The following is a 72089-nucleotide window of genomic DNA, read 5'->3' on the forward strand; positions in this document are numbered from 1 at the left end:
TTGTCAGTGATTTACTGATCCAGCGGTTGTGGCTTTGGTAGTGGATTACTGATCCAGAGGCTGTGGTTTAGGTAGTGGATTAATGATCCAGAGGTTGAGGCTTTGTTCATGGATTACTGATCCAGATGTTGCTGCTTTGGTTTTGGATTACTGATCCAGAGCTTGTGGCATTGGCAGTGATTTACTGATCCAGCGGTTGTGGCTTTGGTAGCGGATTACTGATCCAGATGTTTAGGTTTTCGCACTGGATTACTGATCCCAATATCATGGCTTTGGTAGTGGATTACTGATACAGAGGCTGTGTCTTAGGTAGTGGATTACTAATCCAGAGGTTGTGGCTTTTTAGTGGATTGCTGATCCAGCAGTTGTGGCCTTGGTAGTGGATTATTGATCAAGATCTTTATCTTTTGGTACTGGGTTACTGATACCAAGAATGTAGCTTAGGTAGTGGAATTCTGAACCCGAGTTTGTGCCTTTGGTAGCGCTTTACCTCTCCAGAGGTTTTGACTTTGGTAATGGATTACTGACCCAGATGTTGTTGCTTTGGTAGTGGATTACTGATCCAGAGGTTGTGGCTTTGGCATAGGATTACTGATGCAGTGTTTTTGGTTTCTGATACAGAGGCTGTGGCTTTGGTAGTGAATTATTGAGCTAGAGGTTGTGGCTTTGGATGTGGTTACTGATCCAGAGGTTGTGCCTTTGGTAGTGGATTACTGATCCTGATGTTTTGCTTTTGGTGCTGGATTACTGATCCAGAGGTTGTGGCTTTGGTAGCAGATTAATGATCCAGAGTCTGTGGCTTTGGCAGTGAATTACTGCTCCAGTCGTTGTGGCTTTGTTAGTGGATTATTGATCACAGGGTTGTGGCCTTGTGAGTGGATTACTGATCCAGAAGTTTTCGCTTTGGTAGTGGATTAGTGGACCAGAGTTTGTGGCTTTGGTAGTGGATTACTGGTCTAGAGGGTGTGGCTTTGGTAGTGGATTGTTGGTCCAGAGGTTGTGGCTTTGGCAGTGAATTTCGATTTGGTAGTGGATTCCTTATCCGGAGTTTGTTGCTTTGGTCATGGATTACTGATACAGAGGTTGTGGCTTTGTTAGTGGATTACTGATCCAGAGGTTGTGGCTTTGGTAGTGGATTACTGGACCAGAGTTTGTGGCTTTGGTAGTGGATTACTGGTCCAGATGGTGTGGCTTTGTTAGTGGAATACTGATCCAGAAGTTTTCGCTTTGGTAGTGGATTACTTATCCAGAGTGTGTGGCTTTGGTCATGGATTACTGATACAGAGGTTGTGGCTTTGGTAGTGGATTACTGATCCAGAGGTTGTGGCTTTGGTAGTGGATTACTGGACCAGAGTTTGTGGCTTTGGTAGTGGATTACTGGTCCAGATGGTGTGGCTTTGTTAGTGGATTACTGATCCAGAGGTTTTCGCTTTGGTAGTGGATTACTTATCCAGAGTGTGTGGCTTTGGTCATGGATTACTGATACAGAGGTTGTGGCATTGGTCGTGGATTACTGATCCTGAGGTTTTTGCTTTGGTAGTGGATTACTTATCCAGAGTTTGTGGCTTTGGTCATGGATTACTGATCCAGAGGTTGTGGCTTTGCTAGTGGATTACTGATCCAGGGATTGTGGCTTTGGTAGCAGATTACTGATCCAGAGCCTGTGGTTTTGCCACTGAATTACTGCTCCAGTCGTTGTGGCTTTGGTAGTGGATTATTGATTCAGGGGTTGTGGCCTTGGGAGTGGATTACTGATCCAGAAGTTTTCGCTTTGGTAGTGGATTACTTATCCAGAGTTTGTGGTTTTGGTCATGGATTACTGATCCAGAGGTTGTGGCTTTAATAGTGGATTACTAATCCAGAGGTTGTGGCTTTGTTAGTGGATTACTGATCCAGAGCTTCTGGCTTTGGCAGTGAATTACTGATCCTGAGCTTGTGGCTTTGTTAGTGGATTAATGATCCAGAGGCTGTGTCTTTTTTAGTGGATTACTGATCCAGCAGTTGTGGCTTTGGTAGTGGATTAATGATCCAGAGGTTGAGGCTTTGTTCATGGATTACTGATCCAGATGTTGCTGTTTTGGTTTTGGATTACTGATCCAGAGGTTGTGGCTTTGTTAGTGGATTACTGATGCAGAGGTTTTGGCTTTGATAGTGGATTGTTTATCCGGATGTTGTGGCCTTGGGAGTGGATTACTGATCCAGAGCTTGTGGCATTGGCAGTGATTTACTGATCCAGCGGTTGTGGCTTTGGTAGCGGATTACTGATCCAGATGTTTAGGTTTTCGTACTGGATTACTGTTCCCATATCATGGCTTTGGTAGTGGATTACTGATACAGAGGCTGTGGCTTATGTAGTGGATTACTAATCCAGATTTTGTGGCTTTTTTAGTGGAATACTGATCCAGCAGTTGTGGCCTTGGTAGTGGATTATTGATCAAGATCTTTAGCTTTTGGTACTGGGTTACTGATACCGAGAATGTAGCTTAGGTAGTGGAATTCTGAACCCGAGTTTGTGCCTTTGGTAGCGCTTTACCTCTCCAGAGGTTTTGACTTTGGTAATGGATTACTGACCCAGATGTTGTTGCTTTGGTAGTGGATTACTGATCCAGAGGTTGTGGCTTTGGCATAGGATTACTGATGCAGTGTTTTTGATTTTGGTAGGAGGTTTCTGATACAGAGGCTGTGGCTTTGGTAGTGAATTATTGATCTAGAGGTTGTGGCTTTGGATGTGGTTACTGATCCAGAGGTTGTGCCTTTGGTAGTGGATTACTGATCCTGATGTTTTGCTTTTGGTGCTGGATTACTGATCCAGAGGTTGTGGCTTTGGTAGCAGATTAATGATCCAGAGCCTGTGGCTTTGGCAGTGAATTACTGCTCCAGTCGTTGTGGCTTTGGTAGTGGATTATTGATCACAGGGTCGTGGATTTGGGAGTGGATTACTGATCCAGAAGTTTTCGCTTTGGTAGTGGATTACTGGACCAGAGTTTGTGGCTTTGGTAGTGGATTACTGGTCTAGAGGGTGTGGCTTTGGTAGTGGATTGTTGGTCCAGAGGTTGTGGCTTTGGCAGTGGATTACTGATCCAGTGGATTTCGATTTGGTAGTGGATTCCTTATCCGGAGTTTGTTGCTTTGGTCATGGATTACTGATACAGAGGTTGTGGCTTAGGTAGTGTATTACTTATCCAGCGGTTGTGGCTTTGGTAGCAGATTACTGATCCAGAGCCTGTGGCTTTGGCAGTGAATTACTGCTCCAGTCATTGTGGATTTGGTAGTGGATTATTGGTTCAGGGGTTGTGGCCTTGGTATTGGATTACTGATCCAGAAGATTTCGCTTTGGTAGTGGATTACTTATCCAGAGTTTGTGGCTTTGGTCATGGATTACTAATCCAGAGGTTGTGGCTTTGGTAGTGGTTTACTGATCCAGAGGTTTTCGCTTTGGTAGTGGATTACTTATCCACAGTTTGTGGCTTTGGTCATGGATTACTGATCCAGAGGTTGTGGCTTTGGTAGTGGATTGCTGATCCAGAGGTTGTGGCTTTTGTAGCAGATTACTGATCCAGAGTCTGTGGATTTGGCAGTGAATTACTGCTCCAGTCGTTGTTGCTTTGGTAGTGGATTACTGACCCAGAGGTTGTGGCTTTGTTAGTGAATTACTGATCCAGCGGTTGTGGCTTTGGTAGTGGATTATTGATCCAGATGTTTAGCATTTGGTACTGGATTATTGATACCGAGATTGTGGCTTTGGTAGTGGATTACTGATCCAGGTGTTTTCGCTTTGGTAGTGGATTACTTATCCAGAGTTTGTGGATTTGGTCGTTGATTACTGATCCAGAGGTTGTGGCTTTGGTAGTGGATTACTGATCCAGAGCTTGTGGCTTTGGCAGTGAATTACTGATCCAGCGACTGTGGCTTTGTCAGTGGATTACTGATCCAGATGATTAGGTTTTGGTATTGGATTACTGATCCCGAGATGTTGGCTTTGCTCGTGGATTAATGAATTAGAGGATGTGTCTTTGTTAGTGGATTACTGATCCAGAGGTTGTGTCTTAGGTGGTGGATTACTGATCCAGTGGTTATGGCTTTGTTAGTCGATTACTGATCCAGAGGTTGTGGCTTTGGTAGTGGATTATTGATCCGGATGTTGTGGCCTTGGTAGTGGATGACTGATCCAGATTTTGTGGCGTTGGCAGTGATTTACTGATCCAGCGGTTGTGGCTTTGGTAGTGGATTACAGATCTAGGTGTATAGTTTTTCATACTGGATTACTGATCCCGAGATTGTGGCTTTGGTAGTGAATTACTGATCCAGAGGCTGTGCCTTAGGTAGTGGATTAATGAGCCAGAGGTTGAGGCTATGGTCATGGATTACTGATCCAGAGGTTGTGGCTTTGGTAGTGGATTACTAATCCAGAGGTTGTGGATTTGGTAGTGGATTACTGATCCAGGGGTTGTGGCCTTGGTAGTGGATTACTGATCCAGAGGTTGTGCCATTGGTAGTGGATTACTGATCCAGTGGTTGTGGCTTTGGTAGTGAATTACTGATCCAGAGGCTGTGGCCTAGGTAGTGGAATAATGATCCAGAGGTGTTGAATTTGGTAGTGGATTACTGATACAGAGGCTGCTGCTTTGGAAGTGGATTATTGATCTAGAGGTTGTGGCTTTGGTATTGGATTACTGATCCATAGGCTGTGGCCTGGGGAGTGGAATAATGATCCTGAGGTTGAGTCTTTGGTCATGGATTACTGATCCAGAGGTTGTGGCTTTAGTAGTGGATTACTGATCCAGAGGTTGTGGCTTTGGTAGTGGATTACTTATCCACAGGCTGTGGCCTAGGTAGTGGAATAATGATCCAGAGGTTGAGTCTTTGGTCATGAATTATTGATCCAGATGTTTAGCTTTTGGTACTGGATTACGGATCCCTAGATTGCGTCTTAAGTAGTGGATTACTGATCCAAAGGTTTTGATTTTGATAGTGGATTACTGAACCCGAGTTTGTGCCTTTGGTAGTGGTTTACCTATCCAGAGGTTTTGATTTTGGCAATGGATACACTGATCCAGATGTTGTGGCTTTGGTAGTGGATTGCTGATGCAGTGTTTTTGGTATTGGTAGGGGTTTTCTGAGACAGAGGCTGTGGCTTTGGTAGTGAATTATTGATCTAGAGGTTGTGGCTTTGGTAGTGGATTACTGGTCCAGAGGCTGTGGCCTAGGTAGTGGATTAATGATCCAGCGGTTGAGGCTTTGGTCATGGATTACAGATCCAGAGGTTGTGCCATTGGTAGTGGATTACTGATCCAGAGGTTGTGCCATTGGTAGTGGATTATTGCTCCAGAGATTGTGGCCTTGGTAGTGGATTACTGATCCAGAGCTTGTGGCTTTGGCAGTGAATTACTGCCCCAGCGATTGTGGCTTTGGTAGTGGATTATTGATCCTGAGGTTTAGCTTTTGGTACTGGATTACGGATCCCTACATTGCGTCTTAAGTAGTGGATTACTGATCCAGAGGTTTTGATTTTGGTAGTGGATTACTGAACCCGAGTTTGTGCCTTTGGTAGTGGTTTACCTATCCAGAGGTTTTGATTTTGGCATTGGATACACTGATCCAGATGTTGTGGCTTTGGTATTGGATTACTGATCCAGATGTTGTGGCTTTGGGAGTGGATTACTGATCCAGAGGCTGTGGCTTTGGTAGTGAATTCTTGATCTAGAGGTTGTGGCTTTGGTAGTGGATTACTGGTCCAGAAGCTGTGGCCTAGGTAGTGGATTAATGATCCAGAGGTTGAGGCTTTAGTCATGGATTACAGATCCAGAGGTTGTGGCTTTGGTGGTGGATTACTGATCCAGAGCTTGTGGCTTTGGTACTGGATTATTGATCCAGAGATTGTGGCCTTGGTTGAGAATTACTGATCCAGAGCTTATGGCTTTGGCAGTGAATTACTGACCCAGCGGTTGTGGCGTTGGTAGTGGATTATGGATCCAGATGTTTAGCTTTTGGTACTGGATTACGGATCCCTAGATTGCGGGTTAAGTTGTGGATTACTGATCCAGAGGTTTTGATTTTGCTGGTGGATTACTGAACCCGAGTTTGTGCCTTTGGTAGTGGTTTACTGATCTAGAGATTGTGGCTTTGGTAGTGGATTACTGATCCAGTGTTTTTGATTTTGGTAGGGCGTTTCTGATACAGAGGCTGTGGCTTTGGTAGTGGATTACTAATCCAGAGGTTGTGCCTTTGGTAGTGTATTACCGATCCTGATGTTTTGCTTTTGGTACTCGATTACTGATCGAGAGGTTGTGCATTTTGGTAGTGGATTACTGATCCGGAGGTTTCGATTTTGGTAGTGGATTACTGATCCGGATGTTTTGCTTTGATGCTAAATTAATGATCTAGAGGTTGTGGCTATGGTAGTGGATTACTGATCCAGAGGCTTTGATTTTGATGCAAGATTACTGATCCAGAGGTTGTGGGTTTGGCTGTGGAATAGTGATCTAGAGGTTTTGATTTTGATAGTGGATTACTTATCCAGGCGTTGTGGCAAAGGTAGTTGATTACTGATTCAGATGTTTTGATTTTGGTACTGGATTACTGATCCAGAGGTTTTGATTTTGGTAGTAGATTACTGATCCAGAGGTTTTGATTTTGGTAGTGTATTACTGATCCAGAGGTTGTGGCTTTGGTAGGGGATTATTGATCCGGATGTTGTGTCCTTGGTAGTGGATTACTGATCCAGAGGTTGTGGTTTGGTAGTGTATAACTGATCCAGAGCTTTTGATTTTGGTAGTGGATTACTGATCCAGTCTTTTTGATTTTGGTAATGGATTACAGATCCAGAGGTTGTGGATTTGGGAGTGGATTATTGATCCTGTGGTTGTGGCTTTGGTAGTGTATTATTGATCCAGAAATTGTGGCTTTGGTCATGGATTACTAATCCAGATGTTGTGGCTTTGGTAATGGATTCCTGATCCAGAGGTTGTGGCTTTGGTAGTGGATTACTGATCTAGAGGTTGTGGCTTTGGTAGTGGATTACTGATCCAGAAGTTTTCGCTTTGGTAGTGGATTACTTATCCAGATTATGAATCTTTGGTCGTGGATTACTGGTGCAGAGGTTGTGGCTTTAGTAGTGGATTACTGATCCAGAAGTTGTGGCTTTGTTAGTGGATTACTGATCCAAAGCTTGTGGCTTTGGCAGTGAACTACTGATCCAGCAGTTCTGGCTTCGGTAGTGGATTACTGATCCAGATGTTTAGGTTTTGGTATTGGATTACTGATCCCGAGATGGTGGCTTTGGTAGTGGATTAATGATCCAGAGGCTGTCTTAGTTAGTGGATTAATGATCCAGAGGTTGAGACTTTGTTCATGGATTACTGATCCAGAGGTTATGACTTTGGTGGTGGATTACTGATCCAGTGGTTGTGGCTTTGGTAGTGGATTATTGATCCGGATGTTGTGGCTTTGGTAGTGGATTATTGATCCGGATGTTGTGGCGTTGGCAGTGATTTACTGATCCAGTGGTTGTGGCTTTGGTGGTGGATTACTGACCCAGATGTTTAGGTTTTCGTACTGGATTACTGATCCCGAGATTGTGGCTTTGGTAGCGGATTACTGATCCAGAGGCTGTGGGATAGGTAGTGGATTAATGATCCAGAGGTTGAGGCTTTGGTCATGGATTACTGATCCAGAGGTTGTGGCTTTGGTAGCGGATTACTGATCCAGAGTTTTTGATTTTGGTAGTGGATTGCTGATCCACAGGTTTTGATTTTGGTAGTGGATTACTGATCCAGAGGTTGTGGCTTTGGTAGTGGATTACTGATCCAGATGTTTTCGCTTTGGTAGTGGATTATTTACCCAGAGTTTGTGGCTTTGGTCATGGATTACAGATCCAGAGGCTGTGGCTTTGGTAGTGGATTACTGATCCAGAGGTTGTGCCTTTGTTAGCAGATTACCGATCCAGAGCCTGTGGCTTTGGCAGTGAATTACTGCTCCACTGGTTGTAGCTTTGGTAGTGGTTTACTGATCCAGAGGTTGTGGCTTTGGTAGCAGATTACTGATCCAGAGATTTTGGCTTTGGCAGTGATTTACTGCTCCAGGGGTTGTGGCCTTGGTAGTGGATTAATGATCCAGAAGTTGAGGCTTTGGTCATGGATTACTGATCCAGAGGTTGTGGCTTTGGTAGTGGATTAGTGATCTAGAGGTTGTGGCTTTGGTAGTAGATTAATGATCCAGAGGTTGAGGCTTTGGTCATGGATTACAGATCCAGAGGTTGTGGCTTTAGTAGTGGATTACTGATCGAGTGTTTTTGGTTTTGTTCGGGGATGTCTGAGCCAGAGGCTGTGGCTTTGGTAGTGAATTATTGATCTAGAGGTTGTGGCTTTGGTAGTGGATTACTGGTCCAGAGGCTGTGCCCTAGGTAGTGGGTTAATGATCCAGAGGTTGAGGCTTTGGTCATGGATTACAGATCCAGAGGTTGTGGCTTTGGTAATGGATTACTGATCCAGAGGTTGTGGCATTGGTAGTGGATTATTGATCCAGAGATTGTGGCCTTGGTAGTGGATTACTGATCCAGAGCGTGTGGCTTTGGCAGTGAATTACTGACCCAGCGTTTGAGGCTTTGGTAGTGGATTATTGATCCAGATGTTTAGCTTTTACTAGTGGATTACGGATCCCTAGATTGCATTTTATATAGTGGATTACTGATCCAGAGGTTTTGATTTTGGTAGTGGATTACTGAACCCGAGTTTGTGCCTTTGGTAGTGGTTTACCTATCCAGAGGTTTTGATTTTGGTAATGGATTACTGATCCAGATGTTGTGTCTTTGGTAGTGGATTACTGATCTAGAGATTGTGGCTTTGGTAGTGGATTACTGATCCAGTGTTTTTGATTTTGGTAGGGGGTTTCTGATACAGAGGCTATGGCTTTGGTAGTGGATTACTAATCCAGATGATGTGCCTTTGGTAGTATATTACTGATCCTGATGTTTTGCTCTTGGTACTCGACTACTGATCTAGAGTTTGTGGCATTGGTAGGGGATTACTGATCTGGAGCTTTTGATTTTGGTAGTGGATTACTGATCCGGATGTTTTGCTTTGATGCTGAATTAATGATCTAGAGGTTGTGGCTATGGTAGTGGATTACTGATCCAGAGGCTTTGATTTTGGTGTAAGATTACTGATCTAGAGGTTATGGCTTTGGTAGTGGATTAGTGATCCAGAGGTTTTGATTTTGATAGTGGATTACTTATCCAGGCATTGTGGGAATGGTAGTGGATTACTGATTCAGATGTTTTGATTTTGGTACTGGATTACTGATCCAGAGGTTTTGATTTTGGTAGTGGATTACTGATCCAGAGGTTTTCATTTTGGTAGTGTATTACTGATCCAGTGGTTGTGTCTTTGGTAGTGGATTACTGATCCAGAGGTTTTGATTTGGTACTGCATTACTGATCCAGAGCTTTTGATTTTGGTAGTGGATAACTGATCCAGAGCTTTTGATTTTGGTAGTGGATTACTGATCCAGTCTGTTTGATTTTGGTAATGGATTACAGATCCAGAGGTTGTGGATTTGTGAGTGGATTATTGATCCTGTGGTTATGGCTTTGGTAGTTTATTATTGATTCGGAAATTGTGGAATTGATCATGGATTACTTATCCAGAGGTTGTGGCTTTGGTAGTGGATTACTAATCCAGAGGTTGTGCCTTTGGTAGTGTATTACCGATCCTGATGTTTTGCTTTTGGTACTCGATTACTGATCGAGAGGTTGTGCATTTTGGTAGTGGATTACTGATCCGGAGGTTTCGATTTTGGTAGTGGATTACTGATCCGGATGTTTTGCTTTGATGCTAAATTAATGATCTAGAGGTTGTGGCTATGGTAGTGGATTACTGATCCAGAGGCTTTGATTTTGATGCAAGATTACTGATCCAGAGGTTGTGGGTTTGGCTGTGGAATAGTGATCTAGAGGTTTTGATTTTGATAGTGGATTACTTATCCAGGCGTTGTGGCAAAGGTAGTTGATTACTGATTCAGATGTTTTGATTTTGGTACTGGATTACTGATCCAGAGGTTTTGATTTTGGTAGTAGATTACTGATCCAGAGGTTTTGATTTTGGTAGTGTATTACTGATCCAGAGGTTGTGGCTTTGGTAGGGGATTACTGATCCAGAGGTTTTGATTTGGTACTGCATTACTGATCCAGAGGTTGTGGTCTGGTAGTGTATAACTGATCCAGAGCTTTTGATTTTGGTAGTGGATTACTGATCCAGTCTTTTTGATTTTGGTAATGGATTACAGATCCAGAGGTTGTGGATTTGGGAGTGGATTATTGATCCTGTGGTTGTGGCTTTGGTAGTGTATTATTGATCCAGAAATTGTGGCTTTGGTCATGGATTACTAATCCAGATGTTGTGGCTTTGGTAATGGATTCCTGATCCAGAGGTTGTGGCTTTGGTAGTGGATTAGTGATCCAGAGGTTTTGATTTTGATAGTGGATTACTTATCCAGGCATTGTGGGAATGGTAGTGGATTACTGATTCAGATGTTTTGATTTTGGTACTGGATTACTGATCCAGAGGTTTTGATTTTGGTAGTGGATTACTGATCCAGAGGTTTTCATTTTGGTAGTGTATTACTGATCCAGTGGTTGTGTCTTTGGTAGTGGATTACTGATCCAGAGGTTTTGATTTGGTACTGCATTACTGATCCAGAGCTTTTGATTTTGGTAGTGGATAACTGATCCAGAGCTTTTGATTTTGGTAGTGGATTACTGATCCAGTCTGTTTGATTTTGGTAATGGATTACAGATCCAGAGGTTGTGGATTTGTGAGTGGATTATTGATCCTGTGGTTATGGCTTTGGTAGTTTATTATTGATTCGGAAATTGTGGAATTGATCATGGATTACTTATCCAGAGGTTGTGGCTTTGGTAGTGGATTATTGATCCGGATGTTGTGTCCTTGGTAGTGGATTACTGATCCAAAGCTTGTGGCTTTGGCAGTGAACTACTGATCCAGCAGTTCTGGCTTCGGTAGTGGATTACTGATCCAGATGTTTAGGTTTTGGTATTGGATTACTGATCCCGAGATGGTGGCTTTGGTAGTGGATTAATGATCCAGAGGCTGTCTTAGTTAGTGGATTAATGATCCAGAGGTTGAGACTTTGTTCATGGATTACTGATCCAGAGGTTATGACTTTGGTGGTGGATTACTGATCCAGTGGTTGTGGCTTTGGTAGTGGATTATTGATCCGGATGTTGTGGCTTTGGTAGTGGATTATTGATCCGGATGTTGTGGCGTTGGCAGTGATTTACTGATCCAGTGGTTGTGGCTTTGGTGGTGGATTACTGACCCAGATGTTTAGGTTTTCGTACTGGATTACTGATCCCGAGATTGTGGCTTTGGTAGCGGATTACTGATCCAGAGGCTGTGGGATAGGTAGTGGATTAATGATCCAGAGGTTGAGGCTTTGGTCATGGATTACTGATCCAGAGGTTGTGGCTTTGGTAGCGGATTACTGATCCACAGAGTTTTTGATTTTGGTAGTGGATTGCTGATCCACAGGTTTTGATTTTGGTAGTGGATTACTGATCCAGAGGTTGTGGCTTTGGTAGTGGATTACTGATCCAGATGTTTTCGCTTTGGTAGTGGATTATTTACCCAGAGTTTGTGGCTTTGGTCATGGATTACAGATCCAGAGGCTGTGGCTTTGGTAGTGGATTACTGATCCAGAGGTTGTGCCTTTGTTAGCAGATTACCGATCCAGAGCCTGTGGCTTTGGCAGTGAATTACTGCTCCACTGGTTGTAGCTTTGGTAGTGGTTTACTGATCCAGAGGTTGTGGCTTTGGTAGCAGATTACTGATCCAGAGATTTTGGCTTTGGCAGTGATTTACTGCTCCAGGGGTTGTGGCCTTGGTAGTGGATTAATGATCCAGAAGTTGAGGCTTTGGTCATGGATTACTGATCCAGAGGTTGTGGCTTTGGTAGTGGATTAGTGATCTAGAGGTTGTGGCTTTGGTAGTAGATTAATGATCCAGAGGTTGAGGCTTTGGTCATGGATTACAGATCCAGAGGTTGTGGCTTTAGTAGTGGATTACTGATCGAGTGTTTTTGGTTTTGTTCGGGGATGTCTGAGCCAGAGGCTGTGGCTTTGGTAGTGAATTATTGATCTAGAGGTTGTGGCTTTGGTAGTGGATTACTGGTCCAGAGGCTGTGCCCTAGGTAGTGGGTTAATGATCCAGAGGTTGAGGCTTTGGTCATGGATTACAGATCCAGAGGTTGTGGCTTTGGTAATGGATTACTGATCCAGAGGTTGTGGCATTGGTAGTGGATTATTGATCCAGAGATTGTGGCCTTGGTAGTGGATTACTGATCCAGAGCGTGTGGCTTTGGCAGTGAATTACTGACCCAGCGGTTGAGGCTTTGGTAGTGGATTATTGATCCAGATGTTTAGCTTTTACTAGTGGATTACGGATCCCTAGATTGCATTTTATATAGTGGATTACTGATCCAGAGGTTTTGATTTTGGTAGTGGATTACTGAACCCGAGTTTGTGCCTTTGGTAGTGGTTTACCTATCCAGAGGTTTTGATTTTGGTAATGGATTACTGATCCAGATGTTGTGTCTTTGGTAGTGGATTACTGATCTAGAGATTGTGGCTTTGGTAGTGGATTACTGATCCAGTGTTTTTGATTTTGGTAGGGGGTTTCTGATACAGAGGCTATGGCTTTGGTAGTGGATTACTAATCCAGATGATGTGCCTTTGGTAGTATATTACTGATCCTGATGTTTTGCTCTTGGTACTCGACTACTGATCTAGAGTTTGTGGCATTGGTAGGGGATTACTGATCTGGAGCTTTTGATTTTGGTAGTGGATTACTGATCCGGATGTTTTGCTTTGATGCTGAATTAATGATCTAGAGGTTGTGGCTATGGTAGTGGATTACTGATCCAGAGGCTTTGATTTTGGTGTAAGATTACTGATCTAGAGGTTATGGCTTTGGTAGTGGATTAGTGATCCAGAGGTTTTGATTTTGATAGTGGATTACTTATCCAGGCATTGTGGGAATGGTAGTGGATTACTGATTCAGATGTTTTGATTTTGGTACTGGATTACTGATCCAGAGGTTTTGATTTTGGTAGTGGATTACTGATCCAGAGGTTTTCATTTTGGTAGTGTATTACTGATCCAGTGGTTGTGTCTTTGGTAGTGGATTACTGATCCAGAGGTTTTGATTTGGTACTGCATTACTGATCCAGAGCTTTTGATTTTGGTAGTGGATAACTGATCCAGAGCTTTTGATTTTGGTAGTGGATTACTGATCCAGTCTGTTTGATTTTGGTAATGGATTACAGATCCAGAGGTTGTGGATTTGTGAGTGGATTATTGATCCTGTGGTTATGGCTTTGGTAGTTTATTATTGATTCGGAAATTGTGGAATTGATCATGGATTACTTATCCAGAGGTTGTGGCTTTGGTAGTGGATTACTAATCCAGAGGTTGTGCCTTTGGTAGTGTATTACCGATCCTGATGTTTTGCTTTTGGTACTCGATTACTGATCGAGAGGTTGTGCATTTTGGTAGTGGATTACTGATCCGGAGGTTTCGATTTTGGTAGTGGATTACTGATCCGGATGTTTTGCTTTGATGCTAAATTAATGATCTAGAGGTTGTGGCTATGGTAGTGGATTACTGATCCAGAGGCTTTGATTTTGATGCAAGATTACTGATCCAGAGGTTGTGGGTTTGGCTGTGGAATAGTGATCTAGAGGTTTTGATTTTGATAGTGGATTACTTATCCAGGCGTTGTGGCAAAGGTAGTTGATTACTGATTCAGATGTTTTGATTTTGGTACTGGATTACTGATCCAGAGGTTTTGATTTTGGTAGTAGATTACTGATCCAGAGGTTTTGATTTTGGTAGTGTATTACTGATCCAGAGGTTGTGGCTTTGGTAGGGGATTACTGATCCAGAGGTTTTGATTTGGTACTGCATTACTGATCCAGAGGTTGTGGTCTGGTAGTGTATAACTGATCCAGAGCTTTTGATTTTGGTAGTGGATTACTGATCCAGTCTTTTTGATTTTGGTAATGGATTACAGATCCAGAGGTTGTGGATTTGGGAGTGGATTATTGATCCTGTGGTTGTGGCTTTGGTAGTGTATTATTGATCCAGAAATTGTGGCTTTGGTCATGGATTACTAATCCAGATGTTGTGGCTTTGGTAATGGATTCCTGATCCAGAGGTTGTGGCTTTGGTAGTGGATTAGTGATCCAGAGGTTTTGATTTTGATAGTGGATTACTTATCCAGGCATTGTGGGAATGGTAGTGGATTACTGATTCAGATGTTTTGATTTTGGTACTGGATTACTGATCCAGAGGTTTTGATTTTGGTAGTGGATTACTGATCCAGAGGTTTTCATTTTGGTAGTGTATTACTGATCCAGTGGTTGTGTCTTTGGTAGTGGATTACTGATCCAGAGGTTTTGATTTGGTACTGCATTACTGATCCAGAGCTTTTGATTTTGGTAGTGGATAACTGATCCAGAGCTTTTGATTTTGGTAGTGGATTACTGATCCAGTCTGTTTGATTTTGGTAATGGATTACAGATCCAGAGGTTGTGGATTTGTGAGTGGATTATTGATCCTGTGGTTATGGCTTTGGTAGTTTATTATTGATTCGGAAATTGTGGAATTGATCATGGATTACTTATCCAGAGGTTGTGGCTTTGGTAGTGGATTATTGATCCGGATGTTGTGTCCTTGGTAGTGGATTACTGATCCAGAGATTGTGGCATTGGCAGTGATTTACTGATCCATCGGTTGTGGCTTTGGTAGTGGATTATTGATCCAGATGTTTATGTTTTCGTACTGTATTACTGATCCCGAGATTGTGGCTTTGGTAGCGGATTACTGATCCAGAGGCTGTGGGTTAGGTAGTGGATTAATGATCCAGAGGTTGAGGCTTTGGTCATGGATTACTGATCCAGAGGTTGTGGCATTGGTAGTGGATTACTGGTGCAGAGGTTGTGGCTTTAGTAGTGGATTACTGATCCAGAAGTTGTGGCTTTGTTAGTGGATTACTGATCCAAAGTTTGTGGCTTTGGCAGTGAATTACTGATCCAGCGGTTCTGGCTTTGGTAGTGGATTAATGATCCAGAGGCTGTCTTAGTGGATTAATGATCCAGAGGTTGAGACTTTGTTCATGGATTACTGATCCAGAGGTTATGACTTTGGTGGTGGATTACTGATCCAGTGGTTGTGGTTTTGTTAGTCGATTACTGATCCAGAAGTTGTGGCATTGGTAGTGGATTATTGATCCGGATGTTGTGGCCTTGGTAGTGGATTACTGATCCAGAGCTTGTGGCGTTGGCAGTGATTTACTGATCCAACGGTTGTGGCTTTGGTGGTGGATTACTGACCCAGACGTTTAGGTTTTCGTACTGGATTACTGATCCCGAGATTGTGGCTTTGGTAGCGGATTACTGATCCAGAGGCTGTGGGATAGGTAGTGGATTAATGATCCAGAGGTTGAGGCTTTGGTCATGGATTACTGATCCAGAGGTTGTGGCTTTGGTAGTGGATTACTGATCCAGATGTTTTCGCTTTGGTAGTGGATTATTTACCCAGAGTTTGTGGCTTTGGTCATGGATTACAGATCCAGAGGCTGTGGCTTTGGTAGTGGATTACTGATCCAGAGGTTGTGCCTTTGTTAGCAGATTACCGATCCAGAGCCTGTGGCTTTGGCAGTGAATTACTGCTCCACTGGTTGTAGCTTTGGTAGTGGTTTACTGATCCAGAGGTTGTGGCTTTGGTAGCAGATTACTGATCCAGAGATTTTGGCTTTGGCAGTGATTTACTGCTCCAGGGGTTGTGGCCTTGGTAGTGGATTAATGATCCAGAAGTTGAGGCTTTGGTCATGGATTACTGATCCAGAGGTTGTGGCTTTGGTAGTGGATTAGTGATCTAGAGGTTGTGGCTTTGGTAGTAGATTAATGATCCAGAGGTTGAGGCTTTGGTCATGGATTACAGATCCAGAGGTTGTGGCTTTGGTAGTGGATTACTGATCGAGTGTTTTTGGTTTTGTTCGGGGATGTCTGAGCCAGAGGCTGTGGCTTTGGTAGTGAATTATTGATCTAGAGGTTGTGGCTTTGGTAGTGGATTACTGGTCCAGAGGCTGTGCCCTAGGTAGTGGGTTAATGATCCAGAGGTTGAGGCTTTGGTCATGGATTACAGATCCAGAGGAAGTGTCTTTGGTAGTGGATTACTGATCCAGAGGTTGTGGCATTGGTAGTGGATTATTGATCCAGAGATTGTGGCCTTGGTAGTGGATTACTGATCCAGAGCTTGTGGCGTTGGCAGTGATTTACTGATCCAACGGTTGTGGCTTTGGTGGTGGATTACTGACCCAGACGTTTAGGTTTTCGTACTGGATTACTGATCCCGAGATTGTGGCTTTGGTAGCGGATTACTGATCCAGAGTTTTTGATTTTGGTAGTGGATTGCTGATCCACAGGTTTTGATTTTGGTAGTGGATTACTGATCCAGAGGTTGTGGCTTTGGTAGTGGATTACTGATCCAGATGTTTTCGCTTTGGTAGTGGATTATTTACCCAGAGTTTGTGGCTTTGGTCATGGATTACAGATCCAGAGGCTGTGGCTTTGGTAGTGGATTACTGATCCAGAGGTTGTGCCTTTGTTAGCAGATTACCGATCCAGAGCCTGTGGCTTTGGCAGTGAATTACTGCTCCACTGGTTGTAGCTTTGGTAGTGGTTTACTGATCCAGAGGTTGTGGCTTTGGTAGCAGATTACTGATCCAGAGATTTTGGCTTTGGCAGTGATTTACTGCTCCAGGGGTTGTGGCCTTGGTAGTGGATTAATGATCCAGAAGTTGAGGCTTTGGTCATGGATTACTGATCCAGAGGTTGTGGCTTTGGTAGTGGATTAGTGATCTAGAGGTTGTGGCTTTGGTAGTAGATTAATGATCCAGAGGTTGAGGCTTTGGTCATGGATTACAGATCCAGAGGTTGTGGCTTTAGTAGTGGATTACTGATCGAGTGTTTTTGGTTTTGTTCGGGGATGTCTGAGCCAGAGGCTGTGGCTTTGGTAGTGAATTATTGATCTAGAGGTTGTGGCTTTGGTAGTGGATTACTGGTCCAGAGGCTGTGCCCTAGGTAGTGGGTTAATGATCCAGAGGTTGAGGCTTTGGTCATGGATTACAGATCCAGAGGTTGTGGCTTTGGTAATGGATTACTGATCCAGAGGTTGTGGCATTGGTAGTGGATTATTGATCCAGAGATTGTGGCCTTGGTAGTGGATTACTGACCCAGCGGTTGAGGCTTTGGTAGTGGATTATTGATCCAGATGTTTAGCTTTTACTAGTGGATTACGGATCCCTAGATTGCATTTTATATAGTGGATTACTGATCCAGAGGTTTTGATTTTGGTAGTGGATTACTGAACCCGAGTTTGTGCCTTTGGTAGTGGTTTACCTATCCAGAGGTTTTGATTTTGGTAATGGATTACTGATCCAGATGTTGTGTCTTTGGTAGTGGATTACTGATCTAGAGATTGTGGCTTTGGTAGTGGATTACTGATCCAGTGTTTTTGATTTTGGTAGGGGGTTTCTGATACAGAGGCTATGGCTTTGGTAGTGGATTACTAATCCAGATGATGTGCCTTTGGTAGTATATTACTGATCCTGATGTTTTGCTCTTGGTACTCGACTACTGATCTAGAGTTTGTGGCATTGGTAGGGGATTACTGATCTGGAGCTTTTGATTTTGGTAGTGGATTACTGATCCGGATGTTTTGCTTTGATGCTGAATTAATGATCTAGAGGTTGTGGCTATGGTAGTGGATTACTGATCCAGAGGCTTTGATTTTGGTGTAAGATTACTGATCTAGAGGTTATGGCTTTGGTAGTGGATTAGTGATCCAGAGGTTTTGATTTTGATAGTGGATTACTTATCCAGGCATTGTGGGAATGGTAGTGGATTACTGATTCAGATGTTTTGATTTTGGTACTGGATTACTGATCCAGAGGTTTTGATTTTGGTAGTGGATTACTGATCCAGAGGTTTTCATTTTGGTAGTGTATTACTGATCCAGTGGTTGTGTCTTTGGTAGTGGATTACTGATCCAGAGGTTTTGATTTGGTACTGCATTACTGATCCAGAGCTTTTGATTTTGGTAGTGGATAACTGATCCAGAGCTTTTGATTTTGGTAGTGGATTACTGATCCAGTCTGTTTGATTTTGGTAATGGATTACAGATACAGAGGTTGTGGATTTGTGAGTGGATTATTGATCCTGTGGTTATGGCTTTGGTAGTTTATTATTGATTCGGAAATTGTGGAATTGATCATGGATTACTTATCCAGAGGTTGTGGCTTTGGTAGTGGATTACTAATCCAGAGGTTGTGCCTTTGGTAGTGTATTACCGATCCTGATGTTTTGCTTTTGGTACTCGATTACTGATCGAGAGGTTGTGCATTTTGGTAGTGGATTACTGATCCGGAGGTTTCGATTTTGGTAGTGGATTACTGATCCGGATGTTTTGCTTTGATGCTAAATTAATGATCTAGAGGTTGTGGCTATGGTAGTGGATTACTGATCCAGAGGCTTTGATTTTGATGCAAGATTACTGATCCAGAGGTTGTGGGTTTGGCTGTGGAATAGTGATCTAGAGGTTTTGATTTTGATAGTGGATTACTTATCCAGGCGTTGTGGCAAAGGTAGTTGATTACTGATTCAGATGTTTTGATTTTGGTACTGGATTACTGATCCAGAGGTTTTGATTTTGGTAGTAGATTACTGATCCAGAGGTTTTGGTTTTGGTAGTGTATTACTGATCCAGAGGTTGTGGCTTTGGTAGGGGATTACTGATCCAGAGGTTTTGATTTGGTACTGCATTACTGATCCAGAGGTTGTGGTCTGGTAGTGTATAACTGATCCAGAGCTTTTGATTTTGGTAGTGGATTACTGATCCAGTCTTTTTGATTTTGGTAATGGATTACAGATCCAGAGGTTGTGGATTTGGGAGTGGATTATTGATCCTGTGGTTGTGGCTTTGGTAGTGTATTATTGATCCAGAAATTGTGGCTTTGGTCATGGATTACTAATCCAGATGTTGTGGCTTTGGTAATGGATTCCTGATCCAGAGGTTGTGGCTTTGGTAGTGGATTAGTGATCCAGAGGTTTTGATTTTGATAGTGGATTACTTATCCAGGCATTGTGGGAATGGTAGTGGATTACTGATTCAGATGTTTTGATTTTGGTACTGGATTACTGATCCAGAGGTTTTGATTTTGGTAGTGGATTACTGATCCAGAGGTTTTCATTTTGGTAGTGTATTACTGATCCAGTGGTTGTGTCTTTGGTAGTGGATTACTGATCCAGAGGTTTTGATTTGGTACTGCATTACTGATCCAGAGCTTTTGATTTTGGTAGTGGATAACTGATCCAGAGCTTTTGATTTTGGTAGTGGATTACTGATCCAGTCTGTTTGATTTTGGTAATGGATTACAGATCCAGAGGTTGTGGATTTGTGAGTGGATTATTGATCCTGTGGTTATGGCTTTGGTAGTTTATTATTGATTCGGAAATTGTGGAATTGATCATGGATTACTTATCCAGAGGTTGTGGCTTTGGTAGTGGATTATTGATCCGGATGTTGTGTCCTTGGTAGTGGATTACTGATCCAGAGATTGTGGCATTGGCAGTGATTTACTGATCCATCGGTTGTGGCTTTGGTAGTGGATTATTGATCCAGATGTTTATGTTTTCGTACTGTATTACTGATCCCGAGATTGTGGCTTTGGTAGCGGATTACTGATCCAGAGGCTGTGGGTTAGGTAGTGGATTAATGATCCAGAGGTTGAGGCTTTGGTCATGGATTACTGATCCAGAGGTTGTGGCATTGGTAGTGGATTACTGATCCAGAGGTTGTGGCTTTGGTAGTGGATTACTGATCTAGAGGTTGTGGCTTTGGTAGTGGATTACTGATCCAGAAGTTTTCGCTTTGGTAGTGGATTACTTATCCAGATTATGAATCTTTGGTCGTGGATTACTGGTGCAGAGGTTGTGGCTTTAGTAGTGGATTACTGATCCAGAAGTTGTGGCTTTGTTAGTGGATTACTGATCCAAAGTTTGTGGCTTTGGCAGTGAATTACTGATCCAGCGGTTCTGGCTTTGGTAGTGGATTAATGATCCAGAGGCTGTCTTAGTGGATTAATGATCCAGAGGTTGAGACTTTGTTCATGGATTACTGATCCAGAGGTTATGACTTTGGTGGTGGATTACTGATCCAGTGGTTGTGGTTTTGTTAGTCGATTACTGATCCAGAAGTTGTGGCATTGGTAGTGGATTATTGATCCGGATGTTGTGGCCTTGGTAGTGGATTACTGATCCAGAGCTTGTGGCGTTGGCAGTGATTTACTGATCCAACGGTTGTGGCTTTGGTGGTGGATTACTGACCCAGACGTTTAGGTTTTCGTACTGGATTACTGATCCCGAGATTGTGGCTTTGGTAGCGGATTACTGATCCAGAGGCTGTGGGATAGGTAGTGGATTAATGATCCAGAGGTTGAGGCTTTGGTCATGGATTACTGATCCAGAGGTTGTGGCTTTGGTAGTGGATTACTGATCCAGATGTTTTCGCTTTGGTAGTGGATTATTTACCCAGAGTTTGTGGCTTTGGTCATGGATTACAGATCCAGAGGCTGTGGCTTTGGTAGTGGATTACTGATCCAGAGGTTGTGCCTTTGTTAGCAGATTACCGATCCAGAGCCTGTGGCTTTGGCAGTGAATTACTGCTCCACTGGTTGTAGCTTTGGTAGTGGTTTACTGATCCAGAGGTTGTGGCTTTGGTAGCAGATTACTGATCCAGAGATTTTGGCTTTGGCAGTGATTTACTGCTCCAGGGGTTGTGGCCTTGGTAGTGGATTAATGATCCAGAAGTTGAGGCTTTGGTCATGGATTACTGATCCAGAGGTTGTGGCTTTGGTAGTGGATTAGTGATCTAGAGGTTGTGGCTTTGGTAGTAGATTAATGATCCAGAGGTTGAGGCTTTGGTCATGGATTACAGATCCAGAGGTTGTGGCTTTAGTAGTGGATTACTGATCGAGTGTTTTTGGTTTTGTTCGGGGATGTCTGAGCCAGAGGCTGTGGCTTTGGTAGTGAATTATTGATCTAGAGGTTGTGGCTTTGGTAGTGGATTACTGGTCCAGAGGCTGTGCCCTAGGTAGTGGGTTAATGATCCAGAGGTTGAGGCTTTGGTCATGGATTACAGATCCAGAGGTTGTGGCTTTGGTAATGGATTACTGATCCAGAGGTTTTGATTTTGCTGGTGGATTGCTGAACCCGAGTTTGTGCCTTTGGTAGTGGTTTACTGATCTAGAGATTGTGGCTTTGGTAGTGGATTACTGATCCAGTGTTTTTGATTTTGGTAGGGCGTTTCTGATACAGAGGCTGTGGCTTTGGTAGTGGATTACTAATCCAGAGGTTGTGCCTTTGGTAGTGTATTACCGATCCTGATGTTTTGCTTTTGGTACTCGATTACTGATCGAGAGGTTGTGCATTTTGGTAGTGGATTACTGATCCGGAGGTTTCGATTTTGGTAGTGGATTACTGATCCGGATGTTTTGCTTTGATGCTAAATTAATGATCTAGAGGTTGTGGCTATGGTAGTGGATTACTGATCCAGAGGCTTTGATTTTGATGCAAGATTACTGATCCAGAGGTTGTGGGTTTGGCTGTGGAATAGTGATCTAGAGGTTTTGATTTTGATAGTGGATTACTTATCCAGGCGTTGTGGCAAAGGTAGTTGATTACTGATTCAGATGTTTTGATTTTGGTACTGGATTACTGATCCAGAGGTTTTGATTTTGGTAGTAGATTACTGATCCAGAGGTTTTGATTTTGGTAGTGTATTACTGATCCAGAGGTTGTGGCTTTGGTAGGGGATTATTGATCCGGATGTTGTGTCCTTGGTAGTGGATTACTGATCCAGAGGTTGTGGTTTGGTAGTGTATAACTGATCCAGAGCTTTTGATTTTGGTAGTGGATTACTGATCCAGTCTTTTTGATTTTGGTAATGGATTACAGATCCAGAGGTTGTGGATTTGGGAGTGGATTATTGATCCTGTGGTTGTGGCTTTGGTAGTGTATTATTGATCCAGAAATTGTGGCTTTGGTCATGGATTACTAATCCAGATGTTGTGGCTTTGGTAATGGATTCCTGATCCAGAGGTTGTGGCTTTGGTAGTGGATTACTGATCTAGAGGTTGTGGCTTTGGTAGTGGATTACTGATCCAGAAGTTTTCGCTTTGGTAGTGGATTACTTATCCAGATTATGAATCTTTGGTCGTGGATTACTGGTGCAGAGGTTGTGGCTTTAGTAGTGGATTACTGATCCAGAAGTTGTGGCTTTGTTAGTGGATTACTGATCCAAAGCTTGTGGCTTTGGCAGTGAACTACTGATCCAGCAGTTCTGGCTTCGGTAGTGGATTACTGATCCAGATGTTTAGGTTTTGGTATTGGATTACTGATCCCGAGATGGTGGCTTTGGTAGTGGATTAATGATCCAGAGGCTGTCTTAGTTAGTGGATTAATGATCCAGAGGTTGAGACTTTGTTCATGGATTACTGATCCAGAGGTTATGACTTTGGTGGTGGATTACTGATCCAGTGGTTGTGGCTTTGGTAGTGGATTATTGATCCGGATGTTGTGGCTTTGGTAGTGGATTATTGATCCGGATGTTGTGGCGTTGGCAGTGATTTACTGATCCAGTGGTTGTGGCTTTGGTGGTGGATTACTGACCCAGATGTTTAGGTTTTCGTACTGGATTACTGATCCCGAGATTGTGGCTTTGGTAGCGGATTACTGATCCAGAGGCTGTGGGATAGGTAGTGGATTAATGATCCAGAGGTTGAGGCTTTGGTCATGGATTACTGATCCAGAGGTTGTGGCTTTGGTAGCGGATTACTGATCCAGAGTTTTTGATTTTGGTAGTGGATTGCTGATCCACAGGTTTTGATTTTGGTAGTGGATTACTGATCCAGAGGTTGTGGCTTTGGTAGTGGATTACTGATCCAGATGTTTTCGCTTTGGTAGTGGATTATTTACCCAGAGTTTGTGGCTTTGGTCATGGATTACAGATCCAGAGGCTGTGGCTTTGGTAGTGGATTACTGATCCAGAGGTTGTGCCTTTGTTAGCAGATTACCGATCCAGAGCCTGTGGCTTTGGCAGTGAATTACTGCTCCACTGGTTGTAGCTTTGGTAGTGGTTTACTGATCCAGAGGTTGTGGCTTTGGTAGCAGATTACTGATCCAGAGATTTTGGCTTTGGCAGTGATTTACTGCTCCAGGGGTTGTGGCCTTGGTAGTGGATTAATGATCCAGAAGTTGAGGCTTTGGTCATGGATTACTGATCCAGAGGTTGTGGCTTTGGTAGTGGATTAGTGATCTAGAGGTTGTGGCTTTGGTAGTAGATTAATGATCCAGAGGTTGAGGCTTTGGTCATGGATTACAGATCCAGAGGTTGTGGCTTTAGTAGTGGATTACTGATCGAGTGTTTTTGGTTTTGTTCGGGGATGTCTGAGCCAGAGGCTGTGGCTTTGGTAGTGAATTATTGATCTAGAGGTTGTGGCTTTGGTAGTGGATTACTGGTCCAGAGGCTGTGCCCTAGGTAGTGGGTTAATGATCCAGAGGTTGAGGCTTTGGTCATGGATTACAGATCCAGAGGTTGTGGCTTTGGTAATGGATTACTGATCCAGAGGTTGTGGCATTGGTAGTGGATTATTGATCCAGAGATTGTGGCCTTGGTAGTGGATTACTGATCCAGAGCGTGTGGCTTTGGCAGTGAATTACTGACCCAGCGGTTGAGGCTTTGGTAGTGGATTATTGATCCAGATGTTTAGCTTTTACTAGTGGATTACGGATCCCTAGATTGCATTTTATATAGTGGATTACTGATCCAGAGGTTTTGATTTTGGTAGTGGATTACTGAACCCGAGTTTGTGCCTTTGGTAGTGGTTTACCTATCCAGAGGTTTTGATTTTGGTAATGGATTACTGATCCAGATGTTGTGTCTTTGGTAGTGGATTACTGATCTAGAGATTGTGGCTTTGGTAGTGGATTACTGATCCAGTGTTTTTGATTTTGGTAGGGGGTTTCTGATACAGAGGCTATGGCTTTGGTAGTGGATTACTAATCCAGATGATGTGCCTTTGGTAGTATATTACTGATCCTGATGTTTTGCTCTTGGTACTCGACTACTGATCTAGAGTTTGTGGCATTGGTAGGGGATTACTGATCTGGAGCTTTTGATTTTGGTAGTGGATTACTGATCCGGATGTTTTGCTTTGATGCTGAATTAATGATCTAGAGGTTGTGGCTATGGTAGTGGATTACTGATCCAGAGGCTTTGATTTTGGTGTAAGATTACTGATCTAGAGGTTATGGCTTTGGTAGTGGATTAGTGATCCAGAGGTTTTGATTTTGATAGTGGATTACTTATCCAGGCATTGTGGGAATGGTAGTGGATTACTGATTCAGATGTTTTGATTTTGGTACTGGATTACTGATCCAGAGGTTTTGATTTTGGTAGTGGATTACTGATCCAGAGGTTTTCATTTTGGTAGTGTATTACTGATCCAGTGGTTGTGTCTTTGGTAGTGGATTACTGATCCAGAGGTTTTGATTTGGTACTGCATTACTGATCCAGAGCTTTTGATTTTGGTAGTGGATAACTGATCCAGAGCTTTTGATTTTGGTAGTGGATTACTGATCCAGTCTGTTTGATTTTGGTAATGGATTACAGATACAGAGGTTGTGGATTTGTGAGTGGATTATTGATCCTGTGGTTATGGCTTTGGTAGTTTATTATTGATTCGGAAATTGTGGAATTGATCATGGATTACTTATCCAGAGGTTGTGGCTTTGGTAGTGGATTACTAATCCAGAGGTTGTCACTTTGGTAGTGTATTACCGATCCTGATGTTTTGCTTTTGGTACTCGATTACTGATCGAGAGGTTGTGCATTTTGGTAGTGGATTACTGATCCGGAGGTTTCGATTTTGGTAGTGGATTACTGATCCGGATGTTTTGCTTTGATGCTAAATTAATGATCTAGAGGTTGTGGCTATGGTAGTGGATTACTGATCCAGAGGCTTTGATTTTGATGCAAGATTACTGATCCAGAGGTTGTGGGTTTGGCTGTGGAATAGTGATCTAGAGGTTTTGATTTTGATAGTGGATTACTTATCCAGGCGTCGTGGCAAAGGTAGTTGATTACTGATTCAGATGTTTTGATTTTGGTACTGGATTACTGATCCAGAGGTTTTGATTTTGGTAGTAGATTACTGATCCAGAGGTTTTGATTTTGGTAGTGTATTACTGATCCAGAGGTTGTGGCTTTGGTAGGGGATTACTGATCCAGAGGTTTTGATTTGGTACTGCATTACTGATCCAGAGGTTGTGGTCTGGTAGTGTATAACTGATCCAGAGCTTTTGATTTTGGTAGTGGATTACTGATCCAGTCTTTTTGATTTTGGTAATGGATTACAGATCCAGAGGTTGTGGATTTGGGAGTGGATTATTGATCCTGTGGTTGTGGCTTTGGTAGTGTATTATTGATCCAGAAATTGTGGCTTTGGTCATGGATTACTAATCCAGATGTTGTGGCTTTGGTAATGGATTCCTGATCCAGAGGTTGTGGCTTTGGTAGTGGATTAGTGATCCAGAGGTTTTGATTTTGATAGTGGATTACTTATCCAGGCATTGTGGGAATGGTAGTGGATTACTGATTCAGATGTTTTGATTTTGGTACTGGATTACTGATCCAGAGGTTTTGATTTTGGTAGTGGATTACTGATCCAGAGGTTTTCATTTTGGTAGTGTATTACTGATCCAGTGGTTGTGTCTTTGGTAGTGGATTACTGATCCAGAGGTTTTGATTTGGTACTGCATTACTGATCCAGAGCTTTTGATTTTGGTAGTGGATAACTGATCCAGAGCTTTTGATTTTGGTAGTGGATTACTGATCCAGTCTGTTTGATTTTGGTAATGGATTACAGATCCAGAGGTTGTGGATTTGTGAGTGGATTATTGATCCTGTGGTTATGGCTTTGGTAGTTTATTATTGATTCGGAAATTGTGGAATTGATCATGGATTACTTATCCAGAGGTTGTGGCTTTGGTAGTGGATTATTGATCCGGATGTTGTGTCCTTGGTAGTGGATTACTGATCCAGAGATTGTGGCATTGGCAGTGATTTACTGATCCATCGGTTGTGGCTTTGGTAGTGGATTATTGATCCAGATGTTTATGTTTTCGTACTGTATTACTGATCCCGAGATTGTGGCTTTGGTAGCGGATTACTGATCCAGAGGCTGTGGGTTAGGTAGTGGATTAATGATCCAGAGGTTGAGGCTTTGGTCATGGATTACTGATCCAGAGGTTGTGGCATTGGTAGTGGATTACTGATCCAGAGGTTGTGGCTTTGGTAGTGGATTACTGATCTAGAGGTTGTGGCTTTGGTAGTGGATTACTGATCCAGAAGTTTTCGCTTTGGTAGTGGATTACTTATCCAGATTATGAATCTTTGGTCGTGGATTACTGGTGCAGAGGTTGTGGCTTTAGTAGTGGATTACTGATCCAGAAGTTGTGGCTTTGTTAGTGGATTACTGATCCAAAGTTTGTGGCTTTGGCAGTGAATTACTGATCCAGCGGTTCTGGCTTTGGTAGTGGATTAATGATCCAGAGGCTGTTTTAGTGGATTAATGATCCAGAGGTTGAGACTTTGTTCATGGATTACTGATCCAGAGGTTATGACTTTGGTGGTGGATTACTGATCCAGTGGTTGTGGTTTTGTTAGTCGATTACTGATCCAGAAGTTGTGGCATTGGTAGTGGATTATTGATCCGGATGTTGTGGCCTTGGTAGTGGATTACTGATCCAGAGCTTGTGGCGTTGGCAGTGATTTACTGATCCAACGGTTGTGGCTTTGGTGGTGGATTACTGACCCAGACGTTTAGGTTTTCGTACTGGATTACTGATCCCGAGATTGTGGCTTTGGTAGCGGATTACTGATCCAGAGGCTGTGGGATAGGTAGTGGATTAATGATCCAGAGGTTGAGGCTTTGGTCATGGATTACTGATCCAGAGGTTGTGGCTTTGGTAGTGGATTACTGATCCAGATGTTTTCGCTTTGGTAGTGGATTATTTACCCAGAGTTTGTGGCTTTGGTCATGGATTACAGATCCAGAGGCTGTGGCTTTGGTAGTGGATTACTGATCCAGAGGTTGTGCCTTTGTTAGCAGATTACCGATCCAGAGCCTGTGGCTTTGGCAGTGAATTACTGCTCCACTGGTTGTAGCTTTGGTAGTGGTTTACTGATCCAGAGGTTGTGGCTTTGGTAGCAGATTACTGATCCAGAGATTTTGGCTTTGGCAGTGATTTACTGCTCCAGGGGTTGTGGCCTTGGTAGTGGATTAATGATCCAGAAGTTGAGGCTTTGGTCATGGATTACTGATCCAGAGGTTGTGGCTTTGGTAGTGGATTAGTGATCTAGAGGTTGTGGCTTTGGTAGTAGATTAATGATCCAGAGGTTGAGGCTTTGGTCATGGATTACAGATCCAGAGGTTGTGGCTTTGGTAGTGGATTACTGATCGAGTGTTTTTGGTTTTGTTCGGGGATGTCTGAGCCAGAGGCTGTGGCTTTGGTAGTGAATTATTGATCTAGAGGTTGTGGCTTTGGTAGTGGATTACTGGTCCAGAGGCTGTGCCCTAGGTAGTGGGTTAATGATCCAGAGGTTGAGGCTTTGGTCATGGATTACAGATCCAGAGGTTGTGGCTTTGGTAATGGATTACTGATCCAGAGGTTGTGGCATTGGTAGTGGATTATTGATCCAGAGATTGTGGCCTTGGTAGTGGATTACTGATCCAGAGCGTGTGGCTTTGGCAGTGAATTACTGACCCAGCGGTTGAGGCTTTGGTAGTGGATTATTGATCCAGATGTTTAGCTTTTACTAGTGGATTACGGATCCCTAGATTGCATTTTATATAGTGGATTACTGATCCAGAGGTTTTGATTTTGGTAGTGGATTACTGAACCCGAGTTTGTGCCTTTGGTAGTGGTTTACCTATCCAGAGGTTTTGATTTTGGTAATGGATTACTGATCCAGATGTTGTGTCTTTGGTAGTGGATTACTGATCTAGAGATTGTGGCTTTGGTAGTGGATTACTGATCCAGTGTTTTTGATTTTGGTAGGGGGTTTCTGATACAGAGGCTATGGCTTTGGTAGTGGATTACTAATCCAGATGATGTGCCTTTGGTAGTATATTACTGATCCTGATGTTTTGCTCTTGGTACTCGACTACTGATCTAGAGTTTGTGGCGTTGGTAGGGGATTGCTGATCTGGAGCTTTTGATTCTGGTAGTGGATTACTGATCCGGATGTTTTGCTTTGATGCTGAATTAATGATCTAGAGGTTGTGGCTATGGTAGTGGATTACTGATCCAGAGGCTTTGATTTTGGTGTAAGATTACTGATCTAGAGGTTATGGCTTTGGTAGTGGATTAGTGATCCAGAGGTTTTGATTTTGATAGTGGATTACTTATCCAGGCATTGTGGGAATGGTAGTGGATTACTGATTCAGATGTTTTGATTTTGGTACTGGATTACTGATCCAGAGGTTTTGATTTTGGTACTGGATTACTGATCCAGAGGTTTTGATTTTGGTACTGGGTTACTGATCCAGAGGTTTTGATTTTGGTACTGGATTACTGATCCAGAGGTTGTGGCTTTGGTAGTGGATAACTGATCCAGAGCTTTTGATTTTGGTAGTGGATAACTGACCCAGTCTGTTTGATTTTGGTAATGGATTATTGATTCGGAAATTGTGGAATTGATCATGGATTACTTATCCAGAGGTTGTGGCTTTGGTAGTGGATTATTGATCCAGATGTTTATGTTTTCGTACTGTATTACTGATCCCGAGATTGTGGCTTTGGTAGCGGATTACTGATCCAGAGGCTGTGGGTTAGGTAGTGGATTAATGATCCAGAGGTTGAGGCTTTGGTCATGGATTACTGATCCAGAGGTTGTGGCTTTGGTAGTGGATTACTGATCCAGAGGTTTTGATTTTGGTAGTGGATTACTGATCCAGAGGTTTTGATTTTGGTAGTGGATTACTGATCCAGAGGTTGTGGCTTTGGTAGTGGATTACTGATCCAGACGTTTTCGCTTTGGTTGTGGCTTATTTATCCAGAGTTTGTGTCTTTGGTCATGGATTACAGATCCAGAGGCTGTGGCTTCGGTAGTGGATTACTGATCCAGAGGTTGTGCCTTTGGTAGCAGATTACCGATCCAGAGCCTGTGGCTTTGGCAGTGAATTACTGCTCCAGTGGTTGTGGCTTTGGTAGTGGTTTATTGATCCAGAGGTTGTGGCTTTGGTAGCGGATTACTGATCCAGAGCCTGTGGCTTTGGCAGTGAATTACTGCTCCAGTGGTTGTGGCTTTGGTAGTGGTTTACTGATCCAGAGGTTGTGGCTTTGGTAGCGGATTACTGATCCACAGCTTGTGGCTTTGGCAGTGATTTACTGCTCCAGGGGTTGTGGCCTTGGTAGTGGATTAATGATCCAGAAGTTGAGGCTTTGGTCATGGATTACTGATCCAGAGGTTATGGCTTTGGTAGTGGATTAGTGATCCAGAGCTTGTGGCTTTGGCAGTGAATTATTGATCCAGCGGTTGTGGATTCGGTAGTGGATTACTGATCCAGATATTTAGCTCTTGGTACTGGATTACTGATACCGAGCTTGTGGCTTTGGTAGTGGACTCCTGAACTCGAGTTTGTGCCTTTGGTAGTGGTTTACCTATCCAGAAGTTTTGATTTTGGTAGTGGATTACTAATGCAGAGGCTTTGGCTTTGGTAGGGGATATCTGAGACAGAGGCTGTGGCTTTGGTAGTGAATTATTGATCTAGAGGTTGTGGCTTTGGTAGTGGATTAATGATCCAGAGGTTGAGGCTTGGGTCATGGATTACAGATCCAGAGGTTGTGGCTTTGGTAGTGGATTACTGATCCAGTGTTTTTGGTTTTGGTAGGGGATTTCTGAGACAGAGGCTGTGGCTTTGGTAGTGAATTATTGATCTAGAGGTTGTGGCTTTGGTAGTGGATTACTGGTCCAGAGGCTGTGGCCTATGTAGTGGATTAATGACCCAGAGGTTGAGGCTTTGGCCATGGATTACAGATCCAGAGGTTGTGGCTTTGGTAGTGGATTACTGATCCAGAAGTTGTGGCATTGGTAGTGGATTATTGATCCGGAGATTGTGGCCTTGGTAGTGGATTACTGATCCAGATCCTGTGGCTTTGGTAGTGGATTATTGATCCAGATGTTTAGCTTTTGGTACTGGATTACGGATCCCAAGATTGCGGTTTTGGTAGTGGATTACTGATCTAGAGGTTTTGATTATGGCAGTGGATTACGGAACCCAATTTTGTGCCTTTGGTAGTGGTTTACCTATCCAGAGGTTTTGATTTTGGTAATGGATTACTGATCCAGATGTTTAGGTAATGGTACTGGATTACTGACCCCGAGATTGTGGCTTTGGTAGTGGATTACTGATCCAGAGGTTTTGATTTTGGTAGTGGATTTCTGAGACAGATGCTGTGGCTTTGGTAGTGAATTATTGACCTAGATGTTGTGGCTTTGTTATTGGATTACTGATCTAGAGGCTGTGGTTTAGGTAGTGGATTAAGGATCCAGAGTTTGAGGCTTTGGTCATGGATTACAGATCCAGAGGTTGTGGCTTTGGTAGTGGATTACTGATCCAGAGGTTGTGGCATTGGTAGTGGATTGTTAATCCGGAGATTCTGGCCTTGGTAGTGGACTACTGAACCCGAGTTTGTGCCTTTGGTAGTGGTTTACTTATCCAGAGGTTTTGATTTTGGTAGTGGATTACTGATGCAGAGGCTTTGGCTTTGGTAGGGGATTTCTGAGACAGAGGCTGTGGCTTTGGTAGTGAATTATTGATCTAGAGGTTGTGCCTTTGGTAATGGATTACTGGTCCAGAGGCTGTGGCCTAGGTAGTGGATTAATGATCCAGAGGTGAGGCTTTGGTCATAGATTACAGATCCAGAGGTTGTGGCTTTGGTAGTAGATTACTGATCCAGAGGTTGTGGTATTGGTAGTGGATTATTGATCCAGAGATTGTGGCCTTGGTTGTGGATTACTGATCCAGAGCTTGTGGCTTTGGCAGTGAATTACTGACCCAGCGGTTGTGGCTTTGGTAGTGGATTATTGATCCAGATGTTTAGGTTTTGGTACTGGATTACTGATCCCGAGATTGTGGCTTTGGTAGTGGATTACTGTTCCAGAGGTTTTGATTTTGGTAGTGGATTACTGATCCCGAGGTTGTGCCTTTGGTAGTGGTTTACCTATCCAGAGGGTTTGATTTTGGTAATGGATACACTGATCCCGAGGTTGTGGCTTTGGTACTGGATTACTGATCCAGTGTTTTTGATTTTGGTAGGGAATTTCTGATACAGAGGTTGTAGCTTTGGTAGTGAATTATTGATCTAGAGGTTTTGGCTTTGGTAGTGGATTACTGATCCAGAGGCTGTGGCCTAGGTAGTGGATTAATGACCCAGAGGGTGAGGCTTTGGTCATGGATTACTGATACAGAGGTTGTGTCTTTGGTAGTGGATTACTGATCCAGAGGTTGTGGCTTTGTTATTGGTTTACTGATCCAGAGGTTGTGGCATTGTTAGTGGATTATTGATCCGGAGATTGTGGCCTTGGTAGTGGATTACTGATCCAGAGCTTGTGGCTTTGGTAGTGGATTATTGATCCAGATGTTTAGATTTTGGTACTGAATTACGGATCCCGAGATTGCGACTTTGGTAGTGGATTACTGATCTAGAGGTTTTTATTTTGGTAGTGGATTACTGAACCCGAGTTTGTGCCTTTGGTAGTGGTTTACCTATACAGAGGTTTTGATTTTGGTAATGGATTACTGATCCAGAAGTTTAGATAATGGTACTGGATTACTGACCCCGAGATTGTGGCTTTGGTAGTGGATTACTGATCCAGAGGTTTTGATTTTGGTAGTGGAATACTGAACCCGAGGTTGTGCCTTTGGTAGTGGTTTTACCTATGCAGAGGTTTTGATTTTGGCAATGGATACACTGATCCAGATGTTGTGTCTTTGGTAGTGGATTACTGATCCAGATGTTGTGGTTTTGGTAGTGGATTACTAATCCAGTGTTTTTCGTTTTGGTAGTGGATTTCTGAGACAGAGGCTGTGGCTTTGGTAGTGAATTATTGATCTAGAGTTTGTGTCTTTGGTATTTGATTACAAATCCAGAGGCTGTGGCTTTGGTAGTGAATTAGAGATCCAGAGACTTTAATTTTGGTAGTGGATTACTGATCCAGAGGTTTTGATTTTGGTAGTGGATTACTGATCCAGAGGTTGTGGCTTTGTTAGTGGATTACTAACCAGAGGTTGTGACTTTTGTAGTGGATTATTGTTCCGGAGGTTATGGCAATGGTAGTGGATTACTGATGCAGAGACTTGGGCTTTGGTAGTGGATTACTGATCCGGGGGCTGTGACATTGGTCTTGAATTACTGATCCAGAGGTTGTGACTTTCGTAGTGGATTACTGATCCAGAGCTTGTGGCTTGGGAAGTAAATACTGATCCAGTGGTTGTGGCTTTGGTAGTGGATTACTGATCCATATGTTTAGGTTTTGGTACTGGATTACTGATCCCGAGATTGTGGCTTTGGTAGTGCATTACTGATCCAGAGGTTTTGATTTTGGTAGTGGATTACTGAACCCGAGGTTGTGCCTTTGGTAGTGGTTTACCTATCCAGAGGTTTTGATTTTGGTAATGGATACACTGATCCAGATGTTGTGGCTTTGGTAGTGGAATACTGATCCAGAGGTAGTGGCTTCGGTACTGGATTTCTGATCCAGAGTTTTTGATTTTGGTAGGGGATTTCTGATACAGCGGTTGTGGCTTTGGTAGTGAATTATTGATCTAGAGGTTGTGGCTTTGGTAGTGGATTTACTGATACAGAGGCTGTGGCCTAGGTAGTGGATTAATGACCCAGAGGTTGAGGCTTTGGTCATGGATTACTGATCCAGAGGTTGTGGCTTTGGTAGTGGATTACTGATCCAGATGTTGTGGCTTTGGTAGTGGATTACTGATCCAGTGTTTTTGGTTTTGGTAGTGGATTTATGAGACAGATGCTGTGGCTTTGGTAGTGAATTATTGATCTAGATGTTGTGGCTTTGTTATTGGATTACTGATCTAGAGGCTGTGGTTTAGGTAGTGGATTAATGATCCAGAGGTTGAGGCTTTGGTCATGGATTACAGATCCAGATGTTGTGGCTTTGGTAGTGGATTACTGATCAAGAGGTTATGGCATTGGTAGGATTACAGATCCAGTGGTTGTGACTTTGCTAGTAGATTACTGATCCAGAGGTTGAGGCATTGGTAGTGGATTATTGATCCAGAGATTGTGGCCTTGGTAGTGGATTACTGATCCAGAGCTTATGGCTTTGGCAGTGAATTACTGACCCAGCGGTTGTGGCTTTGGTAGTAGATTATTGATCCAGATGTTTAGCTTTTGGTACTGGATTACGGATCCCTAGATTGCAGCTTAAGTAATGGAATACTGATCCAGAGGTTTTGATTTTGGTAGTGGATTACTGAACCCGAGTTTGTGCCTTTGGTAGTGGTTTACCTATCCAGAGGTTTTGATTTTGGTAATGGATTACTGATCCAGATGTTTAGGTAATGGTACTGGATTACTGACCCCGAGATTGTGGCTTTGGTAGTGGATTACTGATCCAGAGGTTTTGATTTTGGTACTGGAATACTGAACCCGACGTTGTGCCTTTGGTAGTGGTTTACCTATCCAGAGATTTTGATTTTGGCAATGGATACACTGATCCAGATGTTGTGGCTTTGGTCATGGATTACCGATCCAGAGGTTGTGGCTTTGGTAGTGGATTACTGGTCCAGTGTTTTAGGTTTTGGTAGTGGAGTTCTGAGACAGATGCTGTTGACTTTGGTAGTGAATTAATGATCCAGACGTTGAGGCTTTGGTCATGGATTACAGATCCAGAGGTTGTGGCTTTGGTAGTGGATTACTGGTCCAGTGTTTTTGGTTTTGGTAGTGGATTTCTGAGACAGATGCTGTGGCTTTGGTAGTGAATTACTGATCTAGAGGCTGTGGCCTAGGTAGTGGATTAATGATCCAGAGGTTGAGGCTTTGGTAATGGATTACAGATCCAGAGGTTGTGGCTTTGGTAGTGGATTACTGATCCAGAGGTTGTGGCATGTGTAGTGGATTATTGATCCGGAGATTGTGGCCTTGGTAGTGGAATACTGAACCCGAGTTTGTGCCTTTGGTAGTGGATTACTGATGCAGAGGCTTTTCTATCCAGAGGTTTTGATTTTGGTAGTGGATTACTGATGCAGAGGCTTTGGCTTTGGTACGGGATTTCTGAGACAGAGGCTATGGCTTTGGTAGTGAATTATTGACCTAGAGGTTGTGGCTTTGGTAGTGGATTAATGATCCAGAGGTTGAGGCTTTGGTCATGGATTACAGATCCAGAAGTTTTCGTTTTTGTAGTGGATTACTGATCCAGTGTTTTTGGTTTTGGTAGGGGATTTCTGAGACAGAGGCTGTGGCTTTGGTAGTGAATTATTGATCTAGAGGTTGTGGCTTTGCTAATGGATTGCTGGTCCAGAGGCTGTGGCCTAGGTAGTGGATTAATGATCGAGAGGTTGAGGCTTTGTTCATGGATTACAGATCCAGAGGTTGTGGCTTTGGTAGTGGATTACTGATCCAGAGGTTGTGGCATTGGTAGGATTACAGATCCAGTGGTTGTGGCCTTGGTAGTGGATTACTGATTCAGAGCTTGTGGCTTTGGCAGTGAATTACTGACCCAGCGGTTGTGGCTTTGGTTGTGGATTATTGATCCAGATGTTTAGTTTTTGGTACTGGATTACGGATCCCTAGATTGCGGCTTAAGTAGTGGAATACTGATCCAGAGGTTTTGATTTTGGTAGTGGATTACTGATCCAGTGTTTTTGATTTTGTTAGGGGGTTTCTGATACAGAGGCTGTGGCTTTGGTAGTGGATTACTAATCCAGATGTTGTGCCTTTGGTAGTGTATTACCGATCCTGATGTTTTGCTTTTGGTACTCGATTACTGATGTAGAGTTTGTGGCATTGGTAGTGTATTACTGATCCGGAGGTTTTGATTTTGGTAGTGGATTGTTGATCCGGATGTTTTGCTTTGATGCTGAATTAATTGTCTAGAGGCTGTGGCTATGGTAGTGGATTACTGATCCAGGGGGTTAGATTTTGGTGTAAGATTACGGATCCAGAGGTTGTGGCTTTGGTAGTGGATTAGTGATCCAGAGGTTTTGATTTTGATAGTGGATTACTTATCCAAGCGTTGTGGCAATGGTAGTGTATTACTGATTCAGATGTTTTGATTTTGGTACTGGATTACTGATCCAGAGGTTTTGATTTTTGTAGTGGATTACTGATCCAGAGGTTGTGGCTTTGGTCATGGATTACTGATCCAGAGGTTGTGGCTTTGGTCATGGATTACTGATCCAGAAGTTTTCATTTTGGTACTGGATTACTGATCCAGAGGTTTTGATTTTGGTAGTGGATTACTGATCCAGAGGTTGTGGCTTTGGTACTGCATTACTGATCCAGAGGTTGTGGCTTTGGTATTGGATAACTGATCCAGAGCTTTTGATTTTGGTAGTGGATTACTGATCCAGTCTTTTTTATTTTGGTAATGGATTACAGATCCAGAGGTTGTGGATTTGTGGAATTGGTCATGGATTACTGATTTGAGGTTGTGGCTTTAGTAGTGGATTCCTGATCCAGAGGTTTTTGCTTTGGTAATGGATTACTGATCCAGAAGTTTTCACTTTGGTAGTGGTTTACTTATCCAGAGCTTGTGGCTTTGGTCATGGATTACTGATCCAGAGGTTGTGGCTTTAGTAGTGGATTACTGATCCAGAGGTTGTGGCTTTGTTAGTGGATTACTGATCCAGAGGTTGTGGCTTTGGTAGTGGATTAGTGATCCAGAGGTTTTGATTTTGATTGTGGATTACTTATCCTGGCGTTGTGGCAATGGTAATGGATTACTGATTCAGATGTTTTGATTTTGGTACTGAATTACTGATCCAGAGGTTTTGATTTTTGTAGTGGATTACTGATCCAGAGGTTTTGATTTTGGTAGTGTATTACTGATCCAGAGGTTGTGGCTTTGGTAGTGGATTACTGATCCAGAGGTTTTGATTTGGTACTGCATTACTGATCCAGCGGTTGTGGCTTTGGTAGTGGATTATTTGATCCAGATGTTTAGCTTTTGGTACTGGATTATGGATCCCTAGATTGCGGCATAAGTAGTGGATTAATGATCCAGAGGTTTTGATTTTGGTAGTGGATTACTGAACCCGAGTTTGTGCCTTTGGTAGTCGTTTACCTATCCAGAGGTTTTGATCTTGGTAATGGATTACTGATCCAGATGTTGTGTCTTTGGTAGTGGATTACTGATCTAGAGATTGTGGCTTTGGTAGTGGATTACTGATCCAGTGTTTTTGATTTTGGTACAGGGTTTCTGATACAGAGGCTGTGGCTTTGGTAGTGGATTACTGATCCAGAGGTTTTGATTTGGTACTGCATTACTGATCCAGAGGTTGTGGCTTTGGTAGTGGATTACTGATCCAGAGGTTTTGATTTGGTACTGCATTACTGATCCAGAGGTTGTGGTTTTAGTTGTGGATTACTGATACAGAGGTTGTGGCTTTGGTAGTGGATTACTGATTCAGAGCTTGTGGCTTTGGCAGTGAATTACTGATCCAGCAGTTGTGGCTTTGGCAGTGATTTACTGATCCAGATGTTTAGGTTTTGGTATTGGGTTGCTGATCCGGAGATGGTGGCTTTGGTAGTGGATTAATGATCTAGAGGCTGTGTCTTAGTTAGTGGATTAATGATCCAGAGGTTGAGGCTTTGTTCATGGATTACTGATCCAGAGGTTGTGGCTTTGATTATGGTTTACTGATCCAGTGGTTGTGGCTTTGTTAATGGATTACTAGTCCAGAGGCTGTGGTTTTGGTAGTGGATTACTGATCCAGAGGTTGTGGCATTGGTAGGATTACAGATCCAGAGGTTGTGGCATTGGTAGTGGATTATTGATCCAGAGATTGTGGCCTTGGTAGTGGATTACTGATCCAGAGCTTGTGGTTTTGGCAGTGAATTACTGACCCAGCGGTTGTGGCTTTGGTAGTGGATTATTGATCCAGAGGTTTTGATTTTGGTAGTGGATTACTGATCCAGAGGTTTTGATTTTGGTTGTGGATTACTGACCCAGAGGTTGTGGCTTTGGTAGTAGATTACTGATCCAGAAGTTTTCGCTTTGGTAGTGGATTACTGATCCAGTGTTTTTGGTTTTGGTAGGGGATTTCTGAGACAGAGGCTGTGGCTTTGGTAGTGAATTATTGATCTAGAGGTTGTGGCATTGGTAGTGCATTACTGGTCCAGAGGCTGCGGCCTAGGTAGTGGATTAATGATCCAGAGGTTGAGGCTTTGGTCATGGATTACAGATCCAGATGTTGTGGCTTTGGTAGTGGATTACTTATCCAGAGGATGTGGCATTGGTAGTGGATTATTGATCCAGAGATTGTGGCCTTGTAGTGGATTACTGATCCGGTGCTTGTGGCTTTGGCATTGAATTACTGACACAGCGGTTGTGGCTTTGGTAGTGGATTATTGATCCAGGTGTTTTGCTGATGGTACTGGATTACGGATCCCTAGATTGCGGCTTAAGTAGTGGATTACTGATCCAAAGTTTTTGATTTTGGTAGTGGATTACTGAACCCGAGTTTGTGCCTTTGGTAGTGGTTTACCTACCCAGAGGTTTTGATTTTGGTAATGGATTACTGATCCAGATGTTGTGGCTTTGGTAGTGGATAACTGATCCAGAGCTTTTGATTTTGGTAGTGGATTACTGATCCAGTCTTTTTGATTTTGGTAATGGATTACAGATCCAGAGGTTGTGGATTTAGTAGTGGATTACTGATCCAGAGGCTGTGGCTTTGGTAGTGGATTACTGATCCAGAGCTTGTGGCTTTGGCAGTGAATTACTGATCCAGCGGTTGTGGCTTTGGCAGTGAATTACTGATCCAGATGTTTAGGTTTTGGTATTGGATTGCTGATCCCGAGATGGTGGCTTTGGTAGTGGATTAATGATCTAGAGGCTGTGTCTTAGTTAGAGGATTAATGATCCAAAGGTTGAGGCTTTGTTCATGGATTAATGATCCAGAGGTTGTGGCTTTGGTAGTGGTTTACTGATCCAATGGTTGTGGCTTTGTTAGTGGATTACTGATCCAGAGGTTTTGGCTTTGGTAGTGGATTATTGATCCGGATGTTGTGGCCTTGGTAGTGGATTACTGATCCAGATGTTTAGGTTTTCGTACTTGTTTACTGATCCCGAGATTGTGGCTTTGGTAGTGGATTACTGATCCCGAAGCTGTGGCTTAGGTAGTGGATTAATGATCCAGAGGTTGAGGCTTTGGTCATGGATTACTAATCCAGAGGTTGTGGCTTTGGTAGTGGATTACTGATCCAGAGGTTTTGATTTTGGTAGGGGATTACTGATCCAGAGGTTTTGATTTTGGTAGTGGATTACTGATCCAGAGATTGTGGCTTTGGTAGTGGATTACTGATCCAGAAGTTTTCGCTTTGGTAGTGGATTACTGATCCAGTGTTTTTGGTTTTGGTAGGGAATTTCTGAAACAGAGGCAGTGGCTTTGGTAGTGAATTATTGATCTAGAGGTTGTGGCTATGGTAGTGGATTACTGGTCCAGAGGCTGTGGCCTAGGTAGAGGATTAATGACCCAGAGGTTGAGGCTTTGGTCACGGATTACAGATCCAGAGGTTGTGGCTTTGGTAGTGGATTACTGATCCAGAGGTTGTGGCATTGGTAGTGGATTATTGATCCAGAGATTGTGGCCTTGTTAGTGGATTACTGATCCAGAGCTTGTGGCTTTGGCAGTGAATTACTGACCCAGCGGTTGTGGCTTTGGTAGTGGATTATTGATCCAGATGTATAGCTTTTGGTAGTGGATTACAGATCCCTAGATTGCGTCTTAAGTAGTGGATTACTGATCCAGGAGTTTTGATTTTGGTAGTGGATTACTGAACCCGAGTTTGTGCCTTTGGTAGTGGTTTACCTATCCAGAGGTTTTGATTTTGGTAATGGATTACTGATCCAGGTGTTGTGTCTTTGGTAGTGGATTACTGATCTAGAGATTGTGGCTTTGGTAGTGGATTACTGATCCAATGTTTTTGATTTTGGTAGGGAGTTTCTGATACAGAGGCTGTGGCTTTGGTAGTGGATTACTAATCCAGATGTTGTGCCTTTGGTAGTGTATTACCGATCCTGATGTTTTGCTTTTGGTTCTCGATTACTGATCTAGAGTTTGTGGCGTTGGTAGTGTATTACTGATCCGGAGGTTTTGATTTTGGTAGTGGATTACTGATCCAGATGTTTTGATTTTGGTAGTGGATTACTGATCCGGATGTTTTGCTTTGATGCTGACTTAATGATCTAGAGGTTGTGGCTATGGTAGTGGATTACTTATTCAGGTGTTTTGATTTTGGTACTGGATTACTGATCCAGAGGTTGTGGCTTTGGTAGTGGATTACTGATCCAGAGGTTTTGATTTGGTACTGCATTACTGATCCAGAGGTTGTGACTTTGGTAGTGGATAACTGATCCAGAGCTTTTGATTTTGGTAGTGGATTACTGATCCAGTCTTTTTGATTTTGGTCATGGATTACAGATCCAGAGGTTGTGGATTTGGGAGTGGATTATTGATCCTGTGGTTATGGCTTTGGTAGTGTATTATTGATTTGGAAATTGTGGAATTGTCATGGATTCCTGACCCAGAGGTTGTGGCTTTGGTAGTGGAATACTGATCCAGAAGTTTTCGCTTTGGTAGTGGTTTACTTATCCAGAGCATGTGGCTTTGGTCATGGATTACTGATCCAGAGGTTGTGGCTTTAGTAGTGGATTACTGATCCAGAGGTTGTGGCTTTGGTAGTGGATTACTGATCCAGAGGTTGTAGCTTTGGTAGTGGATTACTGATCCAGAGCTTGTGGCTTTGGTAGTGGATTACTGATCCAGATGTTTAGGTTTTGGTATTGGATTGCTGATCCCGAGATGGTGGCTTTGGTAGTGGAATAATGATCCAGAGGCTGTATTTTAGTTAGTGGATTAATGATCCGGAGGTTGAGGCTTTGTTCATGGATTACTGATCCAGTGTTTGTGGCTTTTGTAGTGGTTTACTGATCCAGTGCTTGTGGCTTTGTTAGTGGATTATTGATCCGGATGTTGTGGCCTTGGTAGTGGATTACTGATCCAGATGTTTAGGTTTTTGTACTGGATTACTGATCCCGAGATTGTGGCTTTTGTAGTGGATTACTGATCCAGAGGCTGTGGTTTAGGTAGTGGATTAATGATCCAGAGGTTGAGGCTTTGGTCATGGATTACTGATCCAGAGGTTTTGATTTTGGTAGTGGATTACTGATCCAGAGGTTTTGATTTTGGTAGTGGATTACTGATCCAGAGGTTGTGGCTTTGGTCGTGGATTACAGATCCAGAGGTGTTGCCTTTGGTAGCAGATTACCGATCCAGAGCCTGTGGCTTTGGCAGTGAATTACTGCTCCAAGGGTTGTGGCCTTGGTAGTGGATTAGTGATCCAGAGCTTGTGGCTTTGTTAGCGGATTACTGAATCCAGAAGTTGTGGCTTTGTTAGTGGATTATTGATCCGGATGTTGTGGCCTTGGTATTGGATTACTGATCCAGATCTTGTGGCTTTGGCATTGATTTACTGATCCAGTTTTTTTGATTTTGCTAGTGGGTTTGTGATACAGAGGTTGTGGCTTTGGTGGTGTAGTATTGATCTCGAGGTTGTGGCTTTGGTCGTGGATTACTGAGCCGGAGTTTGTGACTTTGGTCATGGATTACTGATCCAGAGGTTGTGGCTTTGGCAGTGAATTACTGCTCCAGTCGTTGTGGCTTTGTTAGTGGATTATTGATCCAGGGGTTGTGGCCTTGCTAGTGGCTTACTGATCCAGAAGTTTTCGATTTGGTAGTGGATTACTTATCCAGATATTGTGGCTTTGGTAGTGGATTACTGATCCAGAGGTTATGGCTTTGGTAGTGGATTACTGATCCAGAGCTTGTGGCTTTGGCAGTGAATTACTGCTCCAGGGATTGTGGCCTTGGTAGTGGATTAGTGATCCAGAGGTTGTGGCTTTGTTAGTGGATTAATGAATCCAGAAGTTGTGGCTTTGTTAGTGGATTACTGATCCAGAGCTTGTGGCTTTGGCAGTGAATTACTGATCCAGCTGTTGTGGCTTTGGGAGTGGATTATTGATCCAGATATTTAGCTCTTGGTACTGGATTACTGATACCGAGATTGTGGCTTTGGTACTGGACTACTGAACCCGAGTTTGTGCCTTTGCTAGTGGTTTACCTATCCCGAGGTTTTGATTTTGGTAATGGATTACTGATCCAGATGTTGTGGCTTTGGTAGTGGATTATTGATCCAGAGGTTGTGGCTTTGGTAGTGGATTACTGATCCAGTGTTTTTGATTTTGGTAGGAGGTTTCTGATACAGAGGCTGTGGCTTTGGTAGTGAATTATTGATCTAGAGGTTATTGCTTTGGTAGTGGATTACTAATCCAGAGGTTGTGCCTTTGGTAGTGGATTACTGATCCTGATGTTTTGCTTTTGGTACTGGGTTACTCATCTAGAGGTTGTGGCTTTGGTAGCGGATTAGTGATCTGGAGGTTTTGATTTTTGGAGTGGATTACTGATCCGGGTGTTTTGCTTTGATGCTGAATTAATGATCTAGAGGTTGTGGTTATGGTAGTGGATTACTGATCCAGATGGTTTGATTTTGGTAGTGGATTACTGACCCAGAGGTTTTGATTTTGGTAGTGGATTACTGATCCAGAAGTTGTGACTTTGGTAGTGGATTACTGATCCAGAGGTTGCAGCTTTGGTAGTGTATTATTGATCCGTAGGTTATGGCCATTGTAGTGGATTACTGAACGAGAGGTTTTGATTTTGGTAGTGGATTACTGATCCAGAGGTTTTGATTTTGGTAGTGGATTACTGATCCAGAGGTTTTTATTTTGGTAGCGGATTACTGATCCATAGGTTGTGACTTTGGTAGTGGATTACTGATCCAGAGGTTGCAGCTTTGGTAGTGGATTATTGATCCGGAGTTGATGGCCATGGTAGTGGATTACTGATGCAGAGAATTTGGCTTTGGTAGTGGTTTACTGATCCAGAGGCTGTGGGTTTGGTCATGGATGACTGAATCAGAGGTTGTGGCTTTGATAGTGGATTACTGAACCTGAGGTTGTGGCTTTTGTCGTGGATTGTTTATCCATATGTTTAGCTTTTGGTACTGGAATACTGATCCCGAGATTGTGGCTTTGGTAGTGGATTACAGATCCAGAGGTTTTGCATTTGGTAGTGGATTACTGAACCCGAGGTTTTGATTTTGGTACTGGAATACTGGTCCCGATATTGTGGCTTTGGTAATGGATTACTGATCCAGATGTTGTGGCTTTTGTAGTGGATTACTGATTCAGAGGTTGTGGCTTAGGTAGTGGATTACTGATCCAGTTTTTTTGATTTTGGTAGTGGGTTTCTGATACAGAGGTTGGGGCTTTGGTGGTGAAGTATTGATCTCGAGGTTGTGGCTTTGGTAGTGGATTACTGAGCCGGAGTTTGTGGCTTTGGTCATGGATTACTGATCCAGAGCCTGTGGCTTTGGTAGCAGATTACTGATCCAGAGCCTGTGGCTTTGGCAGTGAAGCTCTGCTCCAGTGGTTGTGGCTTTGGTAGTGGATTATTGATCCAGGGGTTGTGGCCTTGGTAGTGGATTACTGATCCAGAAGTTTTTGATTTGGTAGTGGATTACTTATCCAGATATTGTGGCTTTGGTAGTGGATTACTGATCCAGATGTTGTGGCGTTGGTAGCGGATTACTGATCTAGAGGTTGTGGCTTTGGTCGTGAATTATTGATCTACAGGTTGTGCCTTTGGTAGTGGATTACTGATCCAGAGTCTGTGGCTTAGCTAGTGGATTAATGATCCAGAGGTTGGGGCTTTGGTCATGGATTACTGATCCAGAGGTTGTGGCTTTGTTAGCGGATTACTGATCCCGCGATTGTGGCTTTGGTAGTGGATTATTGATTCAGTTGTTTAGCTTTTGGTGCTGGATTACGGAACCTGAGATTGCGGCTTTACTGAACCCGAGGTTGTGCATTTGGTAGTGGTTTACCTATCCAGAGCTTTTGATTTTGGCAATGGATACACTGATCCAGATGTTGTGGCTTTGGTAGTGGATTACTGATCCAGATGTTGTGGCTTTGTCAGCAAATTACTGATCCAGTGTTTTTGATTTTGGTAAGGGAATTCTGATACAGAGGCCGTGGCTTTGGTAGTGAATTATTGATCTAGAGGTTGTGGCTTTGGTAGTGGATTACTGATCCAGAGGCTGTGGCCTAGGTAGTGTATTAATGATCCAGAGGTTGAGGCTTTGGTCATGGATACTGATCCAGAGGTTGTGGCTTTGGTAGTGGCTTACTGATCCAGAGGTTGTGGCTTTGTTAGTGGATTACTGATCCAGAGGTTGTGGCATTGGTAGTGGATTATTGATCCGGAGATTATGAACTTGGTAGTGGATTACTGATACAGAGTTTGTGGCTTGGGCAGTGAATTACTGATCCAGCGGTTGTGGCTTTGGTAGTGGATTACTGATCCAGAGGTTTTCGATTTGGTAGTGGATTACTTATCCAGATATTGTGGCTTTGGTAGTGGATTACTGATCCAGAGGTTGTGGCTTTGGTAGTGGATTACTGATCCAGAGGTTGTGGCTTTGGTAGTGAATTATTGATCTACAGGTTGTGCCTTTGGCAGTGGATTACTGATCCAGAGTCTGTAGTTTAGCTAGTTGATTAATGATCCAGAGGTTGGGGCTTTGGTCATGGATTACTGATCCAGAGGTTGTGGCTTTGGTAGTGGATTACTGATCTAGAGGTTGTGGCTTTTTTAGTGGATTACTGATCCCACGATTGTGGCTTTGGTAGTGGATTATTGATTCAGATGTTTAGCTTTTGGTGCTGGATTACGGAACCCGAGATTGCGGCTTTGGTAGTGGATTATTGATCCAGGGGTTGTGGCCTTGGTAGTGGATTACTGATCCAGAAGTTTTTGATTTGGTAGTGGATTACCTATCCAGATATTGTGGCTTTGGTAGTGGATTACTGATCCAGAGGTTGTGGCGTTGGTAGCGGATTACTGATCCAGAGGTTGTGGTTTAGCTAGTGGATTAATGATCCAGAGGTTGGGGCTTTGGTAGTGGATTACTGATCCAGAGTCTTTGGCTTAGCTAGTGGATTAATGATCCAGAGGTTGGGGCTTTGGTCATGGATTACTGATCTAGAGGTTGTGGCTTTGTTAGTGGATTACTGATCCCGCGATTGTGGCTTTGGTAGTGGATTATTGATTCAGATGTTTATCTTTTGGTGCTGGATTACGGAACCCGAGATTGCGGCTTTGGTAGTGGATTACTGATCCAGAGGTTTTGATTTTGGTAGTGGATTACTGATCCAAATGTTTAGGTTTTGGTACTTGATTACTGATCCTGAGATTGTGGCTTTGGTAGTGGATTACTGATCCAGAGGTTTTTATTTTGGTAGTGGATTACTGAAGTAGAGGTTGTGCCTTTGGTAGTGGTTTACCTATCCAGAGCTTTTGATTTTGGCAATGGATACACTGATCCAGATGTTGTGGCTTTGGCAGCACCTTACTGATCCAGTGTTTTTGATTTTGGTAAGGGAATTCTGATACAGAGGCCGTGGCTTTGGTAGTGAATTATTGATCTAGAGGTTGTGCCTTTGGTAGTGGATTACTAATCCAGAGGCTGTGGCCTAGGTAGTGTATTAATGATCCAGAGGTTGAGGCTTTGGTCATGGATACTGATCCAGAGGTTGTGGCTTTGGCAGTGGCTTACTGATCCAGAGGTTGTGGCTTTGTTACTGGATTACTGATCCAGAGGTTGTGGCATTGGTAGTGGATTATTGATCCGGAGATTATGGACTTGGTAGTGGATTACTGATCCAGAGTTTGTGGTTTAGGCAGTGAATTACTGATCTAGCGGTTGTGGCCTTGGTAGTGGATTACTGATCCAGAGGTTTTCGATTTGGTAGTGGATTACTTATCCAGATATTGTGGCTTTGGTAGTGAATTATTGATCTACAGGTTGTGCCTTTGGTAGTGGATTACTGATCCAGAGTCAGTGGCTTTGGTAGTGGCTTACTGATCCAGAGGTTGTGGCTTTGTTAGTGGATTACTGATCCAGAGTTTGTGGCTTTTGCAGTGAATTACTGATCCAGCGGTTGTGGCTTTGGTAGTGGATTATTGATCCAGATGTTTAGCTTTTTGGTATTGTATTACGGGTCCCGAGAATGCGGCTTTGTTAGTGGATTACTGATCCAGAGGTTTTGATTTTGGTAGTGGATTACTGATCCAGATGTTGTGTCTTTGGTAGAGGATTCCGGATGAAGAGATTGTGACTTTGGTAGTGGATTACTGAACAAGTGTTTTTGATTTTGGTAGCGGGTTTCTGATACAGAGGCTGTGGATTTGGTAGTGAATTATTGATCTAGACATTGTTGCTTTGGTAGTGGATTACTAATCCATAGGTTGTGCCTTTGGTAGTTCATTACTGATCCTGATGTTTTGCTTTTGGTACTGGATTACTGATCTAGAGGTTGTGGCTTTGGTAGTGGATTACTGATCCGGAGGTTTTGATTTTGATCGTGGATTACTAATGCGGGTGTTTTGCTTTGATGCTGAATTAATGATCTAGATGTTGTGGCTATGGTAGTGGATTACTGATCCAGAGGCTTTGATTTTGGTGCAAGATTACTGATCCATAGGTTGTGGCTTTGGTAGTGGATTACTGATCCAGAGTTTGCAGTTTTGGTCGTGGATTATTGATCCGGAGGTTATGACCATGGAAGTGGATTACTGATACAGAGATTTTTGCTTTGGTTGTGGATTACTGATACAGAGGCTGAGGGTTTGGTCATGGATTACTGAATCAGAGGTTGTGGCTTTGATAGCGGATTACTGATACAGAGGTTGGGGCTTTGGTCATGGATTACTGATCCTGATGTTGTGGCTTTGGTAGTGGATTACTGATCCAGAAGTTGTGGCTTTGGTAGTGGATTACTGATCCAGTGTTTTTGGTTTTGGTAGGGGATTTCTGAGACAGAGGCTGTGGCATTGGTAGTGGATTACTGATCCAGAGGTTGTGGCTTTGGTAGCGGATTACTGATCCAGAGGTTGTGGCCTTGGTAGTGGATTACTGATTCAGAGCTTGTGGCTTTGGCAGTGAATTACCGATCCCACGGTTGTGGCTTTGGTCATGGATTACTGATACAGAGGTTGTGGCTTTGGTAGTGGATTACTGATCCAGAAGTTGTTCCTTTGGTAGCAGATTACTGATCCAGAGCCTGTGGCTTTGGCAGTGAATTTCTGCTCCAGTGGTTGTGGCTTTGGTAGTGGATTACTGATCCAGAAGTTGTGGCTTTGGTAGTGGATTACTGATCCAGTGTTTTTGGTTTTGGTAGGGGATTTCTGAGACAGAGGCTATGGCATTGGTAGTGGATTACTGATTCAGAGGTTGTGGCTTTGGTAGTGGATTACTGATCCAGAAGTTGTGGCCTTGGTAGTGGATTACTGATCCAGAGCTTGTGGCTTTGGCAGTGAATTACCGATCCCGCGGTTGTGGCTTTGGTCATGGATTACTGATCCAGAGGTTGTGGCTTTGGTAGTGGATTACTGATCCAGAAGTTGTAGCTTTGGTAGCAGATTACTGATCCAGAGCCTGTGGCTTTGGCAGTGAATCTCTGCTCCAGTGGTTGTGGCTTTGGTAGTGGATTACTGATGCAGAAGTTGTAGCTTTGGTAGCAGATTACTGATCCAGAGCCTGTGGCTTTGGCAGTGAATTTCTGCTCCAGTGGTTGTGGCGGATTATTGATCAAGGGGTTGTGGCCTTGGTAGTGGATTACTGATCCAGAAGTTTCCGCTTTGGTAGTGGATTACTTATCCAGAGTTTGTGGCTTTGGTGGTGGATTACTGATCCAGAGATTGTGGCTTTGGTAGTGGATTACTGATCCAGAGGTTGTGGCTTTTTTTGCAGATTACTGATCCAGAGGTTGGGGCTTTGGTCATGGATTACTGATCCAGAGGTTGTGGCTTTGGTAGTGGATTACTGATCCAGAGGTTGTGGTTTTGGTAGTGAATTATTGATGTACAGGTTGTGCCTTTGGTAGTGGATTACTGATCCAGAAGTAGTAGCTTTGGTATCAGATTACTGATCCAGAGCCTGTGGCTTTGGCAGTGAATTTCTGTTCCAGTGGTTGTGGCCCTTGGTAGTGGATTATTGATCCAGGGGTTGTGGCCGTTGTAGTGGATTACTGGTCCAGAAGTTTCCGCTTTGGTAGTGGATTACTTATCCAGAGTTTGTGGGTTTGGTGATGGATTACTGACCCAGAGATTGCGGCTTTGGTAGTGGATTACTGATCCAGAGGTTGTGGCTTTTTTTGCGGATTACTGATCCAGAGGTTGGGGCTTTGGTCTTGGATTACTGATCCAGAGGTTGTGGCTTTGGTAGTCGATTACTGATCCAGAAGGTGTGGCTTTGGTAGTGGATTATTGATCCAGATGTTTAGCTTTTGGTACTGGATTACGGATCCTGAGAATGCGGCTTTGGTAGTGGATTACTGATCCAGAGGTTTTGATTTTGATAGTGGATTACTGATCCAGATGTTGTGTCTTTGGTAGAGGATTACTGATCCAGAGATTGTGACTTTGGTAGTGGATTACTGATCCAGTGTTTTTGATTTTGGTAGCGGGTTTCTGATACAGAGGCTGTGGCTTTGGTAGTGAATTATTGATCTAGAGGTTATTGCTTTGGTAGTGGATTACTAATCCATAGGTTCTGCCTTTGGTAGTGGATTACTGATCCTGATGTTTTGCTTTTGGTACTGGGTTACTGATCTAGATGTTGTGGCTTTGGTAGTGGTTTACTGATCCGGAGGTTTTGATTTTGGTCGTGGATTACTAATCCGGGTGTTTTGCTTTGATGCTGAATTAATGATCTAGAGGTTGTGGATTACTGATCCAGAGGCTTTGATTTTGGTGCAAGATTACTGATCCCGAGGTTGTGGGTTTGGTAGTGGATTACTGATCCAGTGTTTTTGGTTTTGGTAGGGGATTTCTGAGACAGAGGCTGTGGCATTGGTAGTGGATTACTGATCCAGAGGTTGTGGCTTTGGTAGTGGATTACTGATCCAGAGGTTGTGGCCTTGGTAGTGGATTACTGATCCAGAGCTTGTGGCTTTGGCAGTGAATTACCGATCCCGCGGTTGTGGCTTGGTCATGGATTACTGATCCAGAGGTTGTGGCTTTGGTAGTGGATTACTGATCCAGAAGTTGTAGCTTTGGTAGCAGATTACTGATCCAGAGCCTGTGGCTTTGGCAGTGAATCTCTGCTCCAGTGGTTGTGGCTTTGGTAGTGGATTACTGATGCAGAAGTTGTAGCTTTGGTATCAGATTACTGATCCAGAGCCTGTGGCTTTGGCAGTGAATTTCTGCTCCAGTGGTTGTGGCTTTGGTAGTGGATTATTGATCAAGGGGTTGTGGCCTTGGTAGTGGATTACTGATCCAGAAGTTTCCGCTTTGGTAGTGGATTACTTATCCAGAGTTTGTGGCTTTGGTGGCGGATTACTGATCCAGAGATTGTGGCTTTGGTAGTGGATTACTGATCCAGAGGTTGTGGCTTCTTTTGCGGATTACTGATCCAGAGGTTGGGGCTTTGGTCATGGATTACTGATCCAGAGGTTGTGGCTTTGGTAGTGGATTACTGATCCAGAGGTTGTGGTTTTGGTAATGAATTATTGATCTACAGGTTGTGCCTTTGGTAGTGGATTACTGATCCAGAGTCTGTGGTTTAGCTAGTGGATTAATGATCCAGAGGTTGGGGCTTTGGTCATGGATTACTGATCCAGAGGATGTGGCTTTGGTAGTAGATTACTGATCTGGAGGTTGTGGCTTTGTTAGTGGGTTACTGATCCAGAGGTTTTTATTTTGGTAGTGGATTACTGATCCAAATGTTTAGGTTTTGGTACTGGATTACTGATTCTGAGATTGTGGCTTTGGCAGTGGATTACTGATCCAGAGGTTTTGATTTTGGTGGTGGATTACTGAACCCGAGGTTGTGCCTTTGGTAGTGATTTACCTATCCAGAGGTTTTGATTTTGGCAATGGATGCACTGATCCAGATGTTGTGGCTTTGGTAGTGGATTACTGATCCAGAGATTGTGACTTTGGCAGCAAATTACTGATCCAGTGTTTTTTATTTTGGTAGCTGGTTTCTGATACAGAGGCTCTGGCTTTGGTAGTGAATTATTGATCTAGAGGTTATTGCTTTGGTAGTGGATTACTAATCCATAGGTTGTGCCTTTGGTAGTGGATTACCGATCCTGATGTTTTGCTTTTGGTACTGGATTACTGATCTAGAGGTTGTGGCTTTGGTAGTGGATTACTGATCCGGAGGTTTTGATTTTGGTTGTGGATTACTAATCCGGGTGTTTTGCTTTGATGCTGAATTAATGATCTAGAGGTTGTGGCTATGGTAGTGGATTACTGATCCAGAGGCTTTGATTTTGGTGCAAGATTACTGATCCAGAGGTTGTGGCTTTGGTAGTGGATTACTGATCCAGAGTTTGCAGTTTTGGTAGTGGATTATTGATCCGGAGGTTATGGCCATGGTAGTGGATTACTGATGCAGAGATTTTTGCTTTGGTTGTGGATTACTGATACAGAGGCTGAGGGTTTGGTCATGGATTACTGAATCAGAGGTTGTGGCTTTGATAGCGGATTACTGATACAGAGGTTGGGGTTTTGGTCATGGATTACTGATCCTGATGTTGTGGCTTTGGTAGTGGATTACTGATCCAGTAGTTGTGGCTTTGGTAGTGGATTACTGATCCAGTGTTTTTGGTTTTGGTAGGGGATTTCTGAGACAGAGGCTGTGGCATTGGTAGTGGATTACTGATCCAGAGGTTGTGGCTTTGGTAGCAGATTACTGATCCAGAGGTTGTGGCCTTGGTAGTGGATTACTGGTCCAGAGTTTGTGGCTTTGGCAGTGAATTACCGATCCCGCGGTTGTGGCTTTGGTCATGGATTACTGATCCAGAGATTGTGGCTTTGGTAGTGGATTACTGATCCAGAAGTTGTAGCTTTGGTAGCAGATTACTGATCCAGAGCCTGTGGCTTTGGCAGTGAATTTCTGCTCCAGTGGTTGTGGCTTTGGTAGTGAATTATTGATCCAGGGGTTGTGGCCTTGGTAGTGGATTGCTGATCCAGAAGTTTCCGCTTTGGTAGTGGATTACTTATCCAGAGTTTGTGGCTTTGGTGATGGATTACTGATCCAGAGGTTGTGGCTTTGTTAGTGTATTATTGATCCAGAGGTTGTGGCTTTGGCAGTGAATTACTGATCCCACGGTTGTGGTTTTGGTAGTGGATTATTGATCCAGATGTTTAGCTTTTGGTACTGGATTACTGATCCTGAGATTTTGGTTTTGGTAGTGGATTACTGATCCAGAGGTTTTGATTTTGGCAGTGTATTACTGAACCCGAGTTTGTGCCTTTAGTAGTGGTTTACCTAGCCAGAGGTTTTGATTTTGGTAATGGATTACTGATCCAGATGGTGTCGCCTTGGTAGTGGATTACTGATCCAGTGTATTTAATTTTGGTAGGGGGTTTCTGATACAGAGGCTGAGGCTTTTTTAGTGAATTACTGATCTAGATGTTGTTGCTTTGGTAGTGGATTACTGATCCAGAGGTTGTGGCTTTGGTCATGGATTACTGATCCAGAGGTTGTGGCTTTGGTAGTGGATTATTGATCCAGATGTTGTGGCTTTGGTAGTGGATTACTGGTCCAGAGGTTGTGGCTTTGGTAGTTGATTACTCATCCAGAGGTTGTGGCTTTGGTAGTGGATCACTGATCCATATGTTTTGCTTTTGGTACTGGATTACTGTTCCATAGGTTGTGGCTTTACTAGTGGATTACTGATCCAGAGGTTTTGATTTGGTACTGCATTAATGATCCAGAGGTTGTGGTTTTGGTAGTGGATAACTGATCCAGATCTTTTGATTTTGGTAGTGGATTACTGATCCAGTCTTTTTGATTTTGTTAGCGGATTACAGATCTAGAGGTTATGGTTTTGGTAGTGGATTATTGATCCTGAAGTTGTGGCTTTGGTAGTGGCTTATTGATCCAGAGTGGGTGGCGTTGGCAGTGAATTACTGATCCAGCGGTTGTGGCTTTGGTATTTGATTACTTCTCTAGAGGTTGTGGTTTGGTAGTGGATTACTGATCCAGATGCTGTGGCTTTGGTATTGTATTACTGCACCAGATGTTTAGCTTTTGGTACTGCATTTCTGTTCTAGAGGTTGTGGCTTTGGTAGTGTATTATAGATCCAGAGGTTTTGGTTTTGGTAGTGGATTACTGATCCCGAAATTGTGGCTTTGGTAGTGGATTACTGAGCCAGAGGTTTTGATTTTGGTAGCGGATTACTGAACACGAGTTTGTGCCTTTGGTAGTGGTTTACCTATCCAGAGGTTTTGATTTTGGTAATGGATTAATGATCCAGAAATTGTGGCTTTGGTCCTGGATTACTGATCCAGAGGTTGTGGCTTTGGTAGTGGATTACTGATCCAGAGGTTGCGGCTTTGTTAGTGGATTACTGATCCAGAGGTTGTGGCTTTGGTAGTTGATTATTTATCCGGATGTTGTGGCCTTGGTAGTGGATTACTGGTCCAGAGCTTGTGGCTTTGGCAGTGAATTTCTGATCCAGCGGTTGTGGCTTTGGTACTGGATTATTGATCCAGGGGTTGTGGCATTGGTAGTGGATTACTGATCCAGACATTTTCGCTTTGGTAGTGGATTACTTATCCAGAGTTTGTGACTTTGGTCATGGATTACCGATCCAGAGGTTGTGGCTGTAGTAGTGTATTACTGATCCAGAGGTTGTGGCTTTGGTAGTGGATTACTGATCCAGATCTTGTGGATTTGGCAGTGAATTTCTGATCCAGCAGTTGTGGCTTTGGTAGTGGATTATTGATCCAGGGGTTGTGGCCTTCGTAGTGGATTGCTGATCCAATGGTTGTGGCTTTGTTAGTGGATTACTGATCCAGTGGTTGTGGCTTTGGTAGTGGATTATTGATCCGGATGTTGTGGCCTTGGTTGTGGATTACTGATCCAGATCTTGTGGCGTTGGCAGTGATTTACTGATGCAGCGGTTGTGGCTTTGGTAGTGGATTACTGATCCTGATGTTTAGGTTTTCGTACTGGATTACTGATCCCGAGATTGTGGCTTTGGTAGTGGATTACTGATCCAGAGGCTGTGGTTTAGGTAGTGGATTAATTATCCAGATGTTGAGGCTTTGGTCATGGATTACTGATCCAGAGGTTGTGGCTTTGGTAGTGGATTACTGATCCAGAGGTTTTGATTTTGGTAGTGGATTACTGATCCAGGGGTTTTGATTTTGGTAGTGGATTACTGATCCAGAGGTTGTGGCTTTGGTAGTGGATTACTGATCCAGAAGTTTTTGCTTTGGTAGTGGATTACTTATCCAGAGTTTGTGTCTTTGGTAGCAGATTACCGATCCAGAGCCTGTGGCTTTGGCAGTGAATTACTGCTCCACTGGTTGTGGCTTTGGTAATGTATTACTGATCCAGATGTTTTTCTTTTGGTGCTTGATTACTGACCCATAGATTGTGGCTTTGGTAGTGGATTACTGATCCAGAGGTTTTAATTTTGGTAGTGGATTACTGATCCAGAGGTTGTGGCTTTGGTAGTGGTTTACCCATCCAGAAATTTTGATTTTGGTTGTGGATTACTGATCCAGAGGTTTTGATTTTGGTCATGGATTACTGATCCAGAGGTGGTGGCTTTGGTAGTGGATTACTGATCCAGAGGTTTTGATGTTGGCAGTGGATTACTGATCCAAAGGTTGTGACTTTGGTAGTGGATTACTTATCCAGAGGTTTTGATTTTGTTAGTGGCTTACTGATCCAGACTTTGTTGCTTTGGTAGTGGATTACTGTTCGAGAGGTTTTGATTTTGGTATTGGATTACTAATCCAGAGCTTTTGATTTTGGTTGTGGATTACTGATCCAGAGGTTGTGGTTTTGGTAGTGGATTACTGATCCAGAGGTTGTGAGCCCCTCTCCAAACCTGATAAGTGTTGAAATGGAACTCAATAAATATGGCAATTCATTGACTGGTTCTGGATAAAATGAGCACTGTGAAAAATTCTAATTTTCATTAGAACATTTAAAGGCTTCCCTAATATCCTTCCGGAAAGGAAGCAGCTACCCTAGCCTAGCTTGGCTACATGTAACTCCATTCTCACTATGTGTGCTTGACCTCTGACCTGATTCATTGCTGATATCATCCACCTCCCCAAACCCAGAGTTTCCGGACACGTCCTGGCTGCCATTTGATTGCAATGGTGAAAACCTCCATCCATTGATTTACTTTTATTCTGAATCAGTCCCGAATCGCAGGGTTTTTTTTCCCCAGTGCTCTCCTGGCCAGCAATCCTCCTCGTTCCCTTTGTAAACTTCAGCTTATCCATGTGCCAGGTCACTTTTACCTATCATCCCTGAGCTTGCTAATCTATACAGACTCTCAGTCAAGCAATGCCTTGATTTAAAATTATCATTGTTGGTTTCAAATCCTTCCATAGCCTCACTTCTCCCTCTAAACTCCTAATGCTCCACTACTCTCCAAGATCTCTGTTCCCCTCTACTCCTGGCCTCTTATGCATCCCCAATTTTAACTGCTCCACCAGTGATAACAGTACCTTCATCTGCCTAGACTCTAAGCTGTGGAATTCCTTCCTCGCAACCCCTATTTCTTCCTTTTATACAGTCGTTAAAACCTACCTCTTTGACCAAACTTTTATCCATCTGACCTAACGTCACCTAATGTCACAGAATCACAGATTTGTTACAGTGCAGAAGGAGGCCATTCGGCCCATTATGTCTGCACCAGCTTTCAAATGATCAATGGACCTAGTCCCATTTCCCCTGCCGCCTTCTCCCCATAACCCTGCACTTTCTCCCTTTTTGGATAGCAGTTTAATTTCCTTTTGAATGCCTCTACCACACTCAGGCAGTGAATTCCAGACCTTAACCACTAGCTGCGTGAAAAAAGCTATTTTTCATATCACATGTGCTCCTTTCACCAATTACTTTAAATCTGTGCCCTCTCGTTCTTCATCTTTTCACGTATGTAAGTTTCTCCCTATTTACTCTGTCCAGACCTGGAATGACCTTGTATCACTGGAACGCTGCTTTGGACTGCAGTAGAGTGCTTAAGTTGGAGCTTGGTGACTCAGGGAATTTAAGGGTTAATGTCTATCTAAAATCTAGTCTTTCTTTAATTTAGTAATTAACTAAAAGTTGCTGTTTGGGTTGGAAGAAGGTGAGATTTAGGCCAGCTTTAAAACAGGGTTTATACAGGCTCTGCTTGTAGCTACAACTAGTTAATTATATAATCGGCTTAAACAGGTTTTCAGAGGCTAGGTTCAGAGAGTATAAAAACAGACCATTTTGTCTTTGTCTGCACTGGAGTGCTGCTTTTGGCTGCAGTAGAGTGCTTAAGTTGGAGTTTGGTAACTGAAGGAGTTCGGTGAGGAGGGAACGAGGTTATCCTTTGAGTACCATGAGTACAGTCGGGTAAGTATTTACTACTTTTATCGCTTATAGTTTTTAAGGTTTTATTTTGTGGTTCGTTGTTTGTAAGGGCTATATTCTGTAACAACAAGCAGGGAAGAAGAGCCCAAGAATAATTGATATTATTTGATATTAAGTATCTTCCGGAAAGTTTAATTTAATCTAAAGGGGTAAGACATGGCAGGAGAGCTCAAAGCCATGGTGTGCTCCTCCTGCTCTATGTGGGAAGCCGGGAACATTTCCAGTGCCCGGGGCCAGCATGTTTGCAGGAATTTTCTCCAGCTGTAGCTCGTGAAAGCCTGGGTTTCAAAGCTGGAGGGGAGACTGGGGACACTGTGGAGCATCCGCAAGGCGGAGAGTATCGTGGATAGCATGTTTAGAGAGGTGGTCACACCGCAGGCTAAGAGTCCACAGGCAGGAAGGGAATGGGTGACCAACAGGCAGAACAAGAGAACTAGGCAGGCAATGCAGGAATTTCCTGTGGCTATTCTCCTGCAAAACAGATATATCGCTTTGGATACTGTTGAGGGGAATGGCCTCTCAGGGGAAAGCAGCAACAGCCAAATTTGTTGCACCACGGTTGGCTCGGCTGCTGAGGGGAGGAGTAAAAATTGTGGAAATGCAATAGTTATAGGGGATTCAATTGTAAGGGGAATAGATAGGCTTTTCTGTGGCCACAAATGAGGCTCCAGGATAGTATGTTGCCTCCCTGTTGCTAGGGTCAAGGATGTCTCAGAGCGGCTACAGGACATTCTGAAGGTGAACAGCCAGTGGTTGTGGTACACATTGGTACAAACGACATAGGTAAAAAAATGATGAGGTCCTAAAAGCAGAATATAGGGAGTTAGGAAGTAAGTTGAAAAGTAGGACCTCAAAGGTAGTGATCTCAGGATTACTACCAGTGCCACGTGCAAGTCAGAGTAGAAATAGCAGGATATATTGGATGAATATGTGGCTGAAGTGATGGTGTGAGGGGGAGGTTTTCAGATTCCTGGGACATTGGGACCGGTTCTGGGGGAGGTGAGACCAGTACAAACTGGACGGGTTGCATCTGGGCAGGATTGGGACTGATGTCCTAGGGGGAATATTTGCTAGAGTGGTTGGGGAGGGTTTAAACTAAAATGGCAGGGGGATGGGACCTATGTAAGGAGCCAGTGGAGGGGGAATCAAGGACAAGAACAAAAGACAGAAAGGGGAATAAGAAAAGTGATGGCCAGAGAAATCAAGGGCCAGAATCAAACAGGGCCTCAGTAAAAAATAGTGAGAACTGGACAAGTAATGTTAAAAAGACAAGCCTTCAGGCTTTGTGCCTTAACACAAGGAGCATTCGCAATAAAGTGGATGAATTAACCACGCAAATAGATGTAAACAGGTATGATATAGTCAGGATTACGGAGACATGGCTGCAGGGTGACCTGCAGGGATGGAAACTGAACATCCAGGGGTATTCAGTATTTAGGAAGGACAGACAAAAAGGAAAAGGTGGTGGAGTTGCATTGCTGTTTAAAGAGGTGAAGAAATAGTGAGGAAAGATATCAGCTCCGACGATGTGGAATCTGTATGGGCGGAACTGAGAAACACTAAAGGTCAAAAAGCGTTAGTGGGGGCTGTATATCGACCCCCAAACTGTAGTGGAGATGTTTGGAATGGCATTAAACAGGGAATTAGAGATGCAAGCAATAAAGGAACATCTGTAATTATGGGTGACTTTAATTTACATATAGATTGGGCAAATTTAGTAACAATACCATAGAGGAGGAATTCCTGAAGTCTATATGGGATGGTTTTCTGGACCAATGCATTGAGGAAGCACCTAGAGAACCGGCCATCCTAGACTGGGTATTGTGTAATGAGAAAGGTATAATTGGCAATCTAGTCGTGCGAGGCCCCTTGGGGATGAGCGACCGTAATATGATAGAATTCTTCATCAAGATGGAGAGTGACATGGTTGATCCTGAGTCTAGCGTCCTGAGTCTTAATAGAGGAAGCTACGATTGTATGAGGCATGAGTTGGCTATGATGGATTGGGAAATGTTACTTAAAGGGGTGACGGTGGATAGGCAATGGCAAACATTCAAAGAGTGCATGGATGAACTGCAACAATTGTTTATTCCTGTCTGGCGCAAAAGTAAAACAGGAAAAGTGGCCAAACTATGGCTTACAAGGGAAATTAGAGATAGTATTAGATCCAAGGAAGAGGCATACAAATTGGCCAGAAAAGACAACAGATCTGAGGATTGGGAGCAGTTTAGAATTCAGCAAAGGAGGACCAAGGGATTGATTAAGAAGGGGAAAATAGAGTACGAGAGTGAGCTTGCAGGGAACATAAAAACTGACTGTAAAACTTTCTATAGGTATGAGAAGAGAAAAAGATTGGTGAAGACAAATGTAGGTCCCTTACAGTCAGACACAGAGGAATTTATAATGGGGAACAAAGAAATGGCTGACCAACTAAATACATACTTTGGTTCTGTCTTCACAAAGGAGGACACAAATAACATTTCAGAAATGTTGGGGAACGCAGGGTTTAGTGAGAGGGACGAACTGAAAGAAATCAGTATTAGTAGGGAAATGGTGTTGGGGAAATTGATAGGATTGAAGGCTGATAAATCCCCAGGGCCTGATAATCTACATCCCAGAGCACTTAAGGAAGTGGCCCTAGAAATAGTGGATGCATTGGTGGTCATCTTCCGAGATTCTATAGACTCTGGAACAGTTCCTACAGATTGGAGGGTAGCTAATGTAACCCCACTATTTAAAAAGGGAGGTAGAGAGAAAACAGAGAATTATAGACCAGTCAATCTGACGTCGGTAGTGGGGAAAATGCTAGAGTCCATTATAAAAGACTTAATAGCTGAGCACTTGGAAAACAGTGGCAGAATCGGACAGAGTCAGCATGGATTTATGAAAGGGAAATCATGCTTGACAAACGTACTGGAATTTTTCGAGGATGTAACTGGTGGAGTTAATGAGGGAGAACCAGTGGATGTGGTTTATTTGGACTTTCAGAAGGCTTTTGACAAAGTCCCACATAAGAGATTAGTGTGTAAAATTAAAGAGCATGGGATTGGGGGTAGTGTATTGAAATGAATAGAAAACTGGTTGGCAGACAGGAAACAAAGAGTAGGAATAAACGGGTCTTTTTCCAAATGGCAGGCAGTGACTAGTGGGGTACCATAGGGATCGGTGCTAGGACACCAGCTAATCACAATATATATTAATAATTTAGATGAGGGAACTAAATGAAATATCTCCAAATTTGCAGATGACACAAAGCTGGGTGGGAGGGTGAGCTGTGAGGAGGATGCAGTGATGCTTCAGTGTGATTTGGACAAGCTGAGTGAGTGGGCAAATGCATGGCAGATGCAGTATAATGTGGATAAAAGTGAGGTTATCAACTTTGGTAGCAAAAACAGGAAGGCAGATTTTTATCTGAATGGCTATAAATTGAGGGAGGGGAATGTGCAATGAGACCTGGGTGTCCTCGTACACCAGTCACTGAAGGTAAGCATGCAGGTGCAGCAGGCGGTAAAGAAGGCAAATGATATGTTAGCCTTCATAGCGAGAGGATTCGAATACAGGAACAGGGATGTCTTGCTGCAATTGTACAGGGCCTTGGTGAGACCACACCTGGAATATTGTGTGCAGTTTTGGTCTCCTTATCTGAGGAAGGATGTGCTTGCTATAGAGGGAGTGCAGTGAAGGTTTACCCGACTGATTCCTGGGATGGCGGGACTGACATATAAGGAGAGATTGAGTCAGTTAGGCTTATATTTGCTGGTGGTCAGAAGAATGAGGGGGGATCTTATCGAAACCTATAAAATTCTAACAGGACTAGACAGGGTAGATGCAGGAGGATGCCCCTGATGGTGGGGGAGCCCAGAACCAGGGGTCACAATCTGAGGATACGGGGTAGACCATTTAGGACCGAGATGAGGAGAAATGTCTTCACCAAAGAGTGGTGAGCCTGTGGAATTCGCTACCACAGAAAGTAGTTGAGGCCAAAACATTGTATGTTTTCAAGAAGGACTTAGATATGGCTGTTGGGAAAGAGAACGAGATCAAAGGATATTGGAAAAAAGCGGGAGCAGGCTATTGAGTTGGATGATCAGCCATGATCATAATGAATGGCAGAGCAGGCTTGAAGGGCTGAATGGCCTACTCCTGCTCCTATTTTCCATGTTTCTATGAATACTTCTGTCAGATCTCCTCTCAGCCTCAAAAGAAAACAGTCCCAACTTCTCCAATCTATTTTCTTAATTGAAGTTTCTCACCTCTGGCACCGTTATGAATCTAGTCTGCACTCTCTCTAATGCCTTCACATCCTTCCTAAAATGCGGTGTCCAGAACTGAATACAATATTCCAGCTGAGGCTGAAATAGTGATTTATACAAGCTCAACATAACCCCCCTGCTCCTGTACTCTATGCCCCTATTAAAAAAGCCCAGAATACTGTATGCTATATTAACTCTGCTCTTAACCTGTCCTGTCACCTTCAATGACTTGTCTCATATACACCTAGGTCCCTCTGCTCCTGGGCCCTTTAGAATTGTACATTTACTTTGTCTCTCCATGTTCTTCCTACCAAAATGAATCACCTCACACTTCTCTGCATTGAACTTCATCTGTCACTTGTCTGGCCAATCCACCAACTTGCCTTTTTGAAGTTCTACACTGTCCTCCTTACAGTTCATAATTTTGGATCATCTGAAAATTTTGAAGTTGTGCCCTGTACACCAAGGTCTAGTTCCTTAAATATATATCAGGAAAAGCGAGGTAACACTGACTCCTGGGGAACTCCAGATTGAGAAACATCCCTTAACCACTACTCTCTGTTGCTTGTCACTCAACCAATTCTGTATCCATGTTGTTATTGTCCCTTTTAATCCATAAATTATACCTTTGCTCATGAGTCTTCTGTGTAGCACTGTATCAAATGCCTTTTGGAAGTCCATGTGCACCACATTAACAGCCCTCATCAACCCTCTCTGCTACCTCATCAAAAAACCCCAACAAGTTATTTAAACACGATTGTCTCTTAAAGAATTTTGCTGGCTTTCCTTTATGGAAGGGGTCATCAACAGTGCTATCAAGTGGCACTTGCTTAGCAATAGCCTGCTCACTGACACCCAGTTTGGGTTTCACCAGGATCACTCAGCTCCTGATCTCATTGCAGCCTTGGTTCAAACATGAACAAAAGAGCTGAACTCCCGAGGTGAGGTGAGAGTGACTGCCCTTGGTATCAAGGCAGCATTTGACAGAGTGTGGCATCAAGGAGCCCTAGCAAAACTGGAGTCAATGGGAATCAATATTCAGTATCACAATATTCAGTATCATTCATGACTCCTCAGATACTGAAGCAGTCCATGTTCAAATGCAGCAAGACCTGGACAATATCCAGGCTTGGGCTGACAAATGGCAAGTAACATTTGCACCACACAAGTATCAGGCAATGACCATCTCCAACAAGAGAGAATCTAACCATCGCCCCTTGACATTCAATGGCATTACCATCACTGAATCCCCCACTATCAACATCCTGGGGGTTATCATTGACTAGAAACTGAATTGGAATAGCCATTTAAATACTGTGACTACAAGAGCAGGTCAGAGGCAAGGGATCCTGCAGCGAGTAACTCACCTCCTGACTGCTCAAAGCCTGTCCACCATCTACAAGGCACAAGACAAGAGTATAATGGGATACTCCCCACTTGCCTGGATGAGTGCAGCTCCAACAACACTCAAGAAACTTGACATCATCCAGGACAAAGTAGCCCACTTGATTTGCACCCCATCCACTAACATTCACTCCCTCCACCACCGACGAACAGTGGCAGCAGCGTTTACCATCTACAAGATGCACTGCAGGAACTCACCAAGCCTCCTCAGACAGCAACTTCCTAAGCCACAGCCACTACCATCTAGAAGGACAAGGGCAGCGTATGCATGGGAACACCACCACCTGGAAGTTCCATCCAAGTCACTCACCATCCTGACTTGGAAATATATCACCGTTCCTTCACTGTCGCTGAGTCAAAATCCTGGAACTTCCTCCCTAACAGCACTGTGGGTGTATCTATACTGCATGGACTGCAGCGGCTCAAGAAGGAGGCTCACCACCGCCTTCTCAAGGGCAACTAGGGATGGACAATAAATGCTGGCCCAGCCAGCAATGCCCGCATCCCATGAATGAATAAAAAAACAAACCCAGATTCGTCCATGTGGCTATTAATTTTGGCCTTAATTATTGTTTCTAGAATTTTCCCGTCAGTAAACCGACTGGCCTATAGTTGCCGGGTTTATCTTTACACCCCTTTTTTGAAGAAGAATGTAACATTTGCAATTCTCCAGTCCTCTGGCACTACCCTGAGTCTAAGGAAGACTGAAAAATTATGGCCAGTGCCTCTGGAATTACCACTCTCACTTCCCTCAGTATCCTTGGATGCATCTTATCCGGTTCTGCTGCCTTGTCAAATTTAATTACAGACAACTTATCTAACACCTCTTTATCAATTTTAAATCATTCTAGTGGCTTTATTACCTCCTCTTCCACCATGACCTGGGTAGTACTTTCTTCCTTGGTAAAGACAGATGCAAGATATTCATTTAAAACCTCAGCTATTCCCTCTGCCTCCATGTATAAATTCCCTTTTTGGCCCCTAATTGGCCCAAATCCTCCTTTTACCACCCTTTTACTATTTATATGCCTATAGAATTCTTTGGAATTCCCTTTTATGTTTGCTGCCAGTCTCTTTTCATACTCTCTCTTTGCTTTTCTTATTTGTTTTTTAACTTCCCCTTGAATCTTCTATATTCAGCTTGGTTCTTAATTGTATTTTCTACCTGACACCTGTCATAAGCACACTTTTTCTTCTTTATCTTAGTCTCTATCACTTTTGTCATTAAGGAGCTCTGGATTTTTTTGCCCTACCTTTACCTTTCGAGGGAATGTATAACTTGAATGTGCCCGAAATACCTCTTCTTTGAAGGTAGCCCATTGATCAGTTATTGTTTTTCCTGCCAACCTTTGATTTAAATTTTTTCGGCCCAGATCCGTTCTTACCCCGTTGAAGTTGGCTTTCCCCCAGTTAATTATCCTTACCCTGGATTGTTTTTTTCTCCTTTTCCATAGTCATCCTAAACCTTATGATATAATGATCACTGTCCCGTAAATGTTCCCCCACTGACACTTGATCCACTTGGCCCGCCTCATTTCCAAGAACCAGATCTAGCAGTGTCTCCATCCTCATTGGACTGGAAAAATGCTGCTATTGAACATTTTCCTGAACACACTCTAGGAACTCCTGTCCCTCTCTGCCCTTTACATTAATACTATCCCAGTCTATATTTAGATAGCTAATGTCTCCAATTATAACTACTCTATAATTCTTGCACCTCTCTGTAACGTGGTTCGTGTTGTACAATATAATTGCTCTCTAGCCATGACGTATGGCTATGATGCTAGAAATGTATGGATATACATATCAGGAGAGGATTGATAGGCTGGGTCTCTTTTCTCTTGAGAAAAGAATACTGAGGTAACCTAATAAAGGTCTTTAAAATCCTGAAAAGTTTTGATTGAGTGGAAACAGAGAGAATGTTTCCTCTTATGGGGAAGAGCATAACTAGAAGTCATCAATATAAGAGAGTCACCAAGAAATCCAACAGGGAATTCAGAAAAAGCTTCTTCACATGAAGAGTGATGAGAATGTAGAACCTGCTAGCACAGGGAGTGGTTGGAGCGAATAATATAGAGGCTTCTAAAGGGAAGTTAGACAAACACATGAGGGAGAAGGGAATCGAGGGTTACGATGATAGATTTAGATGAGGAAAGATGGGAGGAGGCTCAAGTGGAGCATAAACACCGGCATGGACTGGTTGGGCTGAATGGCCTGTTTCTGTGTCATGTATCTGATGTAATCCAATGTAAGTGGACCGTGCACGCTGGCCAAAATGGACCTGCTTAGCACAGAGTGATTGTGGATCCAGCGAACAGGAGGATTTTAGCCCCCATAGGCCCTGCTATCATCTGTGCAGCAGAGTTAAAATTGGGCTTTAAGCTCCTGAAATGACACCTGGGATACAAGCACTTAACATGACCATCTGGAGTTCTTCACTGTTATTAGAGGGGGTGATCTTTTAAACCGATGGTCACCTTAAGTGTGCAAGGAATCGGCCACACCAAGATTCCCCAGCTGCTGGAGTCCCTCAGATTGCCTGCTGGAGTTTAGCCTGTGCAAGCTGGGGGACCTTAGTGTAAATTGGCATGGTGTCAACCCTCCAGGATTGCCCAGGAGTCTCCAGGATTAAAGATTAATCTCCTGGACACTGCAGTAAGTGAACTGTGGAAAACTCATTGGAATATTTTTAAAAATGTGTTTCTAAAATATTTTCTTTGAACATTTTTGTTTGTTGGCTATAAGAATATTGGAGAAAGGGGGAAAAAAAATAGCTGTTTGACTGAGCGCACTGGTTGGAGGTGGGAGATCATATAATGATACATCCACAAATACCTTCAACCAGAGTTGGCAACCCTTGCTGTGAGGAATGCTATTTGGGAAATCCCACTTGGATCTGTACATTCCAGCTTGCCTATTCTATTTTAAATGAATGAACAGCAAGCCATTGGCTGTGTGCCCAGGAATTTCTCAACCAGCACTCCCTGGGATGCTCCCACCCAGTCCAAGAATCAGTCATTGTGCGGAATTTTCGTGCCCGTTGGTGTCGGGTGTCATGGCGGATGTGAGCGGACAATATGGTGGGAAGGCTAAAAACCGGCTTCACGCCATCGTGAAACCAGTTTACATTCATCCGCTCCGCCTGTCAATGGTGGGCTGCGTTTCCCACCGCCACAAGTAGAGAACTTCATTGTGGTACATCTGCAATTCATTATAAAGCCAACTCATTGGAATCATCCCCTCACATCAAATTTACAGCTCGCTTCGGAGGGAAAACACACTAGTGCAGGTCACATCTTGACAAATGTGGCGTGCACAAGTCGGGACTTACCGCCAGGGCCTTGCTCACATCGCGGACACCCAAGGAGCAGAAGATGCTGGAGCCCGACAGCAACAGCACACTGGAGGAACGTCCATGGCCTGCTGGGTGGATTCTGATGGACGTGGCTCTGCCTCAAAGCAGCTCATGGAAGGTGAAAGGTCACCCTTGAGGGTCTGCTTTGAGACATCAGTGCCTTGGCCATGGTCATCTACATATGATCGGTAAGGGGGGGACATGAAGGCCCAGCTGTGAGTGGGAGAGGAAGGCGTACCCGGAGGGGGGGTGGTGGGAGAGGAAGGTCTAGGTTTGACTGGGAGAGAAAGGTGTACTGGGGAGGGGTGAGGTTGGGAGGGGTGAAATGATGGTGTCAGGGGGTGAGGTTCGGGGGTGGAGGGAGTATGGGGTTGGAAGGTGTAACAGGGGAGAATGAGACAACTGGGGAGGTAAGTGTAAGGGGGGAGGAAAGTGTAAAGGAAGGAATTCGGAGAGGGGAAGGAGTTTGGAAGGGGGAAGGACTTTGGATAGAGGAAGTAATTTGGAGCGGGGAAGGGGTCCAGGGGGAGGAAGGAGTAAGGGTGGAGGATGGATTAAGGGAGGAAGAGGGAGTGGAGGGGTGTGGGGGGGTGGAGAGATGTCCAGGTGAACATGCAAGGGAGGGGTCTGTGGAGTCGCTGCCCACCTCCTGCAGAGCAAAATGAGGGTGAGCGTGGTAGGAGGGAATGGTGAGAATGAGAGGGCAGGGTGTGCTGGTGGAGGGTGTGGGTAATCGCTGTGATGGGTCTTCCAGGCTGTTTATTTCCAGCTCTTCAATGGAGGGGCTGTCCTCTTGGTTGGAGTTGAGGGCGTGAATGGAGCTGAGGGACTGGCTGGCTGAGAGTGTTGGTTACTTGGCAGAGCTCCCTGTGAACCAAAGTAGAGATAATTAGTGCACGGCAGCAGAGTCAAAAGCAGGAGAGAGAGAGCACTCACAGCTGTGTTGAGAGAGAGGTGATGTGGTGCACAATCCTTACGAGGGTATTCGCCGCCGACCTCACCATCACTGCACCATGTCCTCACCAGTCAGTGCAATAGCACACTCCTCAAAGTGAGTGAGGGGCCTAATTTAGGTCTGGGACCTCTCTCTGCAGATGTGACCCAGCTTCTCCTGCATAAAAACAGATGGAGAGAGTGTGAGCAGGAGACATGGCACTGTGTGGAATGTTTATGTGGTGAGCGGAGCCATGGGCGGGATGAGGACAAGAGCTCGAGAGGGTATGAGCCTGATGGAGATGTGAGGGTGTGTGTGAGAGTTAGTGGCGTTGTCCCTTGAGGTGTGAGACCCCTGTGGATATGTGATGGGTTTGTGAGTGTGTGAGTTGAGAGTGATGACAAGAGTGAGTTACCCTGACAGAATGGATGAGACCATTCATCCTCTTTCGGCACTGGGTGGCAGCCTCTTTTGCAGAGCATTGACCAGCACTGCCACCAGCTCCCATGTTTGCTGGCCTTTGCCCAGAACGGGGGTAGAAGGCTTCATGGAGAGCCTCCACTACGTCCAGTAGGTGCTCGAGGGAGGCGTCGCTAAATCTGGGGGCAGCACGTAGCCTCCCTTTGACAGCCATTAGTTTGCTGCAGCTTCCTATCCCTTGAAGAGTGTTAGCTCTGTGCAGGGGCAGACTTTAAATATGGCACCTGGTTTACTGAAGACCTGATGTGACGGCGGGGAATGGGACAGCATGGTGTGAAAAGCTGCCATTGTGGCCAGTGGGTAAAACGTCCTTTTCCCCACCCACTGCTGCACTTTGTGCAAATCTGGGACGATTCCGCCCATTATTTACCTCATTGCAAGACTTGGCTGAAGGACCAGTGTAGATTTTAATGGATAATCAGGTGAGGCAAAATGTCTTTAAAATTTAACACAGCTTCTTTGTAAGTATATTTAATTACACACCCGAGTGTTTTATTTTCATATGATCGTCTTTGTTTTAACAACAGGCAGTATCGCTATTCATCGTTTACATTACAATCATTATTAAAGTGAGCTTGGCTGCTACATTTCAGAGCCACAAGGTGGCACAAGCTGCTCTATTCTTTCACTGCAACTTTTCAAATCCCTGTACGCCTGAGACTTCCCCTTTTTTTCCTGTTTATTTTCCACTGGCTGACAGCATGAGTGTTATAGAGTTGATTTTCCAGGCAACTTTTATTGTTGGAAACAGTTAACTTTATTTACAAGGCAACAGCAGCAACTACACATATGCACCTCACTCTATAACTAAAGAAGACTCTCTCCTAGAGGTTCCCCACGCTGCAAACTGATTGGTTTACACAGATCAGGCTTATTCTTAAAGCTACAATCCTATGTTTATCAAAACTATAATTACTACATTCAGGGTCTAGCAGGCCACTGCCATGGGTGTAATGGGGCTGCCACAGACAACATTTGTAGTTTTTGGCATTGCACACAGTGTTTAACCACCTTCTCAATATCGTCATCCATCCCTGGCCACCAAAGATAACTTCACATGATCACCTGCATCCTAGAGATTCCTGGATGGGCACTGTGTAGCTCTATTAAAAGCAGTTCCCTTCCTTGTGCAGGAACTACTACTCGCACATCCCATAATAGAATACCACCTTGACTGCTCATCTCATGTCTTTGGTTGAAAAATGGCTTCAATTGACCAAGGACCGGTTTCTGGGGCCATCCATGTAACACTCTCTCTCTCACTCGAGACAGGACTGGATCACAATTTATCCAGTTTCTTATCTGCCTGGCAGAGACTGGTGAGGAATCCAGGAAATTCATCACTAGTAGGATTTCTTGGGGAATTGGGACATGGTCATTGTTCCCTTGCAAAGGAAGGCAACTGAGGGCATCGGCATTTGCTATATGAACCCCTGGTCAATGCACAAAGGTGTATTCATATGTTGCTAAAATTAGGGCCCATTTTTGGATTTGTGTAGAAGCTATGGGAGAATAGCCTTTTCCTCGCTAAACAGACCCAAAAGTAGTTTGTGGTCTGATACTATCATGTAATGTCGCACATGCACGTATTGGTGGAACGTTTCTTCACCAAAAATAATCAACAGACCTTCCTTTTTGACCTGAAAATATCCTTTCTCAGCTGTGGTAAGTGTCCTGGATACATGGCCTATCGGCCTCTCTGTACCATTGTCCACCCTGTGAGACAGCACCGCTCCCACTCCATAGGGGGCAGCATCGCAGGTTAGCACCAATCCCTTTGTCGGGTCGTAGTGCACTAACAAATTTGAAGAGTGTAAGAGCTGTTTTGCTTTCATGGAGGCCTCTTCGTGGGGTGACTCCCAAACCCAACACTGGTTTTTCTTTAGCAGTGAATGTAGAGGGTCTATAACTGTTGATAAATTTGGTAGAAAACGGCCATAATAATTTACCATCCCTAAAAATGATTTAAGTTCAGAGATGTTCTTAGGTGCAGCTGCCTCTCTGATTGCTTTAACCTTCTCTTCAACAGGGTGTAACCCTTGGGCATCTACCCAGTGGCCCAAATAAATGACTTCATTTGCCTGAAAAGTACATTTTTCTTTCCTTAGGCACACTCCTACTTCTAGAAATTATTTCAGGACTTCCTGTAGATTAGCCAAGTGTCCTGTTTCTGTGAATCTAGTTATTAGTACATCGTCCAGGTAGACCACATCTTGAGATAGTCCTTGTAGCAAGCTCTCCATCGTCCTCTGAAAAATGGCACAGGCCGAAGAAACACCAAAGGGCAGGTATGTGTATTGTGGGTATTTATGGCCACAAGTTCCCGAGAGACATCATCCAGTTCCAGTTGCTGATATGCGTGACTCATATCAAGCTTTGTATATGTTCTCCCTCCTGCTAGTTTGGCACAGAGATCTTCAATCTTGGGAATAGGGCACCTGCCCAGTTTGGATGCTCTGTTGACCATTAGTTTATAGTCCCCACAGATCTGGACAGTCTGATCTGGTTTTATGGGGACTATGGGTGCTGCCCACTCTGAGAATCTCTGCCATTTTTTATCCTTCAAACATTGATCCAAATACCTTTTGAGGCCACTCCTGAATCTATACTCACCACCCTATCAGACAGTGCATCCCAAATCCTAACCACCCTTGTGAAAAAGGTTTTCCTTATGGTGCCTCTGTTTTCTTTCCTAGTCACCTTAAATGTGTCAACCCTATGATATCGACCCTTCAGCCATTGTTTCTCTTTGTTCACTCTATCTAAACCCTTTATGATTTTGAACATTTCTCTCAAATCTCATCTTCACCTTAAGAACAACCACAGTTTCTCCAGTCTCTCCATGTAACTGTAACCCCTCAACTCTGAAACCATTCTACTAAATCTCTATATGCTCTCCAAAACTTTCACATCCTTACATGTGATGTGATGCCCCAGAACATAACATAATACTCCAGCTGCGCTGAAACTAGTTTTGTATGAAAGTTTATCGTAACTTCTGTTTTATGTCTTCTGCGCCTCGATTTATAAAGCCCAGGATCCTATTTGCATTATTGACTGCATTACTTACCTTTCCTGCTGCCTTCAGAGATTTGTCTCTCTTCTTCCACCCATTAAATGATACAGTATCATTTATTTTCTATTGTTCCTATTCGTTCTTCCTACCAAAATATATCAGCTCACATGTTCCATGTTTATTTTCATCTGACATGTATCTGCCCATTCTACCAGTCTGGTTTTCTCTTTTTGAAGTTTATTACTACTTTTCTCACTATTTACTACACTTCCAAGTTTTGTGTCCTCTGCAAATTTTGGCATTATGCTCCGCACCTCATGGACAAGGTAAACCATCTCAAACACAGCAGTATTCCTAATGCTGAACCATTGTATACATACCTCCTGTTGAAAAACAGCCATTTACCAAAAGTTACAATTCTATCCCTTGGCTCGTTGCATCCATGCTGCCACTGCCTCTTACTTTATTTTCCAACAAGCCTTATATGTGTTAGTTTATCAAACGCCTTTTGAAAGTCCAAATACACAACATTAACTGTGCTGCCCTCATCCACCCTCTTTGTTAGCACATCAAAAGACTCCAACATGTTGGCCAAACACAATCTGTCATTATCAAATCCACACTTGCTCTCTTTTATTAGCCGATTCTTCTCCAAAGGGCTGTTAAATTTCTCCTGAAAAATTGTTTCTAAATGCTTCCTCACCACAATGCTAAGATTGATATAGTTGTCGGGTGGCCAGCTCTGGTTGGAGGTTTTAATCACATGTCCTCTCACCGCCGACCACCAGTCGAACATCCCTTTACCTATTTCCATTTTTTTTTACAGCCATTCGATGAAAGAGAAAACAAAAAAGAAACACTTCATTTTTAAAGTCTGTAAGATTTTTCTCCAGGATGCTTTGTAGCAAAGAACAGGAGACTCATCCCTAAGGCTGCAGTGCACTCCTGATTGGTAACCGTGCTGCTATCTTTTACAACATAGTCTGGCAAAAACAAACCTGCAGAGGTTTTGACTTCCTCCTTTGTCATCTTTTTGGTAATAATCAAGGTAGCCAGTGACTGTGGATACGCCAGTGAAAGATCCATTGAGAAAGCAACAATGGCCTCACCTGTGTAAGATCCAGTGAGAGAGCAGCAGTGACACTGGTCACAGCAGTGAAAGATGCAGTGGGGGAAAGCAGCAAATGACAGTGGACACAACAGTGAGTGATCCAGTGAGAGCAGTCTTTGACACTAGAGACTACAGTGAAAAATCCAGTGAAAGCAGTTGGTGACAGTGATCACAGCAGTGAGTAATCCAGTGAGAGAGCAAAGGTGGCACTGGAGGCAGCAGTGAAAAATCCAGCGAGACAGCAGCAGTGACATTAGACACAGCAGTGAAAGATCCAAAGAGAGAGAGGGAGAAAGCAGCCAGTGACGGTGGTCAGAGCAGTGCAGGGTCCAATGAGGGAGCAACAATGAAACAGGTACCCTGTTGTACCAACAGTGGAAGCTCCAATGAGAGAGCAGCAGTGACACTGGGCACAGCAGTGAGAGATCCAGAGAGAGAACAGCCAGTGAATGGACACACAAGAATGGGAAAAAAGAGGGTTACAAAAGAGTGAGGCACACAATGATGGAAAGAGCTGAACAGAGTGATGCAGACACCACTTGGCTTCCTATAGTCGTGTGCAGGATTTAAACAGGTGCAGTGATACCATGCTGGTGTTTGCCTAACACAGATATAAAAAGAACTCATCACTTACAACCTTACTCTCCGATAACTCGGAGTCCCCACTGATATTGTTGAAAAATGAACACGTTTAGCAATATATTGTTTGTTCATAATCTCTCAGAGGAGAATCAATGACAATATAAAGCAGACTCATATCTAATAGTGAACGCTGGATATAAAAAATCTTAATTAATCTTTTGCCTTTGAATATTCCAATGGACATTTCAGCCAGAAGCAGGATTGTCCAATAAGGAGAGGCTGAGGAGCCTGGGCCTTTATTGTCTAGAGTTTAAAAGAATGAGAGGTGATTTCATTGAAACATACAAAATTTTTACGGGGCTCGACAATGTAGATGCAGGAAGGGTGTTTCCCCTGGCTGGGGGGACGTCTAAAGCCAGGGAACACAGTCTCAGTATAAGGGGCAGGCCATTTAGGACTGAGATGAGGATGAATTTCTTCACTCAGAAGGTGGTGAATCTTTAGAATTCTTTACCCCAGAGGGCTATGGAGGCTCAGTCATTGAATATGTTCAAAACTGAGATCGATAGATTTCTAGATGTTAAAGACATCAAGAGATTAGGGGATAGTGTGGGATAATGGTGTTGAAATAGAAGATCAGCCATGATCTAGTTAAATGGTGGAGCAGGTTCGAGGGGCTGAATGGCCTAGTCCTGCTCCTATTTCTTATGTTCTTATGGAAAGACAAGAAAATAAGTCAGGGGGCATATGGCCCATTAGTTCTTTTAAACATCATTGCTGAATCAATGTTCTTACATTTGAACCACGCCCACTTTGAGCACCAATTTATTGGGCGTAGTAAATTTAAAGAAATCCCTCATTAATTTCTGCATTCCAAGTTAAAAGCGGTGACTGCAATCTGAACCAGGCTCTCCTTGGCAAGGATAATTTGACTTCATAGTTTGCTGAATGCTTGAGGTGAAGATAAGCGAGTTACCCGAGGAATGGTCTTGTGTTTTGACAGTCAAATCTACACGAAACATTTAGCGGTGTGCAAACCATGTTAGCCGTGTGAGTGAGGATCATTCCAAAGCAGAACAACACACAATGAAGGATTGGGAAGTATGATGTATTCAGAACATACAAATGTATTTAGAAAAATGGGAACAGGAGGAGGCCATTCAGTTATTGAACCTGTTCCCCCCCATTCAGTTAGATCATGGCTGATTTTTGAATTGACTCCATCAACCTGCCTTGGCTTTGTATCCTTTAATACACCTGCCTAACAATAAGCTAATAACCTCAATTATGAAATTTTCATTTGACCGCCAGCATCAACTGCTTTTTGGGGGGAGATTTCCACTTCCTTTTGTGTGAAGAAGTCTTCCTGACTTTACCCCTAAATGGCCTAGCTCCAATTTTAAGGTTATGCCCCCTTGTTCTAGACCACCTTCTTGGCGCTGATTATGTAGAACTGTATCTTCATATGAGCAGTATGCCTGCCTTCAGAGCCAAGTTGTGGACCTGTCGGTCTAACACACCTACCTCATCACTGCGGTGAGCGATTGTGTTTACTAGAGCTTTGATGGGGAGGTGAGGGACATGATTGAATCATGCAATCTGCTAGGCATGTCTATCAGAAAGAAATACTTGCATTTATATAGTGCCTTTCACGGCCACAGGATGTCCCAAAAGCACTTTACAGCCAATGAAATATTTTTGAATTGTTGTTACTGTTGTGGTGTAGGGAAACATAGCAGCCTGATTGTACACAGCAAGATCCCATGGACCTGGACATTGGCCCTGATCCCCTGGTCAGCTGTGAGGCTGAGGTGTGCACCAAGTGCTTTGATTTGCTTGTGCAGTGGTTTATGAGTTTTTGGATTCAATGCAGTGGTGTTCAGCAAGTTTACTTTTAAACATTTTGTAGAAATAAAAGTCCTTCCTGATACAGCTACCGCTGGAAATCACTTCTGAGGCAGATCCTATGGCTTTGTCCAAACCAAGGGGAAGAAGT

Source organism: Cetorhinus maximus, chromosome 19, assembly GCF_964194155.1.
Source record: "Cetorhinus maximus chromosome 19, sCetMax3.hap1.1, whole genome shotgun sequence".
In the NCBI taxonomy this organism is placed as follows: Eukaryota; Metazoa; Chordata; class Chondrichthyes; order Lamniformes; family Cetorhinidae; genus Cetorhinus; species Cetorhinus maximus.